This window comes from Sabethes cyaneus, chromosome 2 (assembly GCF_943734655.1).
Source record: "Sabethes cyaneus chromosome 2, idSabCyanKW18_F2, whole genome shotgun sequence".
In the NCBI taxonomy this organism is placed as follows: domain Eukaryota; kingdom Metazoa; phylum Arthropoda; class Insecta; order Diptera; family Culicidae; genus Sabethes; species Sabethes cyaneus.
In genome coordinates, this window is record NC_071354.1 from 170992531 (window position 1) to 171048656 (window position 56126).

Below are 56126 nucleotides of genomic sequence, written 5' to 3' on the forward strand. Positions count from 1 at the left end.
TGTGGCAGGCTGCTGTGGGCTGGGCACGTGACCAAAATGCCCGACAAAAGAGTTGCCAAAACTATTTTCGGCAGAATGCCAGGAAGAAGCCGCAGACTCTGAGGCAGACCCCGTACCCGATTGGTGTGCGCTGTCGAAGACGGTGCAAATTCAGCTGGGGTTCGTGGGGATTGAAGAACGGCAGCCCAGGACCGACAGTACTGGAGAGCCATAATTCGTTCGGCGCAGGATGGGTAACGGACCGTTAAGTAAAGTAAGGCAACACGTGCCAGTTCATGGAAGATTCGGACAAACATCGAAACAAGTGGTATCACGACGCTCTGCCTTAGAGAAATATGGCACTCATCCTAGGCTCACCCTTATACCGGTACCTGTTTAAAACTTGGGTGGGTGAATAAAAGCAATATCGGTTTGTTATACTGACAGTACAAAATATATTTTTCTTGTTTTAGATATTTATGTACAAATCAAAATAAAATCAGAAGAGTAGATAAATAGCTATAATGGGTTTGTGTATATTTTGTGTTTGTGGTTAGCAAATTGGCCATAGTTCTAAATTATATGCGAAGCTAATAGCACAGCAAATGGCCTGCCTATTCGAAACTGATTCATATTCTGCTTTTGATACGTTACTTCTACAATAACAACTACGCAGTAACCGAAAGGAGCATTTTGCGGCATATTATGGTATATGGTTGTATTCCTTATTGGTGAGTTCCAATTCCTTTATTGCGCAATTCGAATGAGCTTTGTTGGAACTGATTCCTTTATGGTCGTCAATCGTTTTTGAATGGTATTTTAAGGTTATGAAAACTTAAAACATATGCGTTCGGATTTCGGACTTATAAACGAACTTATCAACTATGATGAATCGATATTAACGATCAATGTTTGTATAAAGAGACGTTCATTAGTATTACACAGGGACTATGACGACTAAAGTTCGATTACGGAAAAACACGAAATGCAATGATAGGAATATCAACGTACGCATCGATAGAACATTGTAACGATTAAAGTTCTAAGACAGAACTAACAGTGAATGGCAAACTTCGAAATAATTTCTATAGAGCTAGTAAGGCGTAGGTGTTTTGCAATCTAGAGTTAAAATATAATGAAAACACAATATTTTAAACATAATTTTGTGCATGGGTTCATGTTAAAATTTGCTCGTGAGAAGTTTCTAGTAAGCTCTGTTCAGGTTATATTACACAAAATTATTCTGGTTGCGAGACAATCGTTATACTGGTTAGAAAAATAGCATGAATGTACAAAATATATAACAAAAGTTGATGCCAACATATCACACGAAAATATTTCTTTTGTAGATATTTTGCTAAAAAGGCTTTCAGTCGCTAAGCCTAATTCCATTTTTGATTTAAAAAAATATAAGTGACCCAGTAAGACATGTTAACAAATTCTTTTAAGCACGTTGATACTCTAAAGTAGGTATGCAGCACAGATAAGAAAAATCAATACATGGAAAACAGCGTGCTATAGGATCTATCGCCTCACATAGCTGGTCGGTCGCGGAAGAGCACTGCGTGCCGTTGGAAGCCGCAGATTAGACGGTGGTCGTAGCCCCGATGCCTTGTTTATTGTTCCGTTTGTAGTCAACTTGGTTGTACTGCCGCCAACAGTCGTTCGGTTCGGTTCTATTGCGCTTCCAGTCTTCGGGGGTCCCAGGCTTTTTCCGCTGTGAATACCGGTACTACCGCTGATATCTTCAATACTATTATTGGTGGCATATGATTGTACATTGTTGGCTATGCTTTGACTATCTACACGGTACAAGCTTCCTCTGGAGCTGGCCGATGATGATGATAAACTCTATAGAAAAAAAAGGAAACAACGATTAATTTAGCGGCCGTCATAAGGAATATGATCTCTTATCCAGTAACTGCTGTCGTTATTCGTAAAGAATTGATTTCTTTTCTTATCTCCACCTCCACGCTTATCTCCAAATGAGATACGAAGAGTCATGGGAAGATCGGGTAAGCAATCGCAATGGGAACTTGGTCAAATGCTGGTTGACAGAGACGACTCTGTCGAGCTTCCCAGCGCCCATTCTTTATATTAGTACCGGCTCAAAACAGCATCTGATCAACGTGTTAGAGACGGCCAAGGGGACGATGCACAAGGAAATTCGGACTGCAACAATTGAAATAGAGCAACGAAACGAAAACGAACTGTGGATTGAAAACTCGGGATGTGGAACTACCAATCTCAGAATTTCCAAAGGAGCACTCGAGTGCTTTCCGATTCATACCTATAAGACAACAAGTTCAAGGTCGTTGTGCTGAAAGCACTTATAACATCTACCAGAGTTGCGGCAATACACACTTGCATAGTGATATGCGGCATACGGAAACGGGTCATTTGGTGATGGCCAATCTGTCCTCGAACGTGCAGGGTGAAAATCAAGGTCCGATATTTTAACGTAAGCATCATCAACCTACTTCGGAAGTTCTGATGATGACAAGGAATCAATCTAGGCTGGAGCGGGTATATGATCACCACTCAAAACATGTCATTAAAATCGTCATCAGGAATTTCAACGCTTAGGCCGGCCAGGAGGAGAAATACAAAGCGATGATTGGAAGGTTCGGCGTACACAACAATCCAAGGCTTGTCGCGAGCCGAAATGTATTGGAATAAGAATGGTAATATATTAGCGGACGTTAGTATCGGTAGTATCTTGGACAAACGAGGAAGAGAACGGGCCCAGAAAAGCAGACCGTTTGTCTACACTGCCCAATTGCGAACAGATTAGTGGGAACTTATCAAGCCAGCTTCGTCGAAGGTAGGCCTACAACGAATCAAATATTTACACAGCCACAAAGGGTCGTGAATACATTGTTCCCACGCACCATTTGTTCGTTGACTTCAAATGATATGATACCATCGACCGGAAAAAGCTATGGAAAAACATGGACTAGAACAGCTTCCCCAGGAAGCTCATCAAACTGATTCAATCTACGATGAATGCTACACAGTGCTCTTTTCCGATTTCGGGTGGATTGTCAAGTTCATTCGGATCACACAGAGGGCTTCGTCAATGCGATAGTCTCTCGTGCCTGCTGTTCAACATAGCGCTACAAGGTGTTATGGACCCATCGGATATCAACACGTGAGGCACGATCTTCTACAAATCTAGTCAATTCTTCAATTCAATTCTTCTCAAATCAATTCTTTTTAGGATTCTCTGCCTGGTCTCCAAGAAAGGCGTCAGGCTGCAGTGCTGAACTATCACGGGATCACTGTTCTCAATGCCGCCTACAAAGTGATTTATCAAATCATAAGGTGTAATATAAGGTTATGTATAATCATGCAAGGTTCTTTGAAGGACACTCGACGACAAAGTTTTTACGCTGCAGTAGATCTTCCAGAAAGGCCAGAAACACACCCACCACCTGCTCATTGATTTTAAAGCTGCATATGATACTATCGATTGCAAAACTGATTAGACTGATTAATCCATTAAGCGCCACACTTTTCCAACGGAGATAAAAAGCTGAAACTTTTCAATTTTTGCAAACGTTCATTGTTTCGGAAAGGTTAGAACATAACATTAGATTTGGATCCAAGAATTCTAGCTTTCAACCGCTTCGACCCGGCATTCCAAGGGAAAGGTTAAGTTAGTTAGAAATTAGCAAAACCTTTTATGTTCATACGTCTGTAATTTTGCTATTTGTTCTGAAATATGAGCAGACAGATTGGACAGATCAATTAGATTTTTCTCAACTTTTTTTCAAGGTCCAAGTTGATATGTCAAGCAAAGCCACATGCGATGCGAGAGAAGCATGCGATGCGTTTTCGCAACGCTGGAAGGAGATGTTTTAAGGTGACAATACATGGTATTTAGTGCTATGTGTGGATTTCAAGGTTCAATTATAATGTTACAAAGAGTTATGAACCGAACGGATAGTAACACGCGAGGCAAGGCAAAGCCAAAGCCATGGGTATAAACGTTCTTTAGAACTTGACCCACTTTTTAACGACAGACTTCGCAGCCGGTTATCAAAGTACAGGAAAATTACAGGGCTAGTGATAAAATCCTATTGATTCTATAACGGCACCGCCCAGTCGAGAATCGAACATACGACGACTGGCTTTTTAGACCAGCATCCTACCCCGGAGCTAACTGGGCGGGCACGACCTTCGATAAATCTACTAATTCGTCAACCATGCCGATGACATGGACGTTCTCGACAGAACATCTGTGGTGGTGGTTGAACAATACACGAGACAAAAAAACAGAGAAGATTGTGTTGCAAATAAATACATCTTAAACAAAGTGCATGCTGATCAACTGAACCGATGCCGTTGACACCGCTTGTGCAATGAATTCGAGGTGACCTTGGCACACTGGTGACGACGGACAGTGACACCAACCGTGAGATTCGAAGGCGTGTTATCAGCGGGAGTCGTGCTTACTATGGATTTCACTAGCAACAATCTAACAGATTAATCCCCATAACAAAGTATAAGTTTTCGAGAGACGAATGATAAGTAGGATGTTCGGCGGCGTAGAGGAGAACATACTATGGAGGCGGAGAATCTACCACGAACTCGCGCAGCTCTACGGTAAGCACAGTATTTAAAGGTGACTAAAGCTTAACGAATACGGTGAGCAGGGCATGTCGTAAAAATGCCGGACAATTACCTAATTCCGGTGGAAAAAAGATGACCAGAAGCACAGTGAGTAGGAAGGTTAGACCAATTGAAGCAAGATTTGATGGCGAGTCCAACAAATGAAGAGCGTCACCTTACAACCGAGTTCAATGGAAAAATGTTTGTTAAATATGCCGTGTCTTGGGTAGGAAATCCAATTAGGTAAGTAATGTTTAGTGAGGAAAAATTGTGGTTTTCCATCGGTTTCTGATCAAAATGAAATTGTTGGAAGCCGATTCTTGGTGCTCGATCTCCCACTGAATTTCTTTTCCATCTGTCGGAACCATAGATGACCTAGCAAATAATACTGTCCACCTAAAATAAGCTATAGTAGGTACTACACGAAACTATATTAACGATACTTACATTGATTGACTCGCTGTCCGAGTCGATATTTTTTCTGTGGGAACCGTAACTAAAGTAACCGGAAGAAGGCCGTACCAGCCCTAACCGAGATGCATTGCCTTTTGGTGCCCGCATTTGTACGCCCGATAGCTGAAATGTGGTAAAAACAAATTGCGGGGATTGCAATAAAATAATTTCAGTATGCATGTTCGAGAAAAGTAGCAGCAAAAGAAAAACTAAAATATAACAACTTAGCTACCTAAATGCAACTAAGGTTAGAACAAATGCGAGAAAGCAAAATATGTTAACGAATAATCAAAACGTACAGTAGCGTTGTTTGTCGTAATACTGCTGGAATTCAGTTCATTGCTGCGGGTGACTATATCGGACGCAGACGTTTTCAGGGCCGTCGTAACGGGTCGAACCAGGGAACTAGCGCGTGGAGTTCGCAGGTTCAGTTGCAGTCTAGAGTGGTTATTTTTCAGCTACAAATACAACGTTAACGGCGGTTAGTTGAAAAACACTATGAGTTTATTAATACAATGTACATTATGACGGATGACAACAAACAGGAATGACGATGATATAATATGAAGTCTGCAAGTTGTGCGCTGGTTTATGGATAGAACGAATTGATGGGAGGCATTTTTTTTTGTTCAAACACCTTGTCACATTCATGATTTCACATTATCTTACAATCGCTTGGGTATAATTTTATGCGATGATGAGATATGTCACCGGCGTAACAGTAAACAGCAAACAATTTTAAGTTAGCAGTCTTAAAAAAATCGGAATCGAAAACACAGCTTCTATGGTAGAACGCGGTAATCACATAATCAAATAAAATCTTAACATTCCACCAAATAGAAAATAAAACGCTCATGAAACATATAATAAAATGTACCTAAAACATTTCTAAATATACACATGCGCGGCATTCCAAGATTTTATCTAACACAACATGTCTTTCATGCTTACTGTAAGTCAAACTCAAAGCGACAGATATGATCATACTAACCTCAGTGTTGCTATTATTGTGCGACGTCTTTTGTGCGGACAAGCCCAGTGGAGTCGGGATCCGGTTTACACTACCATTCGAACCTCCGTGCACACTTTGGTTGTAGTACAGATTGTGATAGGACTTCGACTTTGTACCCATAGGAGATTTAAGGTTCGATTGTGGCACTGAATTTCCCGTTCCACCCTTGCCACCATTACCTACCAAGCCGACCCCGTAGCTACCTTTCCCACCCAACGATAACCGAGAATGATTGGACCCCAGCGAATGCTGATAATTGGGACGATCGTTTTCTAAATTATCAGTCGAGCTCGATTTCGTCGCCAAAGGAAGCGACAAGTCTTTCCTTGCGATGCCGAAAGCTCCGCCGGGTCCACCATATAGACGAGGCTTTGATAACGATCGAAGTTTGCTTTCTGGTTTCACAATTCCTTGCGGTCGCTTAAACATCGTATCTTCAGTCTTACTCTGTTGATCCATATTGCTACTAACGGTGGTGGGGTTCGTCGTAATGGTGGTAGAAAGCCGACTTTCTTTCGGTGAGTTGTAGTCCACACGGCTGAAGGCACTCGGTTCGGTTGCTACCGGCGTTTCAAGTATCTCTTCCTCTACAGGAAGAGATACCGATTCAAGCTGGCAGCAGTCTTCTATTGTTTCCTCGGGGCTCGGTACGACAACCATACCCTCCGCTAGCCGTTTGTTGATGCGTATCGTTTTAAAACGATCGCGATTCTTTTTGCTATCACTACCTCCTACCTCCTGCTCGGTAGGAGGAGGATCATTTACCGTTTTTGTTTCGTTCGTTGACTGCAGTTCTGAATCTTGCACGGAAATGTCAGTAGTTTTCTGCGATGGCGACAGCGTTAGGTTCACATCATCGTTATACCTGCTTCTGCGGTTTAATAATCGTTCACTACCGCTAGAAGAGGACATGCTTTTTGCCATTGAGTCCACCAACTTATTATCCAGCGGAGAAGATAGAGAATCATTCATTTCTGTTCGCTTCCGTAAGTCCTCCAACTGTTTTTCCGAATTCATGCGCGAATGGCGTTTTTTGATGTTGTCCAACGATTGTCGCAGCTTAACGCTGTCCATTGAACGTTTCACGTCCGTTAAAGAGTTCAACATTTCATCGAAATCTAAGCCGTTGTGTTCACTCTCCATTATAGATTTTTCGAACTCTTCAAAATGCTGCAACGATATCCGTTTTTCGCTTTCCAAAAGATGCGATCCGTTGCTGCTATCAGTCTTGTTACAATTAGGCGTATTTGGAAGTTTTCGAAACTCGACGTCAAAGTCATCCGTTTCCAAATGGCTCGCAGACATTTCATCATTCAAATTTCGACTTCGCCTAACTACCTCTGACCTGCGTACTACATGTGGAGAAATTGGAGATACATTCACATCATACTGACTAATATCGCTAACACGATTCGTTCTAGGCACATTAACAAAGGGCGTAGACTGAACTATGGTAGTGGTGTCTCCAGCTGTTTTCCCATCGGCTGGTAGCTCGAATGTTCCGTTAGGTGTTTGGATATGACTATTATTGATCTCAGGACTTTTAGGGCTAGTAGGCTCTGTTAGAGTTTCATTTGTAGGCCTTTCAAATGTTCGATTCAATGCCGGAATCGTCGGAGAATTTTTCTCACAATACTCATAGGTTTGATTGAGTTGCTTTTCCGCTCCATCCACCTTGGCCGTTCGATTGAGCGAAAAAGTTCCATTGCAGTTATTTTCCATGCCATATGTGGCATCCAGCAACTGTCCATCATGCTGTACAGCATCGAACGTTCGATTAACTGTTTTGTGCTCCACATCATCATCCACCTTAGGCAACGTATCAAAAGTGCCATTTAGGAATGATTTTGGTTTGCGGTAGGTGTCGAAATTGCGGCGCCTCTCAAAAGTGGTGTTTATTTTCCCTCTGGTTCCAGCTTCCGGAAGCTCTTCCGATGTCGATGCCAGTTCAGCTATTGCTCCATTGGCTACAGTTGTTACGTCGGACAGCCTGCTGTCAGCGCTCTTTGACACACTCTCTAATGAGTTTTGCATTGTACTCAATCCAGACAAAGTTCCCTCAATCCCATTCAAGTCCGTTCGTGATATCGCACTGTCCTTGGTTAATGTCGAATCGTCTAAACAGGATAAACTCTCCAGAAACTTGCGATCCTTGATAACGTCGGCCAATTTATAACCATCAAAGCTACTCTGAGAGTTGAGCATCTCTTCGTTTGTGCTGATGGTACTGTTGGTCACCGTGTTTAACAGACAGCTAACATTGGTAAAATCTCCGCTGGTTATCAAACTGCCGCCCATCTTTTCGTTTCCGGAGAAATCCATCGATGACATGATTGAACCGGGAGGAGAAACATCATTGAGCCAGCTTTTCTGCATCAAGTGACTTGAGTTCACCATTTTACTACTGCTGGATGGCGTAACCGGTCCACCTATGTGGACATTCAGAAGAGGGGAGGGCACTTTGTGCTGCAAAAAAAACCAAACTTAGTACGAAGGATTTACAGAAACTGTGAAATTTTACCTCTTCTTGTACGCCAGAGCGAAACTCTGCCGATATATTTGACGAGTTGAACGTTGTGTCTAACTTCTTCTTAGGTCTGGTAAACGTTCGGGTGTCGATGTACTTTGCGCCTAAAAAGAAGAGCGATAATAATGAAAATGTTTAACCCTTAATCCTGTTGATGATCGAAAACTCGATTTTCTAGTATGTTTTCTTATGAATGATTGAATTAACGTTAATGATTATGTTGATGCTGAGTATCAAACAATGTTGATGAAATCAAAGAGATCCCAGATTATTCCCTCGGGGAACGACTAATGACTTCTCCATGATCAAAATGCGGTATTTCAGAAATTTTTTACAGGATCAATCTTAACAATCCATCATTAGTACTCACATTTTAAAGAGCGAATGAAAATATAACAAAAATTGACGAAAACACAAGACAAGTACGAAATTCAGAAAACTCAGCAACTCAACATCAAAGCGATGAGGAAATGCTCCAGAAAAATATGAAAGCACACTACGAAAACGAAAGTTTGTTTCCTTATTACAGAACAAGAGGGAATAGCCGCTGTGCCAGTGCCAGTGTGCCCATTTTATGACCTCCAAACTGCGACACGTGATTCTGTGCTCAAAATGAATAGCAAGTATATGGGCTTCGTGTCGACTTTCATCATGCTGATTTTCCTGGACTAAATCATGCTCTGCAAAGAATTGATTGATCATTTCTTGATGTGACTGACGTAAATAAAACGGTAAATTTGTTAAGTTAAACTCATTGGCGGAACTAGCGCTCATTTCTAGGGGGGGCTACAGCCCCCGGAATTTTTTTCAACCGTTTTATTTCGTCAGCATATTAACATTTAATGCACATTGATGCCTGGAATCTTATAACAGTCATGCAAATAAACTTTACTCTGAAGTTTTTCGTACCTATAGTTATCTAACTATTGGTTTTTCAAAAATTAAAAAAACTTAGTCAACCTTTCTAGGGGGGGCTAAATCTTTTCTAGGGAGGGCTTAGCCCCCCCTAGCCCCCCCCTAGTTCCGCCAATGGTTAAACTATAAATTCACTAGACCAAACCTCATGTTTTTAGTGTTGACTTGCACAACCCCCCTTATTAAGGTCTTATTAAGGACTATCAGCGTAGCAACCTGCCAATTCAGCTTGAAACAATGGTTAAGCAGCTTGGAGTTTTATTAGACACCGAATTGACATTCCAGTGGCAGTATAGCCACATTATCCCAAAATCAAACAAAAACCTGCGGTTCATCATGTGAATCGGAAAAGATTTTCGCGACCCTTACTGTTAGATACCTCTTTAAAATTCGTTTTTTCGGTCTACCCTCAAAACAGCTGCAATAATTTGGACTCCATATACTCGTGGTCTACAATGATTGAGATTGTGCAAACGATTCATGCATCAAATTAGCATTACGCATAATCTACAACGACAATCGTTGTAGATTATTGGATGTGGATACCTTGGTAAAAAGAAGAATCTGCACGCGTGCGGTATTTATTCTAAAACTATTGCGAATTGCGAATTACATGCACCCAAGATTTTTGAGCAAGGGCACACTATTCAGCATTCAGCAACTTTCTTCGCCTTGATCAAAGTGAAGCAATTCGAGTAATGCGTGCTACCCCAAGCAACAATGCGAGTTTTATTGTACTCTTATGGCGGTTTTCATGACCAATTTTGGTCTTAAATGCCATCATAAGAGTGCAATAAAACCCAAATTGTTGCTTGGGACATTCAATACCATTTATCATTTGTTTGATTTTTGTATAAACGTGCACTGTCTACACGAAGGTAAACCCGAACTACGTCGCCATGAGCGCCATGGGTTTCCCTCTTCTACGCTGTCCTTGCGGATTCCAGTCGAGTGCTTCTCTGCAGATCTCATTCGCTCCTTTCCTCAGAGTGTGACCGATCCACTTCCACCCACGTTCACGACTTTCTGTTGCTGTCGACCGTTGATGACATCGACGATGGAGTTCCTCATTAGATATCCAGTTGTCAGACCACCAGGCACGAATGATATATCGCAGGCACCGGTTAATAACTATCTGCAGCTTTTGCGTTGTCTCCGCTGAGACGCATCATGTTTCGCAAGCACATAGAAAATTAGGGTTTTCGTACGAAGAGTGATCTGGTTTGAGCGCCAACTGTTTCGCAAAGCTGCAAAAGCACCCCTGGTCTTCCAGATTTGTGTGGCTATATCAGTCTGCGTACCACCATCGGGCGTTGTCTGACTACCGAGATATTGAAAGACGTGTACCTGCTCAAGTTTTTGTATCGCTACTGTGAAATTGGTGGGATTGTCAGTGTTCACTACCATAGACTTAGTTTTTGCTGTATTCACTGTGAGACTTACTGCCTGGGAACTCTCGGAGAGGTCATCTAACTTGCCCTGCATATCGTTTCGGCGTTGTGCGAGCAAGACAATGTCGTTGGCTAGGTCGAGCTCAGCTAGCTGCTCCATCGTTAGAGGATTCCAAAGCAATCCTCGGTTTGGTCTATTGTCAATTGCTCCAACTAATAGCTCATCCATAACAATGAGAAACAGAAGTGGCGATAAAATGCAGCCTTGCTTCACGCTAGCAGTAACCCTTATAGGGTCGGACAAGACGCCGTTGTGCAAAACCTTGCACGAGAACGCCTCATACTGAGTCTCGATAAGATGGACTAGCTTATCTGGAACACTTCTATGCCTAAGTGCGCCCCAGATGTTTTCCTAGTTGGGACGGTAGAACGCCTTCTCGAAACCAACACCGGCAGAAGAAAGTCCTAGAATTCGTTGATCTTCTCCTATATAATAACCGGACCATAACGGGACCGGATATCGATTCGAATCATTACTTAGCATCAGTACATGTGTGTGGAAACCTGGTCACAAATGAGCGCGAGGTGGTCGATAGGTGGAAGCAGTTCTTCAATGAGCATCTCAACAGCGAAATAACAGATGGAGAGGCGACGGAAGTTAACCTAGAAGTGCCTACAAACGATAACTGCTTGCCGGTTCCCCATTTCGAAGAAATCCGGCGAGAAATCGGTCAGCTGAAAAATAATAGTCGCTGAAAAGGACCGACTCCAGACAGAACTCTGCGAAAATGACCAAGAACCGCTAGCAACTGCAATTTACTGGATAATTTCAAGGATTTGAGAAGAGAAGAAACTACCGGAGCAGTGGATGGAACGTGTGGTTTGTCCCATCTACAAAAAGGGTGATGGATCAACACCGTTCTTCATCGTTTATTTTGCTGCATGAGTACCAGCGGGCGTAGTAACTCAATCCATAGTAACTCAGTCAGGAGAGAGAAGGTTTCGGGTCCATCATATCGGCGCGCGATATGCAATAAATATTACGGAGTAAAACGCTATTCTCGGCCAATAAATTTCCTTAAGTAAACGCCACAATTCGCTTGACTCTGCTACGTGCTAATACGCACTGCCGTGTTCCTTTTTACTCGCTCATCAGTGGCCCGACTCGTGCTTTCGAATTCGATGCAGCTACGATAAATTCACAATCGGTCACGACAAAGGGCAATCGGCTAGATTGCTGTAATTGCTGCGGTATTAATGTTAACGCCGCCCACAAGTTGCTCTCCCAGATTTTGTTATGTCGTCTATCCCCAATTTAGCAGGAGAACTCGTACCAGGGGGGTTTTATGGGGGCCCGCGCTACTACGGTTCAAATTTTTACTCTCCGGGAAATTCTTCAGAAATTGGGGGAGTGCAGCGTGCCCACGCGTCATATTTTCGTAGATTTCAGGGCTGCATACGATACAGTTGAACGCGAACATGGCAGTTAATGCAAATGCACGAGTATGGTTTTCCGGACAAACTGACGCGGCTGATCAAAGCTACCCTAGAGCGAGTGATGTGCTACGTGCACGTTTCGGGGGCACTCTCGGGTCCCTTAGAACCGTACAGAGGGCTCCAGCAAGAAGATGGACTGTCTTGTATGTTATGCAACATCGCTATTGAAGGCTTGACATCGTTACTAGAAAGCTTGAAACGGCGGAGGCAATCTACGCCAGACTAAAAACGGAGGCTTGGAGGATTAGTTCACAAATCAATGTCGAGGAAGAGACTCTTTAGAAAACAACAAAATGCTAATCAGAACGGTAATCCTCTTTGGACTAGAAACTGTAACTTTGCTGACTGAAAACATACGTGCACTTACCGTATTTGAACGAAATGTATTGTGGACTATTTTCGGCGGAGTATAAATAGAAATCGGAGCACGGTGCAGGTGTATGAACTGCAGGCTGCAGACACTACTTCGAGAGATACCAATCGTACACCTAGTGAAAGTTGAGAGACTACGATGGGCTGGCCAGGTCGCAAAGATGCCGGCCGACTGTGCAATGAAATCTATCCTCTTCAAGAACCCCACCGGCACCAGGAATAAAGGAACCCAACGTGAAAGTCTGATGACTCACCCAGGTTGAAGCCGACTTGCGTGTGTCGAGACACTCAATGAATTGGTGACGAGTTACCCAGGCCCACGTACAATGGACAGGATCTGCAACGTGTTCTGCCGGCCCGGCGGACATGGACCAATAAGTAAGTAAGTGTCCAAAAAGCTTTAATTGATTTGAGAAACTATGTAAAAAGCTACATGGAAACTTATGGTATTGTAGAGCATTTTTGCCACGATTGTTGATGCGGACGGAGAGCTTCAATTCATGTCGGCTGACTCGATATTTAAAGCTTAGTCATCGGAAAAAGAACAAATCGAGGAAAAATAACCAAAATACCCGGGTCTTTTCACCGTCTCGCAAATATGAGCGCAGGAAACAGAGAAGAAAGAATGGGAATGGTGATGAGGGCTATGACACTATAGAGGATGTCGATGAATCAAACATTTAAGAAGAAAGTGTAGAAAAGTGAAGTACCGTTGATAGTTATTGCTACTGTCAACATCAGTATCTTTGAAAACGATCAAAAACGGATTTTTCTACCATAAATCTAAACTAATGGAAGGGAAATACCTGCTTAAGCTGTTGGACGCGCCTGGGACGCGCCTGCTCAATACCGTCGATATAAGTAAAAAAACTGATTTTTTTACGATCGTTTCAGGCAAGCTTCAAATTAACTAAATGATAGTTTCAAGAATCGGCAATTTTATGCCTTGAATTTTGGACTTTTATTGCGAAACTCGAGCCTGTTTCTTGAGTTCTGAAAAATTTATCAATACCGGTATTTTACCGATATTTATTTACATATCGAAATACCGGATTGTCCAATATCGATCACTTTAGACATATTCGATCTGAGTCATAAATTCAAGCAAAGGTTCTCTGAAGAATTGTTTTGAATTTGTAGGAAAGAAGACTCATACGACTAGAAACTTGTGACAGAAGCAGTCAAACTGCCCAGTGAATGTAATAATAGATCTTGGTAAACACACTGTCATCTTTTGTCACCGTAACACCATCGACCGGCGGTATGAGCCTTCGTCGCTTCGCAACACCGTTTTAGTGGCCGCTGACGAAACAGGTCTCCGGAGACTTGTTGTATGTAGTTGTTTTTGATGCAATTCCTCTCTTGGGCTCAGAATAGAATCAGTCTCAGTCTCACAGCCAAACGACGGGACGGCAATGCGGAACCGAGCACATTTCATCAGCGCACGTTTACGTTTGCTGCCATTCGGGCGGCCGAGAATACCATTCGAGAAGGTCTTTTGCACCTTTGTCTTTGTGCACTTTAGATGAATCATCTTGTTGCACGAAACCATGCAGAAGAAGGATGTTTCATCGCCCTCAATTGCAGTTTTGCAAACTCATCAGAGACAGAACATGCGATGGTTTCAACTGGCAGTATTATTTCAGAAACAGTGAAGGAAATTATTTAATAAGGTTAGGAGAATAAGATCTAGCAGAGAGATAATGACAGCATCAAAACAATGGACACTAAACGACCGATTATGTGAGATAATTTTGCACAATTTCCACAGCACGAAGTATGCCCCGAAAATCAGCTCTAAACACAGCAAAATTCACTTTCCACTGCCAACGATGTTCGATGGCCCGTTTGATAATAAATCAACGAACTTAAGGGGCGGGAAATCACGACGATGTGAACAGTAACCGATACACTGATAGATATAAACTTATTATCTATACTACTGAGTTTTTCTACGCACTTTCTTTGGACGATTTTTTGCGAAACTTTGTACGTTATCGCATTTTTATGTTGCTTTTTAAATCGATCTGTTGCTTTTGGGATCGTTAAAGTTACGAGTCAAACTGGTATTTTATGCCAAAAAATGTTTGTGATTTTTTTACGACTTGCTGAATTAACGATGTTTCAATAACCCCATTTTTTAAATGATTAAAATTTTTGCCCCACATTCCCAAGCGCTACCGATAATATTCTTCAAACTGAGTTCACAGAAACTATGTGGAACAGAGCAAGTCGTGCTCAATCAAATAAATTGCTTTACCATATCGGTTAGTCAAGTTCAACCAAACGCATGATTGCACACCGGCAACGTTTGTGTTCTATTTTATTTCGCTGGTACAGCTTCTGTGGTTCTCGCGTGGTGTCGTAAAAGACGAACGAACAAAGCGAACGCACAGCCTCCAGTGACTAAGTACCCATGTAACTGTACTAGTGGGGGCATAACAAATCACAGACAGCAGCGGAAGGTATTTCGAAATGACGCTTAGGAGTATGAAAAACTGGAATTGCGCCTTTGCAAAAACATGACAATAAAATGCTGTTTATAAAACAGAAATCCGCCACCACACTTTCGCAAGCCACATTCATCGAGGCAAGTAGTTGTTGTCCTTCCTTTTCCCAGAGCGATTAAACCGATGGCGAGATGAACAAAACTCCAGCGCGGTGGCGTCAGTGAATATAAGCTGCGGCGAGACAAAATAATAACCAACAAGATTTTTTTGTTTTTTTTTTCCTCTTTGCTTGGCTATTGAGGAACTTTTTGTGACATACGAACACCTGTCTTCAACGCAACTTTTGGAATCTAAAAAATACGACTGACCGGAAACGTTCACGTTCCATCGCAAACATCTCAATGGATTCAAAACCGATCATTGCTCTTTCCTGATCAAATGGTCGCCGTAAAAGGATGCGCGTATTTGGACCGGCAGTGAGGTTAACGTCTTTGAACTATCAGAGGAGTGGTTTTTAAAACTGGTTTTGAAGTTTTCAAAAGATTGTTCGAATTTCCTATAAATATACATTCGTTCGATATATGGGACAGAAAATGAAGGGTAAAAAAAACTAAAACCTAAAACTGGGACAGACACTCAAATGCTGTCAAAGTCAGCCTCTATTCATGATAGGTATAGGCGGCGGCTGCATCTTCAAATGAAGCAACTATGGTTCTTTCATCATTCACCACAAAAACGTAAAAAAATGGAACATACCTTTGCTGTCGCTGGTTAAAGTACTGTTACGGCTGCTAATGCTGATGTTGCTGCTGTTATTAGCGCCACTAGTGCTGGAGTGATGACTGACGCTGCCAAAACCGAATCTGCTGGTGCTGGGGACTGCTGCTGGCATCGTACCACTGCTTGACGGGAGTGTACCGCATGATTTCCATTGTTTGAAAATCTCCACCACTTCATCGTCCAGCCGTTCCATGTCGCTGAAGAAATAAAACGCAACAGAAAAATCGTTTTGAAAAAATTGCAATAGATGTAGCAGTTGCGAATAGCAGCTAACTAGGAACCTTCACGATTCAGACTGAACAACCAGAACAGAATATTACAAGAATAGACACCTAAAATAAAGGTCCCTCAAGTGGATTTAGCACGCCGCGGATTGCAAGGTACGCAAAATGCCGAACGAGCAAAATCGATCGTACAGCAAAAAGAGATTAGCGCTCGTTTGTATGCCAAAGTGGAAAGTGCTGCCGAAGCCGCCTGTCTAGCAGAACGAAAAACATTTCCCCGTTTATTATTGCACCACTATGTTAATGAGTGGTCAAATTCAACCTGTTTCGCATGCGCGATCAATGCAATTACGAAACTTATCACCAACTGCATCCTCTAGAAATGGTTGCCGCTTTACGCTTCAGTTTTGACAAAACTCGTTTTCTTCAGTTTCGAAGCGACATGATGTCATTCATTGATCGCTCTCTCCCTTGAATGCACGCGATGCATAGTAAAAACCTTTTAAAACTTGTCAATTATTTACGCACTTCGACTATAGTAGATAATGTCCTAATAAGCTCAAGTATTGAAAAGCTATTTGTTGTTGAATAATTTTTGTTTTACATAACGAAATACATAACTGTCGAAAGGGAAAGTTTCTTCTTCCTCTAATAAAACATGTAACATCCCCAGATGAACGTTCGCTTGGCTATCAATAAAGTAGCAACATTGTAGAACCGTAAAATCAGAAGATACAGCAAAACTTTTGTCAGCAAAATTGTAGGTAATAACTAGTTCTACAAATGTCTCATACATAACTTTGTTTAATTTTGCCCGGCAGTCTGTCAAATGAATCAAAATTAAGTCAAAATGATCGAACCGCTTGTGGTATGAGTAGGATATTCTCTTAGTGAACCTTTTACATGAAGGAGATTTTTCTCCGACTTGGCAACTTCATCAGCCTCAAAAATGTATCTTTCTCCATTACTCTTTATACAGATTTTTCTATAAGCAAATTTTGTTATAATTTAAAAACTGTAGACTACTCCAACCATTAATTAGTTGGTCTTTTATATGCAAAATTTCTTTCTCAGGCTATTAAAGTGGTAACTCGGAATAACAAACTGTGCAATATTATGCTACTAGAAATTTATTAATCCTGTAAATGCTCAGAAAAAATAAATGTTAGAAAAACCCTTTTGTTTATAGATTTGAAACAAATAATAATTTTTCACAGCAATTGAGCATCAATGAAGCCTAAACTAGTAAATTCTGCCTATAACAAAAACAAGATTAAACTTCACTTTTTATTTTCTTAAATGCGAAGCCAATAAAAATCACTCACATCATCATCATCATCATCATTATGGATGCATTGGTAGCCTCCTCGTAAACTAGTTGAGCGATCAAACATAGCTCTGTTCATAACTTTTGTCTTTCAACTTATATTAGGGTATGTTGCTGCTTCGTCGTAATTGCCAATTCCCGTCCTATCCAGCACAAGTTATTAAATAATATCAGCATTTTTATGACACACAATGCAAAAGTAGTTAATCCCTAATATTTTAGTTTGTTGTCTATCATACGCGATCAATCAAAGTGAGCTGAGATCTATTTGAATGCATTTTATCATTAAAGAAGTCCTACCAGCCAAATTTCCTATGTTTTTTCGTGCGTCGAAGAAGAAAATGTCGACTAATCGTTTTAATTTCCGTCATTCATAAATGAAAATAACTCATGCAAGGCATTGTCATTATTCTACAGCCAGGAAAACTTGCCTGACCTGCAGAAATTTTGCAGAATAACATTTGTTATGCCGTCATACACAAATACATGCGCGTTACCTTCGTAAACATTGTTGTGATTTTAGTTCAGACGATGATTTTAAAACGGTACGACGAATTTAAATAATAAAGTCAGTAAAGGCGTAATATCAATAATATGCTTTAATAATCGCTTTTTAGTGATTTCAAAGTTCACGGATCGGAAGGTAAGTGTGTTTTAGTCAAATCAGCAAAAGAACTTTTGGAGTATTCATTAAATCCATCCAACAAATGATGAAAATTAGAATGGCTTTACTTACTACGACGGGAATTAGAAATGAACCCTATCAATTTCTTGTTTACCGTTTCCCTACCAGATGAGGAGCAATTAGTTTCGGTGAGTGAGCAAATGTGTCTTCGTTGTTATCGAACAGTTCTAAGCATAAATTTATTTTCAAAAAACTGTTAAACTTTAGTTTAGGCTAAAGGACTGACCAAAGAGATACCTCTTTTCTCGTTATGTTCATTTCTTGCACTGTGAAATCATCTGTGCCGAAGATGATCCGTGGCTATAATTTACTTGTGCAACCAATAAACGACGGTTGCGGTTGAAAAGATAAAAAGAAAAAAATATTATTTGAATTAAATATCAACAAAAGCTAAATAAATATTTATATGACGCTAGCTGACCCGACAAACTTCGTATTGCCACAAATTAAACTTGTACATAACTCGCGAATCTCGGATGACCTTTGTCACAATCTCGAGTTTTGCAAGTTTCTGGGGAGTTCATGGGTGTTTTAATATATAAATTTTCCTCACAGTAAAGTAGAAAACAACTCCCCCATTGCTTAGCCTGGTCTTGTTATTGACTGTTTGAATGTTTTATGAAAGAGTCTAAAATTTCTCGAGTTCGATTAGTTTTTGAGTTAAGCAAAAATTTCTGTTTTATTTGTATGAGAGTCCTTATCCCCCTACTACAGGGGTGAGAGGTCTCAAACCATCATAAAAAAATTCCTGCCTCCAAAACCCCCACATGCCAAATTTGGTTCATTTGCATGATTAGTTCTCGAGTTATGAGGAAATTTGTATTTCATTTGTATGAAAGCCTCCCCTCTTAAAGAGGAGAGGGGTCATAATTCCCCTTCTAAAGAGGGTAGGGATCTCAAATGCATCAGCTTTTCAGCAATATCCCGGTGGATTGGATGCAGGGACAAAGTCCCTAAAAAAGGAGACCTAAATGGATGCGGTAACTGGCGTGGCATCACGTTGCTCTGTATTACTCTCAAAGTACTCTGTAAGGTAATTCTTAACCGGATCCAAGAGAAGATTGATGCTACTCTCCGGCGGCAGCAAGTTGGATTCCGTGCGGGCCGATCATAGTAGACCATATCGCAACGTTCCGCATTATATTGGAGCAGACCAACGAATTGCAGGACTCTCTTGTGCTGGTGGTTCGTTGACCTCGAAAACGCGTTCGACCGTCTTAACCACGAAAACATCTGAGATTAATGTCGGGCGTAGAGGAGTTCCAGATAAGATAGTCCAATTGATAGAGGCTCAGTATGAGGCGTTCTCGTGCAAGGTTTTGCACAACGTCCGACACTATAAGGGTTACTGCTAGCGTGAGAAAGGGCTGCATTTTATCACCGCTTCTGTTTCTCATCGGTATGGATGAGATATTAGTTGGAGTAATTGACAGTCGATCGCAATCGAGGATTGCCTTGGAATCCTCTGGCAATGGAGCAGCAAATATGACCTCGACCTAGCCGACGACATTGTCTTGCTCGCACAACTCCGAAAGGATATGCAAAGCAAGGTAGATGACCTCTCCGAGAGTTCCCAGGCAGCAAGTCTATGGTAGTGAACACTGACAATCCCACCAACTTCACAGTAGCGGGATAACAAGTTGAGCAGGTAGACGCCTTTCAATATCTAGGTAGCCAGACAACGCCCGATGGTGGTACTTAGACTGATATAGCCACACGGATCAGAAAGGCTAGGGATGGCTTTGCAGGTCTGCGAAACAATTGGTGCTCAAACCAGATCACCCGAATTTTCAACTCAAACGTCAAATCCGTACTGCTGTATGACAACATGGTGCGAAACATGGTGCGTCTCAGCGGAGACAACGGAAAAACTGCAGGTATTTATTATTCGGTCCTGCGATATATTTGTGCCTGGTGGCCTGACAACTGGATATCCAATGAGGAGCTCCATCGTGGATATCATCAACGGCCGATAGCAACAGAAATTCGTGAACGTAGGTAGAAGTGGATCGGTGGTTGAGAAAAGGAGAAACGAGATCTGCAGAGAAGCAGTCGGCTGGAATCCGCAAGGACAGCGTAGAAGAGGGAGACTCAGATGCTAATGGCGACGCAGCTTAACCAACGACATCCAGGCGGTAGACAAGAACCTGTCCTGGCGACAGGTAAAAGCTATGGCGGGTAACCATCGACTACAGTGGAGATCTCTGATGACATCCCTTTGTACTGCCGGACCGGCGAACATGGACACATAAGTAAGTGATATCATATATGAAAAAGGGTTTGACGGGATATTCATGCATGTGACGTGATGTAGCAAAAAATTGCTAAAAGGCAATTATATTTCAAATCAACCAGTCACAATATATGAAGCTGTATATCAACTATCTACCTAACCATTCCACCATAAGTTGTGTGTCCAATGACAAATATTTTATGCTTTGAGCAAGATCATTAAACCAGTTAACATTCGTTTCAAGTCAGTTACCTAAAGTTGACTGATGCTAGAAGTCACACAAAAAATTTCAAAATGCGATATCGTCGCCAATTACCAAAAGATGTGCCTAATTGTGGCCTAACGAAACTCTTAGTGAAACTACAAACTCTAAGAAACGGATAAAACTGATATACAGAGCACGGGCATTTAGAAAATTTAAACTTGTCTTCTTGTATCAAATTTATAGGAATGTTTCAGAGCGTTCATTACAATACAGTAAATTAAAAATTTGCGTGACATTTGCAAAATGTTAAGTTTTGTCGATTTGAACCTACCTTCGTAGTCCTACGTAAGCCCCTCGTTCGTGCCCCTAACCATCAAACTTTTTATCTAGTATAGTACGCCTGGAAATTTGACTTCAGTGGATAATTGTATTTCTACTTCATCCAGCAAGAGTTTCTGTATAGTATACTTTCTCTTACGAGTGAACGAAACTAAAATTGGCTTAGAGGGATTTACCTTTATATAGGGATAGGCCTCCTTTTTACATCACGCGTTTTTGAAACACTTTCAGTAGAGGAGAAAGCCCAAGTAACAATTTGGGTTTTATTACACTCTTATGATGGCATTTAAGGCCAAAATTGGTCTGAAAACCGCCGTAAGAGTACAATAAAACTCATATTGATGCTTGGGAGAACTCCTCCTTGAGGACAGTATTTTGTTGTTCTCATCAGTTGAGTTGTATTCTCAAACGTGGAAGTAAATTCACGATTTACCAGCACGGCCTTTACCCAATTTGTTGTATAGATGTTAATCTCATGTTTGCTTATAGCTTCTTGCATTGATCTATGAGAAGCGTTGTCAAAGGCTCCCTCTGTATCAGGGAAGGCTGCCAGTGAGAATCAATGGAATTTTCTAATTTGTCAACTAACATGTTCACTGTATTGTAGATTTATTGTTCTGTAATGCAAATTGGATGCAGTGTATTGTTTAAATATATTAGTCGACAATTTTTACCATAGTTTTTAGGAATATGGAAGTCAGACTGATCGGCCTAAAAGCTTTCGGAAGAGTTCTGTTACGCTTTCTAGCTTTCGGTATGAATATTACCCTTGTTTGTCCCCAAGCTGTTGGAATATGATTTAGTATAAAACTGACCCTAAAAAATTCTTTCAATAATGGGATAGTTGACTGCTTGCTCGTTTGCAACATTACGGGCAATATTCCTTCAGTACCAGGTGATTTGAATGGTTCGAAGGAGTCGATTACCCATTCTATTTTGGACTCAGTAAAAATGGTCATATCTATTTCATGAGCTTTTTGTTCAGCTCCATTTGTTCCGGGCCCTGACTCGTCTACATTTTGCATCTAATTGTTGTTGAAAGGAGAAGATCCTGGGAAGTGTTTATGGCCCGTACGGAATCTAAGACCCAATTAAAATTTGTTTAGTGAATCTATTGAAGCAGTAGAATTAAACAGAAGCATTGAGATTTTTTTATTTTTAGTCAGTCTTTTTTGTCAGTTCGAACTGATTTCTGCAGTATAACAGATGGTCTGAATTATAAACTATATCATATGTTTTGAACGACTGAACCGATTTGAATGATTTTTATATCAAATGAAAGGTATCAGTATTCTTTATATTTATCATCTGTGTGTAGAGGAGTCAGGTTCATATCACTAACCAACAAGAACCGTGTTAACTAACTCGATATCTATCTCAAATGACAAGTACGATGGCACATATAACAAAAATTTCTTTCACCACCAGGTGGATAAAATCGGTTAAATTTTATGTTAACTTTAGTTGGTGAGAAATGGGAGTCTTCTGTATTTGTAAAAAAAATATGTGTCTAACAAATGTTTATGGTTTATGGTGCAGCTTATACGGCAAATTGATCATTTTAGGGCGAATGTTCACTGTTTATATACTTTTTAACTGTTTTCAAACATCATAAACTCATGTGTTTCTGTTTTGAGTATGAAGGAAACCAATATTATTCATTATAACGATACAGATGGAAGATATAACGCACAAGTGGTATATAACAGCAAAAGCATAATGGAGAAAGAGGCGGAGGTAAAAAATAATAAGGGTTTGCTAATTACCTATTGCTATACTTTGAACTCGCGGAATATCTACAGATTTTGCTTCGAGTCAATTTAACATTTCAGAAATCAATGTCTCAATTTATCGTTCATTTGGAAATAAATATTCGACGCGAATCAGCATCGAATGTACTGAACTAAAAATTCATCAACAACGCAGTTGAAAAATAAATAGTACCGAAAATTGGAAAATAGGTAATACTGAAAATTGTTGCTAGTTACATTCCGTTTATTATTTGACTATACTACAGCCACTAAGATGTCATTAGTTTTAAAAAATGAAACACTATTAATGCTTACACAAACCGCACACAACGCAGTTTTATGCAATTTTATATGATAAAGATAAATTAATTGCACTAAAAACTACTATCAAATAGACACAAGACAAATTCGTCTTCTATTGATTGTCATCGAGATTTGCGCAAGTTTCACACGATATCTCGTGTGTCAAAGGGTCGCTCAATTAACCTGGAATTCATTTCAATTGGCACAAAAGTTTTCATCGCGTAAGACTGTCATTTGTTTGACGACCCCATCAGTAGAGATACGTTCAGTAAATCAAGGTTCGAGTTAACAATCAACCAGGTTGACAAAACAAATTACTTACCCGATGAATGAGTCATCTTCTAGTGCATCGAATACGTCGATGATATCCATTACTCGTGGTGTATCCGCCGATTGGCGGCAGCAAGGGACGTGCTTCTCTGTCCGCACTATCGCTGTCCCAACAAGCTGCCACTACTGTCAGAACTGTTATGGGGGCAATTATCACCACTACATTTGAATCGATTTATTGGATCGTTTCCACTTTTCACTCAGCTGCAGAAGTAAAAATAAATAAACATCAATGAGCAAGATAGAAACAATTTTTCCAACACATCTTTGCACGTATTTTCTAGTCTCAGGTGCTCGGCGTGCCGATGCTGCTGCTGCTGCTACTACGTTCACTGATGCTGCTGTTTGAGCACACCGAACGAAATCAATTAAGTGCCAAAACTCCTATTACAATCATCGATAATTGTTACATTTCTTTTTGTTTGGTCCGCAATAAATCACTTTAATTTTATCTTTTCTTCGGCAATTATCCTATTAACCATAGCGGTGTGATACTTCGGCTATCGTAAGAGTTATCCGCTATAACTTCACACTTGAATTAGTTGCTGCACACACTAACCAGAGATTGGCAGCTATCTACACTGTAAATATGTAAATATCTAGTGATGCTCATCGTAGCAGTCAGTAGCTAATTTACTGATACAATTTCATCGCATTAGACTAACTCACATGGAGCTTAGACGTTTCTGTCTCAGCATGCAGAATAGTTGTAGGTAGGTAATTAGAATGTATACTACGTTGTTTTGCATGGCCATTATCATTCGGTTTGTTCCATTGCCACAATGAAGAGACCATTTCGAAAAATTTCAAAAAACACGGATATGTATGTCAAATAAGCACTGAAACTCGATGATACATAAAAGACAACCGACTACATACAATATCACTGCAATCCGCTTCGGTCAGTTATAGCCCTATCTTAGTAACTATTGCTACGGCACTTTTTCCTGCTTGTTTCAATCGAAGCACATTTCGTAAAATGTTGTACCTACACGTCACAATCCTTTGCTTGTACCGTTTCCCGTGAGACTGAGCACATGTGGAGAAGCGACCCACGGAGAGGTTTTATGTTGCAATTTATCTGGGCAACGATCGTGTGTAAGAAAACACGCTCTATAAGCTGCCCGTATTATGTAATGGCATAATATAGCGAAAATCATTAGGCCTTTCGCTGAAATTAGTATTTCAAGTGATTTCCTATCTGGAGGAATATTTAAGACAAATTTTAATTAAACCTAGTGCTAGTGGACACTCTAATTGTATTATATTAAATTATATTAAGCGGAATGAGAGTCAACCCATCTCCAATTCCGATAAAGCTTTGTGGATGTAAACGTTTCTGTCTTATTAAGTAATTTTGTATATTATCATCATAGAATTAATAGACAAGGTAAATAACGTAATCAGTTAATGATTTTTGAAAAAATCTTATTTTAATTTGAAAATGTCGAAGACAATCAATTGTTAGATGTTAGATATAAAGTCTCACGAAAAAGTGATTGCAGAGTCCAAACTCAGGAAAATTTGGTTTTGGGTCAATACATATAAAAAAAAAATCATAAAGCCAAGGCAAAAGAAAAATTTAAAATTTGTTGCATCGGGTATATTTGGGACCGTTACACTTCCTGTTGTACTTCAGTGAAGTCAACTACGTACTCAAGGATCCTCATTCATCTTTCGCCGACGGTTTGAAGATTTATTGGAAGATACGCTGCAAGGACAATGCAATTTGTCTTCAAGAGACACCGTTACGAATTGGTACAATCTGAACTGCATGCTCATCAACCATGTAAAATGCTCCATTGTTTCTTTTCATCGTATTCAAGAACCTGTTATTTTTAATTACAAGCTCCGTGGTACGAAATCCAACGTGTCGACCAGATGAAAGATATCGGGGTTATTTTGGATAGCTATCGTTTGAACGACATATTTCCTACATTGTGGACAAGGCTTCCAGAAAGGATTCGTATTCCACATCACTAATGCCTTCACTGACCCTCGAATACGATTCTGTTGTCTGGCATCCATATTACCAAAACAGGGTGGAAAGAATTAAATCGATTCAACGCCTCTTCTACGCTTTGCACTCTGTCGTCTGTCATGGGGTTCCAGGTGCCAAGTTATGAAAGTCGATGCCGCCTGATCCACTTGGAGACACTGCAAATACGAAGAAATATCTCAAGAAGAGTTCTGTTTGCTGTTGGTACGTTGCAGGGAAGAATTGACTGTTCTGCTATTCTTGGGGCCCAGAGCACTGCGGAATAATTCGATGCTGAGAATACCTTTTCAACGCACCAACTACGGACAAAACAACTCTTTGACCGCCCAGTCGAACTAAAAAGATTCGCACAGAGTCTCTGAGATTCTTCGCTTTGGTATCGTGTGAAGGAATTCTGCAGAGGATTCGCACAGAATGCCTTGCTTATAGAACCAGGATTCTCATATGAGAATCCAAGAGTTGAATCACCGGGATACCTATGGCTCGATAAGGGAATCGCATGCACTATATAAAATAGCAATCCTCTGGATTCTAAAAGCAAGAATCCAGGTGTGTTAGTTAGGGCGGTATACAGCAAGTTTTCAATCGAGTTGCAGTCGTATTTGAATTTAATTTGTCACGCGAAACAATCCTTCGTAACTTTTGTGTGTTTTCCCACAAAAGACGACTAAGAAAATTGTTACTGTTTGCAATTGTAATTTTAATTGACTGTGCTTGTTATTAGTTATTCATCCATCATTAAGACTGTAGTCTGTTGATATGGACACAAAAAACAAAACTTTGCATTGGAGTGGGTTTTTTATTCGAAAAATCTAGCTTGATTTTTGAATAAGTCCTAACGGCAAATGAGAGATTCTCTTCGCGTCATTTCTCTCATGTCTATCACGACGCTGCAAATACACATGACGGCATCTTTTTCGCACAATACGATTGTGGGCTTCATATGATAATCGTTAAGAAAAATTTGCATTGAAATGCTTTCATGCAGTCGTAACAGACGTAAGAGAGGGGACGTAAAGAGAAACTCTCATTTGCAGTTAGGTCCTATTTAAAAATCAGGTGAGAAATATCCTTTGTATCAGTATCTCAAAATGCCGCTGAGCTAGGCTCAATCTGTTGATGCAAAAAGAGGCATATTTTTATAAGGATTCGAATGACGTAGTGCTTTACGTTTGTGGCACATGGTTGTTATCAACGGTTATTGTCAAATTAATGGCATATTAACCCTGATTTTATCAATGTAAAAGTGACTATCTCTGGATTCCGCTGCGCCAGATTCAATTTTTATATCCATAAGAAATTTATTTTTATATGTATTCCAATAGTTAGTTTACTGCCAGGTTTGCTTTTCGTAGTTTACACCAAATAAAAACCATCCTACTGGAGCAGTGGATGGAGGTAGTTTGTTCGTCTCGCTTGCAAATGAGCTCCCGTATCATGTGCAGTGATATGTACAGTGTAACCACGTATCATATATTCTTCAACGCAGCATACGATACAGTCGACAGAGGTCAGTTAAGCCAGAAAATTTTGAACACGGATTTACAGACAAACTGACACTGGCATGACGGGGGCAATCTACGTCAGACTGAAAGCGGTGGTCAAGTACAGGTAAGGTAGAGGCTGAAAGGAGACGAACGATAATCGTTAACGTCGATGGACTAGAAGCGTTCGTCGAATATGTGTATTTAGCATCGTTAGTGACCACGAAAAACAACAGCGGCGTATTCGATCAGTAATTGGGGCCTACTTTGCACTTTGCTAGATCAAATGCCGACGAGCAAGAAACCAGTTGGTCACGAAACAGTACCAAAAAGAGTACAAAGATCGCGAAGAATTGGAACAACTAGTCCGAGTTAATGATACGCCCCTGTTTTACGAGAAGGTAAACCAATTTCAAAATGGCCACACATCGAAACCTGACATATAGTCGAGGAAGGGAATCTGATCACAAACAGCACCTCAATGGCGAAGTGCCAGACGAAAGCGGAATGGAAGTTAACCTAGGAACGCCCATGCAAGATAGTAATGCCCCAGCACTTTAAGAAGTCAAGCGTGTAATCGGGTTGCTAAAGATCATTAAAGCCACCGGTAAGGACCGCATATTAGCAGAGCTTTATAAACATGGTCGGGAAAAGCTAGCAACGGCTCTACACTGGGTTATTTCCAAAATTTGGGAGGAGAAGAAGCTACCGGAGGAATTGATGGAAGGAGTTCTTTGTCCCATCTACAATGCTGGTAAATATCGGCTACAAGGTACTCTCCCAGATTCTGTTGCGCCAACTATCACCTATAACACTATGGTTTCGTAGTGAATTATCAGGCATGCATCATGGGAGCTCGATGTACTACGGACCAAACTTTCACTATTAACAAATTTTGCAGAAATGTCATCTTCAATGCCTTCAAAGCAGTTTACGATACAGTCGGTCATGACCAGATATGGTAGATAGTGCACGAAGACGAACTGAAGGACTGATCAAAGCTACATTACATTGTTGCGACAAGGTGGCGGCTTATCCTGCATGCTATTGAATGCTTCGGGTTATTTCGATTGGTGGGCAACAAAACGGGAGGTACGATTTTCCCCAAAGGTAGCCAAATCCTAGATCCTCTGTGTTTCATTACTTTCTTCTGTCGTTGTCTCCGTTAATTGTAAAAACTGGTTATAAAAAATTCGTAGATTGCTTTCATATCATAACCAGGATCATTATGCCGGCGGTGGTACTCAATGCCTAGCTGAAAGCGTAGTATAGGATGATGGGGCTTTTTAACCGATTTTTCGCATTCGCTTGTCGCGAAATTTCACCTGCTCCGCTCCACACTCCACCAAAGGGAGAGTAAGCTCGGTCAATCCGCACAAATTTTTTAAATGTTCTTTATACAGCACTATCATCTGGGGTCTTCACCCAGGAACTGACGGACAATTACACAGGTGCTGAGTAACGCTGACTTCTGTAATGCAGCTAGCTTACGATCTAACCTCAGTAGAGGGCTCAGTAGAATAACGACGTCAATAATAGTTACTAATTGTCTACCCATAACGTCCCATACCTATAACGTTCGGTCGGTTGTGGTGAATAAAAAGGTCCGTCAGAACGGTGCGATCCAAATATGTACAGCTTGAAACGGTCGTTGTCTAAGACGGTATCTGGTTTGTAGCAGTGATTTGGTACATCTTCCTCCGACATATCACGTTGCAGCGCCAACTTCTGGTGCAATATCTTTGCTACGTTGTTGTGACGTTCTGTTTTTTCCTGCATTTGCTAGTCAGCTATAATTTGCTCGATAATTTCCTATGGTTAATGGCACATTCGGTATACATCCTCTCGCCGGCATAATCCCGTCTTGAATGGCCATCATGTTGGATTCGACAACTAGAGACATAAGATCGGTTTAATTCATTGGTTGGAGTGGACACCATGTACTGCATTCTGCTTCCAAGATGCAATCTTCTCTTCCATCGACAACAGATTGCATCTGAGGTTGTGGTCTAGCTGCGTGGCACAAACAGCTCTGTATATTTCCTGTTGAGTTGCACATTCTACGAAGTATTCACGCTTCTGACGCACCTGAACAACGCACAGTACTTGAATGTCGACTATTTCTACACGCCCTTCTACTCGTGGTAAAGTAAGTCACCAGTGCCGATTGAGGGTGACGCCTACCAACTTGCTTGAATTCTCGCCGCACCCTCCTCTCAAAATCTTCTAGGTCAGTTTTGCCCCACTTCACTACTCCAAAACTGTAGGGCAACAGGAGAATGGCAAATGTATTCAGTGCGTACCGTACCTTATTCTCCGCGTTGAGAAATGACTTTAAGACATAGTTCACTTGACATACACATTTATCCCGCAGCTCTATCTTGATATCGGAGTGGCGAATACTGGTGGCCTGCTTGAAACCAAGGTATTTTACGACTCGCTACGAACCATATCCTTAATCTCACTCGTCCCTATAATATCCCGCGTAGCCATCAAAACTAGTTAAGCATCCTACTTGAAGTTATACTGATCGGCATTTGTCAACCCCAGATTCCATGGCGGTATCGCTGCTCTCTCAACTAATTTTTTTTGTGGAGTCACTTTAACAGCATGGGCCATCCGTTACTTCTGCGGAGTTGGGATTTAAGTGAGAGGCGTGAATGCTAACCACTACACCGGGATTGACCCCAGGATAGAGCTCAAAATGAATGCGTCAAAAACCAAACACAAGAGGCAAACCAGCCGCAGGTTGCAAACCTCTCAAATATAGAACAAAAAAAGAAAACCAAATACATGAAAAAACAGGCTCAAAGGAGACAAACGCGCGGCTTCGGCCTTTGGCAGATGACATCATCGGACAATATCACTAGTAAGCAGATCCAGCGGTATATTCGGTAGAAAATCGGACCTACCTACCCTTCGCAAACCCCACGATCAAGAAGCATGCGCCACGGTACGAGACTGATCATGTTCATAACTTTCAACTTTTATTAAAATAGCGGTTTTTTAGGGAATTGAAGATGTGATGCTGCTGGCGAAAGGTATACGCACCCTTGTCAAATTAACTAATGTTTATTTGAGCGTCTTAGTAGAATACGTGAAACGCTTGCCATGTTCAAGTGGAAGTTGCTGCGAACGGCGGAGTACAAACTTGAAGCGAATAGTAGCGGAGGCATATGATTCACGAGTTACAGGCACTGCTTGACTTGAGAGATTACTATCGTACATCTGGCAAAAGTAAGCAGGCTACGGTGGAGTAGGCACGCCGTAAGGATGCCGGGCGACAGTGTGAAAAAACGATTCCCGTCAGCAACCCCGGCTGGTAAACGGCTGAATAATGCGTACCGTCGGTGCCTTGTGCACGTGTAGGCATAAAATAGACCCTACAGTGGTTCATAGCCTCTTATTCAGCAACTCCTATTCCTACCGCCTCGTGGTACCAGCCGGAATACGAGCAACTTTGGTGGAGATCGGGTAACCAACCCCGGTGGAAGCCAAGGTCGTATGCTGACAGGAAAGGAGGGCTCTTTCGAGCTTCGTTGGCCCTCCGGCGAAACAGGGGGTGGGTGTAGCATGCTTTGCAAGCCGTCACCACGAAAAATACTAAAGCATGGAACGAAGAACAAATATATTCTTACTGGAACAATCGGAATAGACCCGCGCGACGAAAAAGGACTATGGATTGGAAACTCGGGACGTGGAACTGCCGATCTCTCAACTTGCAAGGGAGCACTCGAGTGCTCTCCGACGTATTGAAGAGCCGCAAGTTCGACGTCGTAGCGCTGCAGGATGTGTGCTGGAAGAGCTCAACGGTACGTACGTTCAGAGATGGACATACCATCTACCAGAGCTGCGGCAACATACACGAGCTGGGTACAGCTTTCATAGTGATGGGCGAGATGCGGAAACGGGTGATTGGGTGGTGGCCAATCAATCCTCGAATGTGCAGGTTGAGAATCAAGGGCCGATTCTTCAACATAAGCATCATCAACGTGCACAGCCCTCACCTCAGAAGTACCGATGACGACAAGGATGAATTCTACGCGCAGTTGGAGAGTGAATACGACCGCTGCCCAAAACATGATATCAAGATCGTCATCGGGGATTTCAATGCTCAGGTCGGCCAGGAGGAGGAATACAAACCGGTGATTGGAAGGTTCAGTGCACACCAGCGAACCAATGAAATGGGCCTAAGACTTATCGACTTTGCCGCCTCCAAGAATATGGCCGTACGTAGTACCTTTTTCCAGCACAGAATCCACCATAAGTACACCTGGAGGTCACCAAATCAGACAGAATCACAGATCGACCACGTTTTGATCGACAGTCGGCATTTCTCAGACATTATCGACGTCAGATCCTATCGAAGCGCTAACGTTGACTCGGACCACTACCTAGTGATGGTTAAGATGCGCCCAAGACTCTCCGTTGTGAACAACATTCGGTACCGACGCCAGCCTCGGTTAGATCTCGCGCGGCTGAAGCAGCCAGACGTCGCCGCAAACTACGCGCATTCACTCGAAGCTGCACTGCCGGAAGAGGACGAGCTGGACGAAGCCCCTCTCGAGGACTGTTGGAACACTATCAAAACAGCCATCAGCAGTGTAGCGGAGAGCTCCATCGGGCATGTGGCCCGGAATCAGCGGAACGATTGGTTTGACGATGAATGTAGGAGGGTGATGGATGAGGAGAACGCTGCGCGGGCGGCCAAGATGCGCAGTGCCACACGTCAGAACGTGGAAAGACACAAACAGAAGAAGATGCAGCGAAACCAAATCTTTCGGGAGAAAAAGCGCAACCTGGAAGAGCAGGAATATGCAGAGTTGGAGCGGCTGCATCGTTCTCAGGAAACGCGGAAGTTCTACCAGAAACTGAACGGATCCCGCAAAGGCTTTGTGCCACGAGCCGAAATGTGTCGGGATAAGACTGGCAGTATTCTGACGGACGATCGTGAGGTGACGGATAGGTGGAAGCAGCACTTCGACGAACACTTGAATGGCGCCCAGGCGGAAAACCATGGCGGCGGGGAAAGCGATTTCGACGGTGCAACAAACGGGGAAGAGGTGCCAACCCCAACGATAGGCGAAGTTAAGGAGGCCATCATGCAGCTAAGGAACAACAAGTCAGCTGGAAAAGATGGCATCGGAGCGGAGCTTATTAAAATGGGACCAGAAAAGCTGGCCGTTTGTCTGCACCGACTAATTGTTAGAATTTGGGATACGGAACAGCTACCGGAGGAGTGGAAAGATGGGGTTATCTGCCCGATCTACAAAAAGAGCGACAAGTTGGACTGTGAGAACTATCGAGCGATCACCGTTCTCAATGCCGCTTATAAAGTGCTGTCCCAAATCATTTTCCACCGTCTATCACCAATTGCGAATAGATTTGTGGGAACTTATCAAGCCGGCTTCGTCGAAGGTCGGTCCACAACGGATCAAATATTTACACTACGGCAAATCCTCCAAAAGGGCCGTGAATACAGAGTTCCCACGCATCATTTATTCGTTGACTTCAAAGCCGCATATGATACCATCGACCGGAAAGAGCTATGGAAAATCATGGACGAGAACAGCTTCCCCAGGAAGCTCATCAAACTGATTAAATCTACGATGGATGGTACGCAGTGCTGTGTTCGGATTTCGGGTGGATTGTCAAGTTCATTCGAATCACACAGAGGGCTTCGTCAAGGTGATGGTCTTTCATGCCTGCTGTTCAACATAGCGCTACAAGGTGTTATGAACCGAGCGGATATCAACACGCGGGGCACGATATTCAACAAATCTAGTCAATTCGTCTGCTTTGCCGATGACATGGATATTATCGGCAGAACATCTGTGGCGGTGGCTGAACAGTACACCAGACTAAAGCGCGAAGCAGAAAAGATTGGGTTAAAGGTAAATACGTCTAAAACAAAGTACATGCTGGCCAGCGGAACCGAGGCCGAACGACACCGCTTGGGCAGTAGTATATTGATCGACGGCGATGAGTTTGAGGTAGTCGATGAATTTGTCTACCTTGGCTCACTGGTAACGGCGGACAATGATACCAGCCGTGAGATTCGAAGGCGTATTATCAGCGGAAGTCGTGCTTACTATGGGCTCCCCAAGCAATTGCGGTCGAGCAGACTAAGTCCCCTTACAAAGTGCACCCTGTACAAGACGCTTATTAGACCGGTTGTTCTCTACGGGCATGAAACATGGACAATGCTCGAGGAGGACCTGCGAGTGCTCGGAGTTTTCGAACGACGAGTGCTAAGCGATCTTCGGCGGCGTACAGGAGAACGGAGTATGGAGGCGGAGGATGAACCATGAACTCGCACAGCTCTATGGCGAACCCAGTATCCAGAAGGTGGCTAAAGCTGGACGGATGCGATGGGCAGGGCATGTTGCAAGAATGCCGGACAACTACCCTGCAAAGATGGTGTTCGCCTCAAATCCGGTAGGAACAAGACGACCAGGAGCGCAGCGAGCAAGATGGTTAGACCAGGTGGAGCGAGATCTGGCGGAGAGTACTCGGTGTCCGAGGAATTGGAGAGCGGTAGCCCTCAACCGAGTTACATGGAGAAATTTTGTTCAACAGGCTTTGTCTTAGGACAGCAAGCCACCTAAGTAAGTAAGTAAAAAGTCAACAACTCCAGAACAGAGTAAAATTTCGTTCGATCCTGTTGTTTTCTGGTCAAATTTAGCGTCTGGGGTATACATCCAGGGGTGTAACATTAGTTATAAAAGACAGACATCCTCCTAAATGCCCGCAAATTCAACCGATTTAACAATTTTTGGTATTGACGAAGGTACGCTTATAAAAACATGTCTCTCCAGCAGAAGCCATTCAACAATTTGAAATGTTTTGTCCAAAGCAAAACCTTGGTGCTACATGCCGCATTCGGATCTTGACCTTCTGTTTTTTATTCGACAGACAATTGCGGGGCTAGTGCTCTTCCAGCCGAAATTCGAACATACTTCGTTTGGCTTGTGACTAAAAACTGGAAGTATTCATACTTTCTGGGACAGTTTTAATTATACTCCATTGATAAGAATAATAAACCTGGTGCCAATCTCTTCCATATGTGTAACAACTCTTCTAAAAACTGCATTTTTTGAATACCCCAAAAACTGCATTCTAAATTTTCCCCAAAATGCACAACGACTTTTCAAATCGACCGTCAGTGGCTGCCTCAGATGAAGTAAAGCAAGGCTATTTTTGTTTAACAATAATGGCTTGCGTAGCATCGTTTAGCATACGACGCGGCATGATGACATTCAGATCTAATAATAAAACATAGGGTTACCACATATCTACCACACTTTTCCAATCAATGGAAAATTTGTGTTTTTACTACGCATAATTATGTATATCGCGGATGCATCAGCAGACCCATTTTTAATTCAAATCCCTGGTTTCGTTTCTCTATACGACACCACTCTCCAACTAATCAATAAAATAATTATCACGCGATAATTTCTCTGCCTGCACCTTTCCTCGGGGTTAGCCCATTGTGTTATTATTACGTTGATTCATGCACCGAAAAGCCGATGCAATATAATGTATTCGAAAGTCACCTATATATGTACGATAGTTGAGGCGCATAGAAGCCCTTACGGGTTTAACCGTATATTACAGACACTAAACTAGATATGAGCCGTACTAGGTACAACAGAGGCAGCAGCATTGCATTGTGCTCATCCGACTTTGGGACGGCTAACTAGGCCCTTCGCTATCCGGAGGAAAAATATTGTAAAAAAAAAATCGGTTTGCCATCCGTCGAACCGGTGGATTAGTTTGCGGCTATTTTTAAAGCAGCAGTTTCTTTTTCGCCACTAAGGCATATGTCGTTGGCCGTCATTACGATATCAATCGTGAAAGGGGGCGAAAATGGTCCATGACAAATTAACCAGTTTCACAGTGTATCTTCGGAGCATGTCAGATAATTGAATGGCATAAGGATAAATATATTTTTTATTTGCCAAATATTCATAAAAACGAATCATTACGCCACAAGAAACATCACACACTAAGTTACGGTAGTGACATCCAAATAAGAAAGGTATAAAACTAGCCTATGGACAAAAGAAAGTCAACTGTAAAGTTGAAGGGGGGCTCTCGCCCAACAATAAAGGCGGAAATCAATCACGAATTTTGCGTATTTATCAAAAGATTGTTCACATATTGTGAACCGATTGAGTCACGATTTGTTATCACTTTGCGAACATTTATGATATTATCAATGTTACCAGAGTACCATAATACACTGACACTTTTTTAAAATGACGTAAATCAGACTTAATCAAACCAAGTGAAAGTTTATTTCCCTATATGTTTGCCTGCAGAGAACAGGTAGCTCTTGCTCGGTTCCTTTACCCTTACAACCTTATCAAAAAGTGACATAAAATAGATGATCTATTATAATGATAGCAGCCTCCTACAAGGGAAAAATCGATGTCAAACCTTGGCCGGTTCAGGCTTGAGATTCTCCAATATAAAAACTTTTTGCGTATTACTACAGAATCAAACCGTGCTGCTTGAACCAAAGATGCTGATACAGCATCAGACCAGCCAGTAAAATACGACAATAGAGCAGAACCTTGGAATATAGCAAACTTCGCCATTTTAACTAAAAAATGTCACAATTTAATTTACCAAGTTCAAAAAGCAGTAAAAAACGAAAGTTACACTATTAACTAACAATGATAAAATCGAAAATAACTTGTTTTTATACATGGTTTTCAATAATTGTTTCGATTCCTATGCATCAAAAATTCGATTGACTATGAATCAAAAGTTGAACGCTCCTGAATATTGTTGATCTGGTAGTAAAGTGCAAACTGTAATTAATTGATCAATGAATTATTTATTTATTCTAGCGAACCTTAAGTTAATATGCATGTCCTTGTGAAAACTTTATTCCTTAAACAAAGTTTTACTTGTAATTTAGATGTTCTTGTGGTTTCCTTGCCCACTGTAGATTACCATGTCAAACTGCGTTTACTTGAACTATATCTTATCCAATCTCCATATTCTTAGAGGTAAGATATCCGATTTTTCTACCCGGATTGACGTTTCGATACGCAGATTTCACTAATTGATCACTGCATGGAATCCATGGAACCAAGATCCGCGAATTTCATTTAGTGGTCTTTTTAAACAGACCAACAGTCTAGTCGATTCGTGGCATAGGTAGGTAGGTATATAAAAACAGCAAAAACTAAAATGAAAAAATCTTCGTCTGCCTTGATGGCCTCTTCTTGCTTCTCTTTGTCGTGTACTTCTGGCAGATTGGTCTCACTCTATCGCACTTTCGGAACCGAAATGCTTCGATTGCTTCACACACAACATAGAGCTTAATAATTCACTGCACCACCGGGGAAAATAGACTGTGAGTAATTCTTTTTTCGTCTATTTTGACACATGCAAATTCGCAGGCAGGCCCATTCCCTGCCCTTTGCTATACGTTCTTGCCTTTGAACGGAAACGAACTCCAGCACAGAGGATATTACTTCACTTTTCAGCTCTTTTTAGTATCTCCAATTTAACTGGAATGCAGATATGCAATGAAATTGGGTGCGGTTTTTGTTAACCTTTTTCTAGCGAAACGAAAGAAAACTGAACACATTACTAACTTTGTCTTCCATTTGCAACAGCAGCAGCAGCGCAGAAACTGTATTCCGAGCAGCTCTTGATCATTTGCATTTACTAATACCTTTTTTTAATGAAATACACGATCTATGACACTAACACTCGATGCACTAGAAAATTGCAAATTGCAGCATACGTACAGAGATTCAGGAAAAAAAACAATATTGACTGAAAAACTACTAAATTTCCTCGCGCGATCAGCAACACTCTCGTTGCTGCAAAGAAACTCGAAAGAATGATGATTGATGACAATTCGAGGGTAACGTTTTGGATTCGTGAAAACGAACCATACGAAAGCTCCTCTGAAAAAGCTCCGAGTTTTGACATTTTACTGACCGTCAAAAACAAAGGTGCCAAATTATACTTTTTTCTTTATTGTTAAATTCAGAGAGTGAATCAACAAAAGGGCAAATGTCGCAAAGGTTGCTAACGACGCTAACGTTGCAAACGTATAAACAAAACCACAGAGAACAGACATCCAAGCTAGAACAAATTTTTCGTAATTTTCTGTGTAAAAATTCAAACGAAAAACCGTTAAAATTACAACAGTTATCAAATGCCGCCTAGCCTACGAATCGCCAAACTAAATTGACTGTCAATCACCGTCAAGTATTTCCGTCAATTAACGATGAGAGATAACACTTGAAATAACTATCGGCCATTTACCGATGATTTGACGGATACTATTTCGAACAAAACTAGTCAAACATCAACAGTAATAATAATGATAATTAGCATAACAACACGATAACATCAAAAGAAGACCGAATTTTGCCATGTGTGTGTCACAAATCGCAAATCATTTCTAACAATGAAGTTTGCCGATACTATCGATACCACACTAGTTTCGATAGTGTCAACAAACCTTTGTACCATTCCCATCGTTCAGTTTGTTTACCGATGAGCTTTTGATGCATTTTTGGTTTTGGCATAAGTAAAAAGGGAAAGAAATATACAGCCTGAATTCGTTAATTGGGTCACGACTCCATTCCAGCTGATTCGCTAATTGGGCCGACTGACAGTTGTTACAAATTTCTAAGCTCGAAAATTCCATATAATTTTGACATTCAAGTTGTCACATAGCCCAATTAGCGAACACCTAATTAACGAACCGCCCAATTAACGAACCACCAATTAACGAAACTTTGCTGTATTGGATTTCTGTTTTGACAGATGCTTGCGGGTGGCGCCGCCATCAAACGAATCGCCAAACTAACAAATGCGAGGGGTAACTTCGGGTAACTTTAACGTGAACGAGGAGTTATTTCGAAATGACCGTTACAAAAATTTACACAGGTTGGGTATGCCAGTCTGGATGTCTGTTCTCTGTGACAAAACCGAGTGAGAATTGATTTTTCTATTAACTTATTGCGACATTTGCCCCTATTTAGACTACTCCAATTTACATGATTATCACAGTCGAATCTCGCACACGTTGAAAAAGAAGGGCATGAAGGAAAAATAAGTCGACACTCATAACACAGACAAACAGATATAACACTTGGAAGAAAAATCAACAAAAATTATCGTACCTCACATTTAGCCTGAACACCAGCACCATCTATGATAGACATTCCCAAATATCAAATAGCAACAGGGCTATCCGCATATTCGCATCAGTGAGTCAGGTAACACCACCCCATCGACATCTCTATATCGAGCTGCAGCGAACATCAGCGACAGCATGTCCTGGGCTCAAAATTTGACAGCAGGTCCAAATCAGACTGCTGGCAGTTGAATGAAACGCAGTGCTGACATGCTATCTCATTTTCGCACACACGAGATGTTGGCGGCGAAAACCAGGGGTGAGAAACGAACGTCAAATGCATATGATTGCTGTGTAACCGTTTTTTCTGACGTTTCGGTCCGAGTGACGGCTAACCACGGGAATGACACTTACAATACCAACCTGTATACAAAAAAACGTAGCCAACATAGAGCGGGCCCAAGCTGACAGCTTCATAGATGGGCTCAAGCTGACAACCGAGTCGGATGTATAAATTGTTAAATTTTGTTAGTTTTAGTTCGATTTTAGCCAAGGTTTTAGCATCACATAGCCAATGTCAAGCAGACAATTGATGCGAAATACATGAAACTGTGAAAATGGTTAGTTAAATTTGTTTTGCGAAATCGCTTTGCGTTTGCCGCGTTTTTCATGTGAGCAACGAAAATGTGACGTCATATCAGCCCCCTGCGGCTAACGCTTTATTCAATGGAAATTCTAATTGCCGGCAAGCTAGTTGAAGGATGCTCTCTTCACTCCTACATGAGAAAGAGACAGCATGATTACATACCCTTGGCGAAAACATGGTTGCCTGCCGATGGGGTGGGTAACACAGTAACCTCTTGTTTACGACGACAGTTTATGGTTTATATTCGAGCAGTGCAGCAGTTTGTTGTTGTTTACATTGATATGAAGAAGAAGAAGGAAACACTTCTGGTACCCGCTCACACTTACACGGAATCGCGTAAGCAATTTTCAGAGAATTTGTGACATCAAAACCAAATATATTTCTGTCTCTCTTTTACTATAGTACATGTTGTCATTACCAGTAAGTGTCAAGATCATAAACAAACAAAAAACATAATGGTATCAAACGTCACGTAAAATACTCTATATTACTAGAGTGACTATATACAGAGTGGCGACAATGTCAAAATTGGAATGATAATTATCTGTCAGTGTCATTCCAATCGAGCAGACGACCTATCCAACGCGTATGCAGGAAAGAGACAGAAAAACCTTGGAAAACCCGCATTGCATACATTTGGGATGACTTGTCGCTACTCTGTATATAGTCACTCTAGATAATACTTTGGTTTTCACGTGATTTTCACTTTATCGTTAGGTATTTTGTAATAGCGTGTATTTTCGATTTTCGAGCAATTCTGATTCTTTTGTTTCTGAGCGAGGTAGCGATAGCGAACGAATGTCATATTAGTAGGTAAACACAAGTGGATCCTGGATTCCGGCAATCTCGGTATCGGTACATAAACGGCTAGAAAAATGCCCCACGTATCAGTCATTTTTCAGTTGTGCTTATAATCAACTGCGGTTTGTAATTGTTAAAAATTTGTGCTTTTGTTTAATATCCTAATATTGTAAGAATGGTTATATTAAACTACGAGCAGTACAATGAAATTGTACAGTTCATTCAAAATTTTCGCGGTTTATCTATTGACTGCAATCGGGAGCTAGTACATAGATTTCCTCAACATAATCCGGATACATTAGGTAGCATACTAGCTCGTGAAGTTCGTCAACGCTTGAAACAGTCGCATGCTAAAATAAGTGCTCGTGCGGAGAGCCTTTTGGCAGACTATAATAAACAAGTTCAAAGTACGGGATCACTCAACGTGCTTTTGAAAATGGCAATATCCTTACGCTTTCCACCACTTTCCCTCTGTCGAATTATTCTTATCAAAAGATATCCAGAGAATACGAAATCGGACGTTACAGAAATGCTTCGTAACCCGGATTTGATTAAGGATTCAATATTAGGTGCCAACGTAGGCTATTGCATGTACAACGAAAACATGGAAGGTCCTATTACAGATACAATACGCAGATGCATCGGCGAGGAATATGAGGTCAAACTGAAACAGATGGCTCGAGCCGTCGGAATGTCTTTTTACGATGAAGGCGATTTGCGGCGGACTGGCTACGACAAGACGCCCGATCTTAAGTTAGCGATTCCGTGTCTCTACAAGGGACGGATAGTCAATTGGATCGAAAGTAAGGCCTCATTCGGCGATATGGAGACGCACATAGGATACATGCGGGATCAGCTCGTTAGCTATGGCAATAGGTAATTTTTCATGGAGGTAAACGGCACTTGAAACTAACTAATTTTAAACGATTTTAGATTCGGCAGTGGGATGGTTATATACTGGTTTGGATACTTGGATATGATAGCAGATTACGGCGAGAATGCAGATTATGTTACGATTGTGGACACATTTCCAGCCCCCGAGGAATTAGAATTCCTTCGTTTCAATATTCCCGAGGACTTTAAACAGGAGCATGAGAAGATAGATAGTTAGCATTAAGTTTTAAAGGTTGTTTTTATAAATTGATTTTGTAACTTTTTTTTGCTAATAATTGTGAATAGATCTTTTGTATTCAAATAAACCGTTACATATTTAACGATATTTTATCAAAAGAATTTTAGTTACCTATGAAAAGTTGTATCCTTGTGATTTAACTGAAATACAGTGGACTCTCGGAAAAGTTAACTCTCTGAAAAGTTAATTGTTCAGAAAAGTTAAGCGAATATCAGCTCTCATGCAACGCTCTAAAAAGTTAATTTTTGCCTTAACTTTTCTGAGAGTTTGAATTTATTGGTTGTCCAAGCGTTCGTTCACACACACGTGTGTTTACCTTCTATCTTTATTTCTCATTTTTCGGTTTATTGTCGCCCTTGCACAGTTTCATACAGAGTCGCATCATAACTGGGATTAAATTAAATTCTTATACTGGACAGTTCCAATAATAGTTCAATACGGGCACATAGTTACTTCTGGATTATTGATATCATACTGGAAAAGCGCAAACTCAGATTGAATTTTAAATGCAAAAGAAGGAACTAAAAATAAGCGTGAACATTATCAAAACAAAAGTAAAGTAGTGAACAAAAGTGAACTAGTGAACCGACTATTTTAAACTTACTGAAAGGAACAAATTATTATTTCATAAAGATCTTACCACATATTTCTTTTAATTAGAACTTAATAAATAAATACATAAAAATGTGTATCCTATGTCCTGGAATGCATCTTACGCCTTTGTATTTATCATTTTCAATGATTTTTAGGACTACTCAGAAAAGTTAATATTTCGGAAAAGTTAATCGACCCATTCCCCAATCGATTAACGTTTCCGGGAGTCCACTGTATTTATCAATATTTTTAAAGAATGAAATAAATTTGAATGGGCTGATTTTTAGATTAAAATGTTTATCATCCAATTATTGAATTTATCTGTAGTCAGTAATTTCGGCGAATCGGATCCGATCGAAAGTAAGATTTAATAATTAGTTTAAGGAGAATAGAAATAGGACTGCGGTAAACAAACTAATACACGTGGGAGCAGACTTTTTTTCTTGATATTTAGGTATATTGATATAATAAGTAACACAAAATTACTTATGATCTAGGTGCCACCGCAGATGTTTGCTTTCGGTAGTTGGTGAAATGTTCCAAATACTGATTGATGGTATCAATGGGTTGGTAGATATCGTTAGCCTTTGTGAGGTTTGTGTTCATATTGATTCGCTGTGCAAAATAGGCCGGAATGGAACTGGATACATTTGAACCAAGGAATCCTTGTAAAAATTCGCGCATCAGCTCCCAGCAACTAGCTGCAATCAAGCAGGGCCGATATTCTACCTCAACCAGCACACCTTTGAAATTCTGGCTCATAGTAACGCTACCAAGTTTAATGAGAAAATCACCGAACTCGAACCTGGGTCCTTTCGATTCTATCTTGGTTTGCTTTTTTGAAGTGTACACTGGCGAGATTCTTGTCATCAGCAAATCGAACAGCCCATCCGTCACCAAAGGGATCTGCTTGGTGCCCGTGTCCAGAATAGAAAATACAGATGCCGGCTGTTCAGAGTTGTGTAGGATGTGGACAGTTTTTGTAGGAGGTATTGAAGTATACGTTTCACAGTCCACCAAAAAATGACCCACTTGTACGGCGCCCAACGCTAACACGCGTTTAACAAGAAACTCGATTGTTTGGGCTCCTGATTTATTTTCTACTGGATACGGCTGAAGTATAGTGACACCCATTGCTTCTCAGCATATAACAATATTGTTTAAATATACAGACACAAAAATCTTCCGGTGGAAACGAATGAAACTCGCGTCTTGTTTATATTTTAAATTCCAAAAAAACATTCCATGGGAATCAGAGATGCCAGATTTTTCTGAAAATATTATTAGAGCTGCTCGAAAATCGGCATCGGCAGCTTGAATTTGTTAAAGCCCTGATATGACAGTAGATACATTTAGAGGGCTTTGGAATTTGTTAGTATGTAAGGAACTGTTAAATATTACGTAACACCAAAAACGCAAACCATAAATCAAGCAGGGGCTTGCGATGGGTGCCATGTTTTTGTTGCCAACATCTCAGCACATCTCGACAAGGTTGGCAGCAAATTTACCTGTCAGACGGGCGCTTTTCCTGATGCAATAGTGCCCTTCGTTAAGTCGACTATAAAACACCGTCCGTTAAGATAGGGATAGCACCCCGCTGAAATCAAGGTGATGTCATCTGGCAGATACTGGCGCCCTTGCTTACAAACAGACAGGCCAAAAAAGTTTCAGCTGTTTAAACGGCAAGTTAAAATTAGGCATTAGGACTAAATTCAAAAAGCCATTATGCCTGTAAAATGTTAAGACCAAGGGTAAGTCGCACTGATAAAAATAGACACGGCGTTACCAAAAGATCTTACACATGAATTTCAACGTGCAAATATTGATAATCTTGTTTTATATGTCAATCATTCGGGCAATTGAAGCGGCACAGTAAGGCACAGATTGAACAAAATTTCTATATGAATGAGGTGAACGGAATGTTCTCAGCGACTTGGTTAAAACACACGCTACATTCGCTATAAACGATAAGGAAATTTTTCCAAAATGTAAACAAGGGCACCAGTATCTGTCAATTGATGGTATGATGATTTGGTCTATTCAAGGTTTATTTCTGTCGCAACCTTGATCGTGACTTCGTGCTAATCATATACAAAAACATTAAAAAAATTGCTTTCGAATACGAACGTTATTGCTTTGTCGTATACGATTAAACAACTGTCTAAAAATTATTGGCATAATGAAGGATAAACTACGCTTTATTCACTATATATGAAATTTCGGCAAACCGACGTTGAGAATACAAATTCCTTTTATGCTGAATTTCGTTCCGTTTCTTCTGATAGAACGGTAATTGCTATAGGTTTATTTACTTTGCTCGATTGATTCCAATAATGATACAGCGATGACATTTTATCATTCAATTGACATTTTATCTGACAATTTGACATTTTATCTGTCAAAAGTCATAAAACGACTCTTTTTATACGACCGTTCAGAAACACGACTATTTCAACCGTCATTTCCAGTAAGGGAATGCGCGCACAATATTGTGCTTTGCAGCTGTACCTGGATTAATCCAGATTATTTTCTCTAATGCCAACGTATATGACAAAACAAAACAGCAACATTGCAGTTGTTACTCTTCCTCTTTCTCACTCACAGTATTCGCATTGTCGCACTTTTATGGTACCGCCAGAGTAAATGCGACAGCGACGCGATGCGACTTCGCTAACATTCGTTTAAATACGCAGCACTTTTTCGCCGAAAGCAGGGCTGTGTATTTAAACGAATGTGAGCGAAGTCGTGTCGCGTTTACTCTGTACGGGGCCTTAGACTGCGGTGTCCAGTAAGGTGCAAAATGCGGGATATTTATTTCTAATAGCGAATTCATAAATTAACCTGGGTTGGTGCTAGCTCGAACCCGAAATTTATGAACGATACGGGCAGTTTGACAGATCGACCCGTAAACCGTAATGCTAGACAGTTTTAGCCTGCGCTTCAAACTGAATGCTGTCAGTTTAACCGAAATCTAATCTCGGTTAATTTATGAACGCTTTGACAGCACTTCGATTAAAACTGAGTGCTAATCGACCTGAGCCAGGTTAATTTATGAATTCGCTATAAGCATACATCTGAAGATAGAATTAACAAAAGCGCGAATGTCGCAAGCGTAAACAAACCGAGTGAGGGTTGATTTTCCTATGCTGGTCCAGCAAAAAGTAACTCTCACTCGTTTTGTTTACATTTGCGACATTCGCCCTTTTGTTAATTCTATCTGATCTCTCCCCCGCTTAGGCGCGTCCAGCAGAAATCGAACAAAAATCTGGCAGCGAAAAACTTTTTCTGCCAGGCATTCTGCCGGATTTCTGGCCGCCGTCACCCGTGAAAACTAGCAGAAATGCAACAACCGATTCTGGCAGAAATTTCGCCTGACGGTTTTGTCAGCCAGATTTTTGTTCGATTTCTGCCAGCCATGACGGACAGAACCGATACCGAAACCGATTCAACCGGTTTGTGTTTTTTGCATAACTTTTTAATTAAAAAAAGCTGTCATCAATAATAAATACAATACAATACATAGATACATTTGCGCATTTTACACTACTTTATTGTTCATTCTTACGTTCAGCTTATTTTTGTTAGTTTTCGGTGCATTTCAGAAGCTGAAACCAGATGAGCGGGACCTTTGGTCTGAAAACAAAAAGAATGCACGGAGCACGCACGTTATTGGAATCGACCATTTAAAACGTTTCGTGAGGCTTTAAAAACAGAAACTAAATCCCTCAGAAACACGTTGAATATTATTTTCTTACCTGTAATGCAGAACTGCAACATTAGGCAGCATCGTGTGAAACACATATCTTCCATTTTAAAATGTCATTTTTGACATACAGAAAAGCGAGCGAAAAACGAAGAAGACGAACCGGTTCTGAATGTCAAATTTTGCCGGCGCCATATTGATTCTGTTCGATTTCTGCCGGGCATCCGAATTTTTCCTAAGCGGGCCTCTCTCTTGAAGTCTTCAACCTCTGTTACTCTCAGCATCTTAGGATCTCTAATTATAATTAATCTTCAAAAATATTTGGCATCACTGTTGAAAGATTCGCTGACGACGTCAGAAAGTGTCACGTCAGAACTGGAATGAAGCTAGTGTCAAAAGTAGTCGAGGAACGAAAAATATTTTTCTTGCTGCGATTAAATTGTGCGATATTTAGTGAAGTTATAGTTTTATAGTGAAATTTAGCATAATTACTCACAGTAATTTGTACGGCGTAGTCCAGTGCACTGTTAGTTTCATTTGTTAGCGCACATTGGTGCTCGTGACACGACATTACTTAAGTTTTTTGTGCAAATCGTGTGGAGAAGAACGAATATCGAACCATGGCCGTAGCACCAGAAAAAAATGATTTAGATGCCATTTTCAACAGACTTCGCTCAATTCCAACTAACAAGGTAAACGTCCTTCGAATCAAGGCCTTATCATCACTTTTCACCATAACCATTTATCCCAGACATGTTTTGATTGTGGGTCCAAAAATCCCACTTGGTCATCGGTGACGTACGGGGTTTTCATCTGTATCGACTGTTCAGCGGTCCATAGAAGTCTAGGTGTTCATTTAACCTTTGTAAGATCAACAAATCTGGACACGAACTGGACATGGTTACAGATTCGCCAAATGCAACTGGGTGGCAACGCTAAAGCGGTACGTTTCATTACAGAAAAAAACTCAAAAAAGTGGATGACGTGGGCTTTTTGCTTTGTTTCAGGCTCAATTTTTCCGCCAGCATAACTGCAATACCACTGATGCACAGCAAAAGTACAATTCACGTGCAGCTCAGCTTTATAGGGATAAACTCGCCAATCAGGCACAACAATCGTTGCAACTTCATGGCACTACGGTAAGTTTATGTTATGAATGGTACAACAACTCATGTTTGCATAAGAAACTGCGTTTTGTCTATGTGCTAATTTGTTGAGTTTGCGAGTGAATCAATTAATATGTTTTACACTCGAAACCTGCATAAATGGGATGTTCCCATCATATTCTAATATGCCATAAAACATTTATGGTTTTGTTTGAAACACACATTACTCCTCCGAATTCGTATGCTTATTTTTTCCGATTGGTACCTATTCGAAATAAAATATCACACAGCAGCTTCACATTGATAACATGCATGATCAAAACGCTGAAAGCAACGCAAGCGAGGAAATAGATTTTTTCACCGATTGTGCCAGCTTTGAAGTTTCCGCTGTGACCAACGATAGCCACAATAACAATCTGAAGCAGAACGCCTTCCTACAGGATAACGTAAGTATATTCAGTCAATATTTAACATGACGATAATTTCAGTAACAAATGAGTGTAAATACTTCTTCACTGTTTTGAATTTGTTTTAATCTCGTTGATTTTTATCCGCTCGCATCAGCTTAACTATTATGTTCGTTACATAGCATTATGTTCATTAATCATGGAAATCCATTATCAGTCTCCATTGTTATAGAAATGGTAAAGCGAAAGTACAGAAGTACATATATCGATTCCGGAGATTAAATTAAATCGCTGAATTTGGCACACTATTTTTTTTTTGTATGTTAATACCAAATGTTCCTTGAGTTTTTGTCATATCGTAACTTAGTCTCATTCGAATTATTATTAATTTGTATATGCGAAAAATTAGCAGGCTGTTAAATGAGTCGAGCTCTCTTAAATTATATCGAAGCGTGATTTACTCTTTTTATATCATTTATTATAATTAAATTGATTATTTGGGATGATTTGGGAGGGTAGTTGGCTGTGAGGAAGACAAACATCTACTGCCTACTGGTAATTTAAACTTGATTTTCTGAATAATCTATGCTGAAATAGGTAAGCCTATGTGAATTGAGTAGTGATAAATAATGACAAATTTATAATTTTAATAGAATCATTAGAATAATCTAAAAATTATTTCCAGATTCCTAAACTTGCCTCTCTGGGAGGCAATGAACCTATAGACGGTACTGGTAATTTGCAAGGACCAAGCGTCGATTTCTTAAATTCTACCGTGCCAGTAGAGCCTCCAAAGTCAACCATTGGAGTACGCAAAATTCAGCCAAAAAAGGGTGCTCTTGGAGGTAAAAAAGGCGGACTAGGGGCGACGCGTGTTAAAACCAACTTTGCAGAAATAGAGGAAAAAGCTAATCTTGCTGATAAGTTGAAAATGTCAACTGCAGTGGCAGCCGTAGAAAACCCTCCGACGGAGGAGGAGCAAGCCCAAGCGTTGGCTAGTGTTCGTTTGGCATATCAAGATCTTTCGATCAAACAACACAAAGAAGAGGAAAAATTGAAAGCTACAGACCCGAACAAAGCTAAACAGGTTGAACGTCTAGGCATGGGCTTCGGTTCCCGCACGGGAGTATCGCATTCCGCTGTTACAGATATGAAGACGTTGAGTCAAGAAACAGTTTCGAAAAATGGAACGTCTCTAGAAAAGACATTCGACAGTAACAATGATTTTTTCGATGATTATGCTACATCGATGTACGGAAGTAGCAATAGTAACAATGCTTCTGGTAGTACTGCAAGCATTGGAAGCAGTAAAACTTCTCCTTCCACGGGCGTTTCTTCACGTATGAGTAACGATTTCTTCGTCGTGGTCGATGCATTTGGGCCCCCTCCCCCCGCGAAGAATAAGAGCATTAGGAGTATGTATCACAATACCATAATTATGTAAAATTCTTAACTCGCTAATAAACAAATACATTTCTGTGTTTCATCAGACCAACCCACCTATAATCGGAATTCGAGCGGTAAACAGTCGGGGACCGGCTCTGGCAACGATTATGAACCATCCGATACGGCGCAGAAGAAGTTCGGTTCGGCTAAGGGAATCTCTTCGGATCAATTTTTCGGTGACGATAGCACTTCTTTCGAACGGTCGGCCAATCTGGCTAAATTTCAGGATTCTAGCAGTATATCTTCGGCGGATTATTTCGGACATGGAAGTTCTTCCGGAGGAAGCAGCGGTGGACGAAGTAAGCAGCCGTTTTCATAGTTGCAGCCAGTTGAGTTTATGTACAAATTTGTGTTGCTTTATTTGCAGACCGGGGTCCGAATCTACAATACAACGGTCCAGATCTGGACGAGGTCAAGGAAAGTGTACGGCAAAGCGTGACCAAGGTTGCCGGTCGACTAAGCACGTTGGCCACTGATATGATGTCAACGATTCAGGATAAATACGGTTATTAGAAGTTTATTTTAATATTTTTGAAAAAAGAAGAGATATTTTAAATGATGCATTATTATTTTGTACACGTTTAGGCCATTAGATTGTTTAGACAAGTATGCGTATTAGTTCAAATACTTATGCAGCAATCGCTGTAGATTCATTAAGTATGTTGAAGAATGATTGAATTAATTGGTGTATCGTGTGAAAAATCGTAGCTATTTTATAATTTTCGAATAATATAATTGTGAAGTTGTAAACTATAATCTACTGATTTTTCATACATTATCTATGCCAACGATCGGAAATTCTCGCCTGTATAACTAGTATAATCGAGTAAATTACATACAGCAGGCAGCCTTGGACATGAAACCTTTCACATAAAAGCATGAAATATATGAGCGAAGCTGAATTGCAATCATAAATTGTGTCTACTGATGGCACAATTCAAAACAAACGAATAGAGTTATAGTAAATATAAGTATTGGTCTAAATTTTTTATGTTGAGCACTACTTAAGTGATTATAATCAATTGTCATATACCATATATAATGAAAGGTCATAGAAGTCAAAAACATGTACAAAGGACAAATATGATAGTAAAATCACCTGTTGAACACACCTACGTTGCAAAAAAAAAGAAATTGAAATAAAAATATCGGGGAAATATATTCAGTAATCAGTACGGATAAGAACACTGGATAACTCGTCCGGGCGCTAAATAAAAATTGCCATTAGTATTATATTCGTCGTATGTTTCCAGGAACAAGTAGACGAAAGTTGTAGCAGGAGCTTTTTCCGGTAGCCATGACTCGTGATCGCCGACCTTTTCGTACCATATTTGGGTTCCCTTTATTTAAGGAAGCTGTGGCTTCGGTCAACAATGCTACATATAATCTGCCGGCGCGTGCTACAATTGGTTCATTGAAAGAATCGGCCTTGACGGTCAACACCGTTGATATATAAAAAGAGATCCAAAATTGTACTTCCTTCAAGCCAACCGAGAGAGCGATATGCCAATAAGGCTGGTCTAGAATTCTTTAAATCTAATTCTTCAATTAGATTCAAGTTCAAGTTCCAATTCAAGTTCCAGTTTTATATAAAACACCTTGTACAAGTAATAACTTCTATTTATTTTCTCCTAGTTGGGAATCGCCCTTCAAGGAGTGTTGCACGCGTATTGTTGGACACTTTTGCGGAATTATTTCTGAAAATTTAAGACGCGGTAGAATATGAAGTACCTCGAAGTAGCACTTTAGGTTAAGGACCTCTGGTGCTTTGTTTGTTTATAAACGACATGTTCAGTTTACTGAATGGTGCCGAGAAATAAAACCATGGGTGACGAATACCACTTTGCTAATCAAATGTGTCATCGTCGTCGTCGGCAACATAGAGCCACGGTGGCTCGTGCTGTTTCAAGCAGTCATCTGCAACCACTCGGTCTTGAGCCACATGGCGCCAATTTTGCAGGCATCTCAGAAGTCGCAAGACGCTTTCGACATGCTCGAGGCTTGTTGCAAGTAAGGTGTCTCAGTTGTGCTGGGGGTTATTGAAGAAAACCGTGTTCTTCGCACTGTCGTGATGCGGTATCCTTACGACGATGGCGCGCATGTACCCTCTTTGAACCTGTACCATTTTTAGTATTTGGCGCATTTATTTTCAGCCCAATCCTCCACTCCGCTTTCAGTCTGGTGTAGACTGCCTCTGCCGTCGCAAAGTTCATGGCTATGATATCAAAGTTATCTGCAAAGCCTAGGACTTGGCTACTCTTGGCGAAAATCGTGTGTCTCGTTTCGATGCCTGCTCATCGGTTCACCCCCTCAAGAGCGATGTTGAATACCGATAGCATCTCTAAGAGATTCGGGAGTATCCCCGATATGCGCATGAAACACATCACTCGATCCAATGCTGATCAGTTGCGTCAGTTTGTCCGGAAAACCTAATTTGTCATAGCTGGTTTCAATCGATTGTATCGTATGCTGCTTTAAAGTCAATAAACATGTGATGCATGGGTATGTTATACTTTAGACATTTCTGCAAGAGCTGTCGAATGATAAAGATTTGGTCTGTAGTGGCGCGAGCTCCCGTATAGCCTGTCTGATTCCCTACGAAACGGTGCTTTATCGGTTACAGCCAGCGTAATAGTATCTAGGAGAGTACCAGCGATGTTTACCAGCGTTACGCCGCGATAGTTGCAGCACAGACAAACAGACGAGACACTCGCGTTAATTCCATCGTCCTAGCAAAAACCACTCATTTTTCAAGAAAAGCATGTTTCGCAACATGGCCACACCGCGGCGCGCGAGTGTTGCTTCGAATTTTCAGTATAAAACCATACAAATGTAAAAACCTTACAGCAATTTTTTTAACGAGTAGGGAAATCTACTATCAGACACCTGAGAAGACAACTCAGGGAGTGGGGTTTGGTATCCCGAGCCCCCTACTGGGGCGTGAGGATCCAGACCCACTAAAAACCTACTCGAGTCTACAGTATTACTTCAGGGAGGGGCTATTGTGCTTAACGCACACTCTTAGATAACTACTGGACTATGGTAGTTAGGCTGTTTATTCGCCGTTGATCGGCTTTTCAGCGGTTTTGTAGCTCAAGTACGATCTGGGTAGCAGCCACATTGACCGCTCCCCGGACGTCCAAGCTAGAACACATCCTTTGGACTAAGTTATCCGGAGTAGTGTCCTGTCCACTCACTGTCATCATGTTGCTTCTCACACCCGCGAAACGAGAGCATATGAAGAAAGCATGTTCTACAGTTTCCTCAACGTCCACGCATTCGGGACACGCGGGGGGCTCCGCATGCCCAAACTTGTGCAGATACTGTCTAAAACAACCATGCCCTGACAGGATTTGTGTCAGGTGGAAGTTGACATCGCCGTGGCGCCTGTTGACCCACCCGGATAGTTCCGGGATAAGTCGATGTGTCCACCGGCCTTTTGTGGAATTAGATCATGCCCGCTGCCATGTGGTCATCGAGGCCGATCTTGTGGTACTCCGTATGCCTCTAGTTCCACGTTGGTTGAAGCACTCTACGTCCTCGCTGATGAGGACGCTAAGACGCAGACTGCGTCATGTGAATCTGTGCGGTACGCACTCGCCACTCTTAAGCACATGAGACGATAGGTGCTTTCCAGCTTGGCTAGATAGCTTTTGGAACCTAACGCCGATGACAACACCGGCCCGCAATACCTGAGTATGGACTGGACCACGTTGGCTAATAGCCTTCGCTTGCTGCCATATACCGCAGAGCTATTAGACATCATACGAGACAATGCCGAAATAGCTGTTCAAGCCTTCTTGCAGGCATAGTCGACGTGGCTCCCAAACTTAACCTTGTCGTCGACCATGACTCCCAGGAGTTTTAAGGACCGCGTTGACGAAATAGTGCAGTCCCCGATGCTGATATTTGCTTGCTGCACTGACTTGCGGTTGTTCACCACGATAACCTCCGTTTTTGATCGCTAGGTCCAGTTTCCTGGATCGCATCCAATCTTCAACAATGCTTATAGAGTGGGTAGCCGTCAACTCGATTTCTCTGATAGATTCACCGTAGACTTCCAAGGTGATGTCATCCGCAAAGCCGACAATCACCATCCCTACCGGGAACTTTAGCTTCAACACCTCGTCATTCATGACGTTCCACAACAGCTGTCTTAGTGACAGACAAGATGGCATCCACCGTAGATTTGCCTTTTCGGAAGCCGATTTGGATCCTTGACAGACCGTTTGTACCCTCAGTGTACTGTACGAGTCTGTTAAGGATAACCCTTTCCAGTACCTTGCCGGTAGTATCGAGCAGACAGATCGGCCTATATGACGAGGGGACACCCGGAGGTTTTCCCGGCTTCGGCAATAGGACCAGGTTCTGTCGCTTCCATCTGTCCGGGAAGTGGCCAGCTTCCAGACATCTACTCATTACTACCCCGAATAATTCGGGAGCCTCCAGAATAGCCACTTTAATGGCCATATTCGGGATTCCGTCTGGCCCCGGTGCCTTGCTCACCTTTAGGGATTTAGCGATCTCAATGAGTTGAACCGTAACCGTTACTTCCTCCCCGACCTCTAAACCGCCATCGCTCACGTTACTTTGGATGTTCGGCAAGGAGGCCGACTCTGCGGGCGTCATCACGCCCTTGGTCTTTGCTATTACGACCCTGTAGTCATCACCCCACGGGTTCGCATTGGCGCTGGCACATAACCTTTCAAAACAGGCTCGCTTACTAGCTATTATCCTACTCTTAAGCGCTGCGGGCAACTAGTGCTACTCGACTGGGTTAATTTGTGAAATGACTTATTTATGTTGTCAGTGTGTTTGTTTACGTTTATTTTCAAGTGCTGTACAGAACATCCGAATTATTTTACAGTTAAATTTTGTTAATTGCACTAAGCTCATCGCCGATTTTAAGAAAAACCTTCGTAAGTTGGGCTGACGTGATAAAGCCAAGAGATTATATGAACAACACATGAACTGTTAGCTATAACAGCTCAGCCCAATTGATGATAGTCTTCGCAAAAATCGGCGATAAGCTTAGTGCAATTAACGAAATTTGACTGTATTGCAAATCTGGGAAAATGTGCGCCAAAGTAGTGATGAACAGATTGCTGTTCGCCAAGAGATTGCGAAGTTTATCCCATCAAAAGTCTTTAGAGGATGGACCCAAGCAGCGGAGGCCGGGAAATGAGGGCTTGCGCTGTGCACGTATACCAAACATGATCAGATGGTTCGTGCATAGATTGCTTGTAACCCGGTACGTTCCATAAGAAAACTTACCAAGAAAGTCAATAAGACATTTTCCAGAACTAGAGTGAAATGTCACTTTATTACGGCGTAGGTAAAGGAACTACGGGTGACTCGTTCGAAGAGAATACCTTCATTGTTGAAGAAGGATAAAATAATAATCTTGAACTACGACGAAAAAATGTTCCGTATCGCTGCTGTGTGCAACAGCCGCACATACTGGTTCATTTTTCCGAAGAAATTGGAGGATATTCCGAAGAAACTGAAGTTTAAGTGACGTCCAACGTTTTGAAAATGCCGCGTTTTTCATTGATGCCGGTATTAAAATCAATACTTAAGTGCATATCGTTATTATGAAGGCCCAAGTGCTTCTTTGGGTGAAGTCCCATTTCTCTGAGGAGTACGTTGTCCTACAACAGGATGGATCCCCATGTCACACGTCAAATCGGACCCAACGATGGCTGATGGAAAACAAAGTTTTGGCCGAAAGATTTGTGGCCCACGTGGAGTTATTCGATTTGGGCGTATATTAAAACAGTAGCCTACAAAACATCTCACCCTAGCTTGAATACCCTGAGGTCTGTCATAACGTGCACATGGGTCGATGTCGGAGGTCTATGTTCGAAATGCGTGTTCTAGTTTCTGGTGTCGTTTTGAGGATGTCATTTATAAAAACAGTGTACATACCGAATAAATTTGTTTGAAAGAACCTAATAATGATAACTGAACTCGAAAATGTTGTTATTATTGCTTTAAGAAATTTTTTGCATTTTTTCCTGCCGTACCCTCTATGTTGCCTTACTAGGGCTATGCTTCCGTGCCTCGTAATGGGGCTCCTATCTTAGTTTTAGTACCGATACACTGCATTTTCAAAGTCAGCAGCTCGCATTCGTGAGCCACTGCCAAGTTGGAGTGCTGGTGCTTACTAGGTTGAAGAATGTGGAGCCATCACGAGTCGCCCCTGGTATGGACACAGATGCTCCTCCAGTTGATACTTAGCATCCGCATGAGTGCATCCTTACCTGCCGTACATGACTTTAGTTTCTACTGGGGTTGCTTACCCGTTCTCCACTAAGGTTGCCTGTGTTCCGGTTAGTACCACGAGGAGGCAGAGATAGGAGCTACTAGCTAAGAGGCTGAGTTACGAGTCTGCTCACGGAGATCATACGCGCCCATGTCGTGTTCGAGCGGAAAGTGCTGCGGGCGGTATTTGGCTGAGTACAATCTGAAAGAAAAAAGTGGTGGAGACTCGTGAATCAAGAGCTACATGCATTGCTCGGAGGGGTTTCCATTGTATACTTATGGCGAAAATCAGTGGGCAACGATAGGCCGGACACGTCGTAAGGATGCCGGACTTAAGTGTGACGAAATTGGTTCTCTTCAACAACTTCGCAGGTATTAGAAACAGAGTGCAGGATGGCTCGACTACGTCGAATGCGACTTGCGACTTCTGAGGTGCCTGAAAAATCGGCGACGAGTGGCCCAAGATAGAGTAGAATAGAGACGACTGCTTGAAACAGCACGAGCATGATCCTTCGCCAAAGGAAGCACAGGATTTATTCGGCTTTAAAAATCAATTTTTTATTGATTATTCGAAAAATTAACATTCTGGGAATATGTGTCTGAGGCGGTTTGGATGAATTCCAGGATTCTGTAAGGGCTGTGAAATATCAGGCAGTCTTCTTTTTAGATTTTTTTTTCAAATTGGCAGATGCAGCTAACACATTCAAAAATATAAATTTTCGTTGCTTTGAAATTCATCATTTTTTTATATTGTCAATCCTTGTTGTCAACAAATTTTCGGTTGTTCAACAGTAGTTGGCTGGTATGTTGGTGGTCCAAGCCAACAAAATGAACCATCTGGTATCCTTAATTTAATTTGATTTTGATGCATATTGGGCATTTGTGTCGACAGAATATCAAGAATATTGCCACACTGTGTGGGGTGTATAATACATCAGAATTTTGAAACTCAAAGCAAATCAAAGTGCCGTCACGATGTCGTAAAACCATCGAAACAAAAGATCATTATTTATAAACAATTTGATATCCGGATCGATTCGATAGCATCGCCAAGGATGCCGAGAGAATGAATCATTCCTCGAAGTGTTTCTGTGGGTAGTTAAACGGGGGCATGCATTAGAATAATAATTACGGTCTATGTTTGGCAATGGTGCTTTGCTCGGTAATATCTGACGGATGACTGTAACGGTTCAATACTTATGCGCTTCTTGAATAACTTGCATATCTAAGAGCAGGAAAAGGAAACCATGCAAAGAAAGAATTCGTTTGGTGTGAAAATTCTTTCAGTTTTGCTCCGTGTAAAATTCAATAACGACATGCATATTATAATTCATTTCTTTTTTTTTCATTAATTTTATCCAAAATACGACATTTTCCTACGACGTTTTTTTGAAATTCAGGGCTCGATAGTGGATGGGAGCCGTCTAAATAAAATTCATACTTTCCTGAAAATTTCATTTGATGTTGAAATAGCAAATACTCATGAAAGATGTTTATTATTGAAATGTATGTCTGAAAATAATTTATTCTTTACTGTTATTTGTGAACAAAAGTAGGAGTAAATCCGTCTGAAACAAAAATGTGCAGTTCGCTTTTCAAGCTTTAAATTACATAAATGAGCTATTAATAATCTAATAATACAGTTGATAATAATTTTATGCTTCAACGACAATTGATCAGAATTCGAACCCACCTCTAAATGCTTATAATTAGACGCCATGATACACCATAATTGTGTTCACCAGCTTTATCGAAAACTATCGGTAAACGTTCAATTGTAAAGCACATCATGCTGTCTTCGAAACATAAATGCTGATCGTCAAATGTAGCCTTATTTATGCTGGATCAGTTTTTCGAACTTTATTCGATTATTTAATGATTCTTATAAATGATGATGAGCTATAAATATAAATGATCTTGCCTAAGACAAAACAACTACAATTTCAATGAAACGTAAAAATGTGCATCTCAACTCGATTAGGATAGAAAAACTAGAAGGAAATATGAAATAAAAATAATTATTTAGCCGATTTTATTG

The 56126-nt window shown here is 41.1% G+C and overlaps 4 protein-coding genes across 8 annotated transcripts; 2 read left to right on the plus strand and 2 right to left on the minus strand.

Annotated features, from left to right (window-relative positions):
* Positions 1-431: 431 nt before the first annotated feature.
* Positions 432-36711, minus strand: LOC128738959 (serine-rich adhesin for platelets). 4 transcript variants are annotated; one of them, XM_053834463.1, is made up of 8 exons: positions 36568-36711; positions 23380-23591; positions 15967-16187; positions 8580-8689; positions 6038-8524; positions 5346-5504; positions 5041-5169; positions 432-1830 (listed from the first exon to the last, which is right to left on the minus strand). In XM_053834463.1, the coding sequence occupies exons 2-8, from the start codon at positions 23427-23429 to the stop codon at positions 1504-1506; spliced, it is 3483 nt and encodes a 1160-aa protein (XP_053690438.1). In that variant the 5' UTR covers positions 23430-23591; positions 36568-36711; the 3' UTR covers positions 432-1503. The 4 variants fall into 4 exon arrangements, with proteins under 4 accessions (XP_053690438.1, XP_053690441.1, XP_053690439.1 ...); XM_053834466.1 differs by lacking the exon at positions 36568-36711 and adding an exon at positions 36488-36551; XM_053834464.1 differs by lacking the exon at positions 36568-36711 and adding an exon at positions 24057-24089.
* A 2753-nt stretch (positions 36712-39464) lies between these two features.
* On the plus strand, positions 39465-40646 carry LOC128737469 (CDAN1-interacting nuclease 1). The gene is made up of 2 exons (XM_053832109.1): positions 39465-40312; positions 40370-40646. The coding sequence occupies exons 1-2, from the start codon at positions 39612-39614 to the stop codon at positions 40545-40547; spliced, it is 879 nt and encodes a 292-aa protein (XP_053688084.1). The 5' UTR covers positions 39465-39611; the 3' UTR covers positions 40548-40646.
* A 963-nt stretch (positions 40647-41609) lies between these two features.
* On the minus strand, positions 41610-42369 carry LOC128737599 (mediator of RNA polymerase II transcription subunit 20). The gene has a single exon (XM_053832271.1). It carries the CDS (start codon positions 42294-42296, stop codon positions 41649-41651), a length of 648 nt encoding a protein of 215 aa, XP_053688246.1. The 5' UTR covers positions 42297-42369; the 3' UTR covers positions 41610-41648.
* Positions 42370-45249: 2880 nt separating this feature from the next.
* LOC128733654 (ADP-ribosylation factor GTPase-activating protein 3) lies at positions 45250-49032 on the plus strand. Of its 2 annotated transcripts, none has more exons than XM_053827393.1 (7): positions 45250-45557; positions 45617-45808; positions 45873-46004; positions 46262-46417; positions 47064-47793; positions 47869-48123; positions 48192-49032. In XM_053827393.1, the coding sequence occupies exons 1-7, from the start codon at positions 45486-45488 to the stop codon at positions 48335-48337; spliced, it is 1683 nt and encodes a 560-aa protein (XP_053683368.1). In that variant the 5' UTR covers positions 45250-45485; the 3' UTR covers positions 48338-49032. The 2 variants fall into 2 exon arrangements, with proteins under 2 accessions (XP_053683368.1, XP_053683369.1); XM_053827394.1 differs by having other exon boundaries at positions 46265-46417.
* Positions 49033-56126: the final 7094 nt, after the last annotated feature.

Bases quoted from the DNA above. Each gene is read 5' to 3' on its own strand.
- LOC128738959 (XM_053834463.1), bottom strand. From the start codon at position 23,429: ATGGATATCATCGACGTATTCGATGCACTAGAAGATGACTCATTCATC. The intron at 5,505-6,037 runs GTTAGTATGATC...TTGTATTTGTAG, and splicing joins ACAATAATAGCAACACTGAG to CTGAAAAATAACCACTCTAG. The intron at 1,831-5,040 runs GTAAGTATCGTT...TTTTTTCTATAG, and splicing joins CGGACAGCGAGTCAATCAAT to AGTTTATCATCATCATCGGC.
- LOC128737469 (XM_053832109.1), top strand. From the start codon at position 39,612: ATGGTTATATTAAACTACGAGCAGTACAATGAAATTGTACAGTTCATT. The intron at 40,313-40,369 runs GTAATTTTTCAT...AAACGATTTTAG, and splicing joins CTCGTTAGCTATGGCAATAG to ATTCGGCAGTGGGATGGTTA.
- LOC128737599 (XM_053832271.1), bottom strand. From the start codon at position 42,296: ATGGGTGTCACTATACTTCAGCCGTATCCAGTAGAAAATAAATCAGGA.
- LOC128733654 (XM_053827393.1), top strand. From the start codon at position 45,486: ATGGCCGTAGCACCAGAAAAAAATGATTTAGATGCCATTTTCAACAGA. The intron at 45,558-45,616 runs GTAAACGTCCTT...CATTTATCCCAG, and splicing joins GCTCAATTCCAACTAACAAG to ACATGTTTTGATTGTGGGTC. The intron at 46,005-46,261 runs GTAAGTTTATGT...AATATCACACAG, and splicing joins TGCAACTTCATGGCACTACG to CAGCTTCACATTGATAACAT.